Genomic DNA, 72,089 nt, shown 5'->3' with positions numbered 1-72,089 from the left:
TCGGAGATTAATCACACCGAGGCATCATTTCGTACGTAGAAACCCCATTTAGTACTTGTGCACAAGGGAGAGCAATACCACGAGAGCAGAATACGCAAACACTAGCTTAAAAGCATTTTACAACCAATCAGTAAATTTTGCACATCTCAATCCACTTATTTGCATACGTTAACTGACCAATCCATGTTTTAGTTAATTTCCATTCCTACACAACAGGTGCGGTGCCTACGCACTTGGATATCACAACTTTGATTACATTCGGCCCGAGAGAGAGACACATGGAATGTCTCAGGGCTCATCTTACTATAGTGGTCAGACAAGATGCTATTGTTCTTCAAGGTTGCAGTATTTTTCTCTTAGGCCTAAGCATTTAATTCAATTTCTCCATTAATCCTTTTAGTACTAAGTGGGTTCCCTATTTGTCTAGGCCACCACATAACCTCATGGCCCAGCATATCCCCACTCAACCATTACCATCAAGCTAGGGGATCAACCGTGGTTCAATGAAGAGTGCAGAAGGGTATGCCAGGAACAGCACCAGGCATACCTAAAAATGAGGTGTCAACCTGGTGAAGCTATAACACAGGACTACTTGTGTGCCAAACAGCATAAGCAGCAAATGATAGACAAGGCTAAGCGATCCCACAACCAACGGATCAGATCTAACCTCTGCGTCCTGCCACATCCAGTCATGAATGGTAGTGGTCAATTAAACAGCTCACTGGAGGAGGATCCTCCACAAATATCCCTATCCTCAATGATGGAGCCCAGCACACCAATGCAAAAGATAAGGCTGAAGCATTTGCAACAATCTTCAGCCAGAAGTGTCGAGTGGATGATCCATCTCGGCCTCCTCCGAAATTCCCTAGCATCACAGATGCCAGTCTTCAGATAATCTGGTTCACTCCACGTGATATCAAGAAATGGCTGAATGCACTGGATACTGCAAAGACTACGGGCCCTGACAATATTCTGGCAATAGTACTGAAGACTTGTACTCCAGAACTCGTCATGCCCCGAGCCAAGCTGTTCCAGTATAGATACAACACTGGCGTCTACCCGGCTATGTGGAAAATTGCCCAGGTATGTACTGTACACAAAAAGCAGGACAAATACAAGCCAGCCAATTGCCATCCCATCAGCCTATTCTTGATCATCAGTAAAATAATGGAAGGGGTCATCAACTGTGCTATCAAGCGGCACTTGCTTAGCAATAACCTGCTCACTGATGCCCAGTTTGGGTTCTGCCAGGGCAACTCAGCTCCTGACCTCATTATAGCCTTGATTCAAACATGGACAAAAGAGCTGAACTCCCAAGGTGAGGTGAGAGTGACTGCCCTTGACATCAAGACAGCATTTGAATGAGTGTGGCATCAAGGAGCCCTAGCAAAACTGGAGTCAATGGGAATCAGGGGGAAAACTCTCCACTGGTTGGAGTCATACCTAGCACAAAGGAAGATGGCTGTGGTTGTTGGAGGTCAGTCATCTCAGTTCCAGGGTATCACTGCAGGAGTTCCTCAGGGCAGTGACCTTGGCCCAACCATCTTCAGCGGCTTCATCAGTGACCTTCCTTCCATTATAAGGTCAGAAGAGGGGATGTCCTCTGATCATTTCACAATGTTCAGCACCATTCGTGATTCCTCAGATACTGAAACAGTCCGTGTCCAAATGCATCAAGACCTGGGCAATATCCAGACTTGGGCTGACAAGTGGCAAGTAAATTCGCGCCACACAAGTGTCAGGCAATTACCATTTCCAATAAGAGAGAATCCAACCATCACCCCTTGATGCTCAATGGCATTAGCATCACTGAATCCCACACTATCAACATCCTGGGGGTTGCCATTGACCAGAAACTGAACTGGACTAGCCATATAAATACTGTGGCTACAAGAACAGGTCAGAGACTAGGAATCATGTGATGAGTAACTCACCCCCTGACTCTCCAAAGCCTGCCCACCATCTACAAGACACAAGTCAGGAGTGTGATGGAATACTTCCTACTTGCCTGGATGAATGCAGCTCCCACAACACTCAAGAAGCTTGACACCGTCCAGGACAAAGCAGCCCACTTGATTGGCACCACATCCACAAACATTCATTCCCTCCACCACCGACACACAGTAGTAGCAGTTGCAGGAATTCACCAAGGCTCCTTAGAGGGCACCTTCCAAACCAATGACCACTACCATCTAGAAGTCTGTGGCAACAGATAGATGGGAACACCACCACCTGGAAATTCCCCTCCAAGTCACTCACCAGCCTGACTTGGAAATATATCGCTGTTCTTTCACTGTTGCTGGGTCAAATTCCTGGAACCCCCTTCCTAACAGCACTCTGGATGTACCTACACCACTTGGACTGCAGTGGTCAAGAAAGCAGCTCACCACCACCTTCTCAAGGGCAACTAGGGGTGGGCAATAAATGCTGGTCCAGCCAGTGAAGCCCACATCCCGTGAATGAATAAAAGAAAACACAGGTTGCTGATTCTGGTGTAGGGGTGTCAGCACAAGTATGATCTAGCATAAGAGATTTTCAAAAAGTTAAAATTATTTTATACTTATGGAAAATCTACTCCAACATCTTCAGGAAAGGAAGGATGAAAAATCAGAAAATGGGTCAGGAACCATTTTGGAATATAGGAAGATGCACATTCGTCAATATAGGAAGCACTAACTTAGGTTCAGCATTGTCAGCTAGTACAATAGATATGTGAAGAGGGTATTCCCTCCTATCCAGCATCTACCACATAGGCCAGTTGAAGAGGAGAAATTACAATCCCCGATCACACAATAACCCCAGAGACTCAGGCTTCCTTTCACCGGTTTTATTCAAGCATATGCAAGGAAGCCGCAATCATTCTTAAGAATGACCCTGCTCCCAGATTGATTACATTTTATACTTTTTCTTATCACAATACATTTGAGTACATTTGAATACATCCAATCGGTAACCGACACACAGGTACCATGTTAAAACTATCCTATTAAGTACATAAACATGTGATTTTGCTAACCAATTATTCTAAAGGGTGTATACACAATTATATTATCCAATCAAAATTAAAACACGTGCGCAAAGACCTTGATTCTCATAACTCAGGACAGTTTGTGTTTCATCAAAGCCCCCTCTTTGTCTTTGTACCTCCCATATCTAAGCTAAACCATCTGCCCCTTCCCTATGTGAGAGGGGAGTACACCTAATCTAACTTATGTCCTTTCTTGTGTCTCTAGTCTGCCTCTCAAGGCTGTGCAATGTTCATCTGGTAATCGTCAACTCTTAATATGCTTAGCAGCTATATCTGCCTGGAGATTTTCAGTGTTCTTCAGTAAATTCTTACAATTCTCTTTTAGCATTTTTAATTTCCCCCTAACAATGTGCAAGATAAAAGAGACCAATGGTTAGTAGGGAAGGGAATAAGGGCACACACTGACTCATATTTTCCGTTTTGATTGCTGAGTAAAATCTGTGCTATGAGAGCTCTGAATATGTTGAATGTTACCGTCATGATAGAAATACGTTATTTAAGGTGTGGGTGTACTCAATAGAAAGCACTCACTTGAGTGAAATGATTAATAGAGAAAGCAGGAAGTCATCTGTCTATTTCAGGAACTGTGAGAACGTCACCCAGACAATGACAGAGCTCCATCTTTTTATTTATGATCCTCTTGCCCGCTAAAGCAAATAAATTTCTTCCCCCCAACTGCATCTGTCCGAAGTGCTCACCATCTTTAAGCAATGTAAGTACAATACCTCCATTATCAATCTGTATAACTCAATTTATGCTACATGGCTTTTAAAATTGTGTCTATTTTTACATTTCTGTGTTTTAACAGAGGTGATTTTCTCTGAAGCTTGCAATCTCACTCGTTTTTACTATGTCTACACGATTTACTTTATCAATTATTCCCTCTGGAAAGGCATTCCACATTCTGACAACTATATAAAGAAATTTCTCCTAACCTTTCCCCTTGATTTTCTTTGGGATCATTTATTATTGCTGAGTTAGAGTTCTTTCCCTGTTCATTCTCCCATAGCCCTTCATAATTCTAAAAATCTTTTGAATTACTTTTGTCATTCTCTGCTCCAATGAAAATAGTCCCAGAATAAGAATATAAGAAATGGGAGCAGGAATGAATTATACAGTCCTGCGAGCCTGCTCCACCATTCAATACAATCTTCTGCTTCAACTCCACTTTTCTGCCCATTTCCACATCTCTCGATTTGCTGAGAGACCAAAAATCTGTATATCTCAGCTTTAAATGTATTCAATGATGCAGCATCCACAACCCTCTGGAATTGAGGATTCCAAAGATTCACAACCCTTTGTGTGAAGAAGTTTTTCATCATCTCAATCCTAAATGGTTGACCCCTTATCCTGAGCCCACATGTCCTAGGTTCCTCAGATGGGGGTAACAATATCTTGGTGTCCACCCCTTCAGAATATTATATATTTCAATGAGATAACCTCTCATTCTTCTAAACCCCAGAAATTATAGACCCAAATTACTCAGTCTCTCATCATGGAAAAACATTCTCAAACTAATCTAGTGAACCTTTGCTATTCCACCTCCAATGAGAATATATCCTTCTGTAAATATGGAGCCACAAACAGCACACAGTATTCCAAATGTGGTCTCAACAAAGCCCTGTACAATTGTAGCAAGACTTAATTATACTCCAATCACCCCTACAACAAAGGCCAACATGCAATTTGTCTTCCTAATTGCTTGCTGTACCTGCATGCTAACTTTCTGGGTTCCTTGTGTGAGTACTCCCCAACCTCTCTGCACATCAACATTTAGAAGTTTCACTCCTTTTTAAAAAAATATTCTGCTTTTCTGTTCTTACTAACAATCAAATTTCCCCACATTATACTCCTTCTGCCACCTTGTTGCTGAATCACTTCATCTGCCTATATCTTTGTGTCTCCCTCAGAGATTACATTCATATCTAGCTTTGTATTGCCAGAAAACTTAGATAAATTGCTCTTGGTCTCTTTGTCTAAGCCATTAATATAGATTGTAAATAGCGGAGGCCTCGGCACTGCTCTGTATGACCTCCCCGAGTTACGGCCTGCCAATTTGAAAATGCCACATTTATCCTTACTCTCTGCTTCCTGCTCGTTAACCAATCCTCTATCCATGGTATTATGTTACCCCCAGCTCCATGAACTCTTATCTTGCATATTAAACTCTTGTGTGGCAACTTGTTAAATGCCTTTTGAAAATCCAAGCATACCACTCATTCTCTTTTAACTACTGTACTAGTTGCATCCTTAAAAAACTCAAATTTGTCAAAAACATTCTCTCTTTCATATCTCAAGTCATAAAGTCATAGAGGTCTACAGCACAGAAAAAGGTCCTTTGGCCCATTGAGTCCATGCCGGACAAACAAGCACCTAACTATTCTAATCCCATTTTCCAGCACTAGGCCCATAGCTTTGTATGCCATGGCATTGCAAGTGCACTTCCAAATACTTCTTAAATGTTATGACGGTATATGCCTCTACCACCTTTTCAGGCAGTGAGTTCCAGATTCCCACCACCCTCTGGGTGAAATAATTCTTCCTCACATCCCCTCTAAACCTCCTGCCCCTTACCTTAAATCTATGCCCCCTGGTTATTGATTCCTCCACCAAGGGGAAAAGTTCCTTCCTGTCTACCCTATCTATGCCCTTCATAATTTTATACACCTCAATCTTGTCCCCCCTCCATCTCCTCTGCTCCAGGGAAAATAACCCCAGTCTATCCAATCTCTCCTCACAATTAAAACTCTCCAGGCAACATCCTGGTAAACCTCCTCTGCACTCTCTCTAGTGCAATCACATCCTTCCTAAATTGTGGATTTCAGAACTGCACGCAATACTCTAGCTATGGCCTAACCAGCATCCTATATAGTTCCAGCATAACCTCCCTGCTCTTATATTCTATGCCACGGCTAATAAATATCCCATATGCCTTCTTAACCAGCTTATCTACCTGTCCCGCTACCTTAAGGGACCGATGGACTTGCACATCAAGGTCCCTCTGACCCTTGATACTTGCCAGGGTCCTATCATTCATTGTGTATTCCTGTGCCTTGTTTGTCCTGCCCAAGTCCATCAACTCACACTTATCCAGATTAAATTCCATTTGCCACTGATCAGCCCATCTGACCAGCCGTCTATATCCTCCTGTAATCTAAGGCTATCCTCCTCACTATTTCCCACCTCACCAATTTTTGTGTCATCCGCGAACTTACTGATCAGCCCTCCTACATTCAATTCTAAATCGTTTATATATACCACAAACAGCAAGGGACCCAACACCGATCCCTGTGGAACCCCAATGGACACAGGCATCCAGTCACAAAAACACCCCTCGACCATCACCCTCTGCTTCCTGCCACTCAGCCAATTCTGGATCCAATTTGCCAAATTGCCTTGGATCCCATGGGCTCTTACCTTCATTATCAGTCTCCCATGTGGGACCTTATCAAAAACCTTGCTGAAGTCCAAGTAGACTACGTCAAATGCATTGCCCTCATCTACACACCTGGTCACCTCTTCGAAAAATTCAATCAAATTGGTCAGACATGACCTCCCCTTAACAAAACCATGCTGACTGTCCTTGGTTAATCCCTGCCTCTCCAAGTATAGATTAATTCTGTCCCTCAGAATTGCTTCCAATAGTTTCCCCACCACTGAGGTTAGATTGACTGGCCTGTAGTTCCCTGGTTTATCCCTTCCTCCCTTCTTGAATAACGGTCCCACATTGGATGTCCTCCAGTCCTCTGGCACCTCTCCTGTGGCCAGGGAGGCATTGAAAATTATTGCCAGCACCCCTGCTATCTCTTCCCTTGCCTCATGCAACAGCCTGGAATACATTTCACCTGGGCCTGGAGATTTATCTACTTTTAAGCCTGCCAGACCACTTAGAACCTCCTCCCTTTTTATGCTAATTTCTTCAATTATATCACAGTCCTTCTGCCTGACTTCCATACCCACGTTGTCCCTCTTACTTATGAACATCAACACAAAGTATTCATTTAGAACCCGACCTACGTCTTCCGGCTCCACACACAAATTACCACTATGGTCCTTAATGGGCCCTACTCTTTCCCTAGTTATCCTCTTATTCTTAATGTACTTGTAAAATAACTTTGGATTTTCCTTTATTGTAGCTGCCAATGTTTTTTCATGCCCCCTTTTTGCTCTCCTAATTTCCTTTTTAAGTTCCCCCTGCACATTCTATATTCCTCTAGTAGCTTCCGCTGTTTTGAGCCTTTGGTATCTGCCATAAGCCTCCCTTTTTCTCATTATACAATCCTGTATGTCCCTCAACATCCAGGGTTCCCTAGATTTGTTGGTCCCACCCTTTGTCTTTACTGGAATATGTTGGCCCTGTACTCTCCCTATTTCCTTCAAGTCTCTTCTCATGACCAGAGTTTCACATCCTCAAGTATCATCCCAATGAGTCCATGTTGTAAGCTCTCTGATTAAAAGAAATGCTGGAAATAGTCAGCACGTCAGGCAGCATGTGTGGAGAAAAACAGAGTTAACATTTCAGGTAGAGATGACCTTTCATCGAAACTGAATAAGGACAGAAATGTGGGACAGAACCGTACTTCTTCCAAGAGGGCATTTTTTTGAAGAGAGGTGGCAGTCAATTAAACACAGAGATAAAAACAAAAAGCTAAAAGCTACTGCGGATGCTGGAAATCCAAAACAAAACAAAAACAGAATTACCTGGAAAAACTCAGCAAGTCTGGCAGCATCGGCGGAGAAGAAATCAGTCAACGTTTCGAGCCTCCATGGCCCTTCGGCAGAACTGCAGCATAGTTTCAGCAAGGGAGAAATATAAATTGGTTTAAGGTGGGTGGGGGGCGGGGGGGAAGAGACACATTGAGGGTGTGGTGTGAGCAGATAATAATCAAAAGATGTCAGAGACAAAAGGGTCAAAGAGGTGTTGAAGGTGGTGGTCTTTGTCTGAGAAAAGTGCTAATTAAGAATGGAAGACAGGATATTCAAAGTACAGCTCTAGTGGGGGTGGGGTGGAAAGACTAAAGGTTTTAGTTTTAGATTTAAAAATAATGGAAATAGGTGGGGAAAGAAGAATCTATATAAATTATTGAAAAAAAAAAGCGGGTGGGGGGGGAAAGAAACGGGGTGGGGATGGGGGGAGGGGGAGTTTAAGATCTAAAGTTGTTGAATTCAATATTCAGCCCAGAGGGCTGTAAAGTGCCTAGTCGGAAGATGAGGTGCTGTTCCTCCAGTTTGCGTTGGGCTTCACTGGAACAATGCAGCAAGCCAAGGACAGACATGTTGGCAAGAGAACAGGGTGGAGTGTTAAAATGGCAAGCGACAGGGAGGTTTGGGTCTTTCTTGCGGACAGACCGCAGGTGTTCTGCAAAACGGTCGCCCAGTTTGCGTTTGGTCTCTCCAATGTAGAGGAGACCGCATTGGGAGCAACGAATGCAGTAGACTAAGTTAGGGGAAATGCAAGTGAAATGCTGCTTCACTTGAAAGGAGTGTTTGGGCCCTTGGACGGTGAGGAGAGAGGAAGTGAAGGGGCAGGTGTTGCATCTTCTGCGTGGGCATGGGGAGGTGCCATAAGTGGGGGTTGAGGAGTAGGGGGTGATGGAGGAGTGGACCAGGGTGTCCCGGAGGGAACGATCCCTACGGAATGCCGTCAAGGGGGGTGAAGGGAAGATGTGTTTGGTGGTGGCATCATGCTGGAGTTGGCGGAAATGGCGGAGGATGATCCTTTGAATGCGGAGGCTGGTGGGGTGATAAGTGAGGACAAGGGGGACCCTATCATGTTTCTGGGAAGGAGGAGAAGGCGTGAGGGAGGATGCGCGGGATATGGGCCGGACACGGTTGAGGGCCCTGTCAACGACCGTGGATGGAAAACCTCGGTTAAGGAAGAAGGAGGACATGTCAGAGGAGCTGTTTTTGAAGGTAGCGTCATCAGAACAGATGCGACGGAGGCGAAGGAACTGAGAGAATGGGATGGAGTCTTTACAGGAAGCGGGGTGTGAGGAGCTGTAGTCGAGGTAGCTGTGGGAGTCGGTAGGCTTGTAATGGATATTGGTGGACAGTCTATCATCAGAAATTGAGACAGAGAGGTCAAGGAAGGGAAGAGAAGTGTCAGAGATGGACCATGTGAAGATGATGGAGGGGTGGAGATTGGAAGCAAAATTAATAAATTTTTCCAGGTCCCGATGAGAGCATGAAGCAGCACCGAAGTAATCATCGATGTACCGGAGAAAGAGTTGTGGGAGGGGGCCGGAGTAGGACTGGAACAAGGAATGTTCCACATACCCCATAAAGAGACAGGCATAGCTGGGGCCCATGCGGGTACCCATAGCCACACCTTTTATTTGGAGGAAGTGAGAGGAGTTGAAGGAGAAATTGTTCAGTGTGAGAACAAGTTCAGCCAGACGGAGGAGAGTAGTGGTGGATGGGGATTGTTGGGGCCTCTGTTCAAGGAAGAAGCTAAGGGCCCTCAGACCATCCTGGTGGGGGATGGAGGTGTAGAGGGATTGGACATCCATGGTGAAGAGGAAGCGGTTGGGGCCAGGGAACTGGAAATTGTTGATGTGACGTAAGGTGTCAGAGGAATCACGGATGTAGGTGGGAAGGGACTGGACAAGGGGAGAGAGAAGGGAGTCAAGATAACGAGAAATGAGTTCCGTGGGGCAGGAACAGGCTGACACGATCGGTCTGCCAGGACAGTTCTGTTTGTGGATTTTGGGTAGGAGGTAGAAGCGGGCCGTCCGAGGTTGGGCGACTATCAAGTTGGAAGCTGTGGGAGGAAGATCTCCAGAGGAGATGAGGTCAGTGACAGTCCTGGAAACAATGGCTTGATGTTCTGTGGTGGGGTCATGGTCCAGGGAGAGGTAGGAGGAAGTGTCTGCGAGTTGACGCTCAGCCTCCGCGAGGTAGAGGTCAATGCGCCAGACAACAACAGTACCACCCTTGTCAGCGGGTTTGATGACAATGTTGGGGTTGGACCTGAGAGAACGGAGTGCAGTGAGTTCAGAGAGAGACAGATTAGAATGGGTGAGAGGAGCAGAGAAATTGAGACGGCTAATGTCACGCCGACAGTTCTCAATGAAAAGATCAAGAGAAGGTAAGAATCCAGAGGGAGGGGTCCAAGTGGAGGGAGAATATTGGAGGTGGGTAAAAGGATCCGTTGAACGGGGAGAGGACTCCTGCCCAAAGAAGTGAGCACGGAGACGAAGACGGCGGAAGAAGAGTTCAGCATCATGCCGAGCCCGAAATTCATTGAGATGAGGGCGTAAGGGTATGAAACTAAGTCCTTTGCTGAGCACTGAACGTTCAGCATCGGAGAGGGGAAGGTCAGGGGGTATAGTGAATACGCGGCTGGGGCTGGGATTGGAAGATGGGGTGAGGACGGAGGGACAAGCAGGGGTGGAGGGTCCCAGATGGGTGTTGGAGTCGATGAGTTGTTGGAGCTTGCGTTCCTTAGCACTTGAGAGAAAGAGAAAAAGTTTCTTGTTGAGGCGACGGATGAGGCGAAGAATAAAATGAAACTGGGGGCACGCACAGCTTTGAAAATGTAACAGTTTTTAAAATCAGTGGAAGTGGGTGGAGGAGTTGGGGGTGTGGGTGCAGGAAGAACCAAAGAGAAGCCCTATGATAGGGTGGAAGACAGTGGAAATGCAACAGTTTAAGAGAGTGGTAATGAGTGTAATAAAGGAACAAAGGTTGTATCCAAATGAGGTGTGAATGGCTACAGGGCAACCATCTGAATGCAACACGAAGGGGTAAAGAAAGAAACAAGGCAAGACCAACACAACAAAACAAAATAATGGGAAAAAAACACATAGAAGAAGATGGAAACAAAGGGCAGAATCATTCCAGATTTGCACTAAGTCCAGTCGCGGGCAAGGAAAAGGACGTTTCACCCGTTGGCCACATTGGCAGTTTTTCATGTCATATCATCCCAATCCCGCCTCATTAATAATGAATTCCCAGGAAACACGCCATTTCGATTGCGGATGGGCTCTCATTCGCCCGCCACGCCATCACCTCGCTGCTTCATCAAACCAGGCACCATATTTAAAGCCCAGCTGACCAGACATCTCTCAGTGCTTCCAGCCCAGGACTGCTGCACAGAAGACATGGCCCCGAAACGCAAGAAGTCTGCAAGCCCTTGATTTAATGATGTGTCCCTCAAGATCCTTTTGGACACAGTGGAGACCCGCAATGATGTTCACTACCTCCACAGTGGCTGGAGGAGGGGCAGCAACATCACCGTGGGAGGTGGTGGCAGCGGTGGTCAGCACCAATGCCCTGCAAAAAAGGGCAGCCACCCAGTACCGCAACAGGGTGAATTATCTCCTCTGTTCCGCCAGGGTAAGCCATTCTTCTAATCAGTCTCAACTCACATACTCACAAACCCATCATGCATCCACAGGGCCCTCACTCACTGCCAGTTCAAGGGAAGTCACCATTCATTCTTTCACACACACCGTCATTATCCTCATCCTGTCCATGGGACCACTCACCACTCACACATGCCAGGCATTCTTATCATCTCATCTGGCAGGAGTCCTGCTGACACTCTCTCCATCTCTATTTATGCAGGACAAGCTGAAACACAACAAAAGAGAGAGCTTGTGGACTGGCGGACTTTGAAAACAGAGCCATCCAGCTGGCCAGCGACGATCTGGACCAGTCCTGTGCTGACAGTGTGGTTGGCGGTGCTCTACCAAGTGAGGATCCAGCAGTGCAACATCCATCAGACCACCATACCGTGACTGATGTGTCCCGTTCCGCAGTCCCCCGCCATGCACTAATTATCTCTCCTTGCTTCCGCAGGCACATCTGGGAAACAGCCGACGGAGTCCATGACCCAGGGCCTCCAATCAAGCCCCAAAGAAACCTCTGAAGAGGAATCTGAATGAACCTTCATTGACGACGCATCATAGCACTCACCCAAACCCTCCACCAGTGCAGAGACACACACCTCGGTGGGACCTAGCTTTAGAGTAGCCTCGGGATCACAATCTGGTGAGCACATCACACAGTCTGATCCACTGCGGGCAGTGGCAGGGACTTCCCAGGTTTCCAGCACGCTGAAGGCTGAAGACTGCTGGAGGCCAGAAATTTGCTGAGTCTGAGTCAGATGACGAGCCTCTGAACTTGATCGTTCCTCAGTTGCTGGAGCTGCAAAGGCAAACTCGGGGATATCAGAAAGGGATGTCCGCTGCTCTCCTCAGATTGCAAGGCATGATGGAGGAGTCTGTCCACTTCAGTCGGAAGTGATAGCGCCAGCATACTAATGCACCGAAGTCAAATCTGGTAGGATGGCAGCTGCCATGGAGACCTTGGTCCAAGAAATCGGTCCTGCACTGCTGTGTGGGCTGAAATCCATCATTGATGGCATAGTTGGCCTCCAACAGAGTGTACGCGAGAGGGGTTCGGGGCAGCTTGATCTCACTCCAGCTACCCCTTTTCCTGAAGGAGTCAGCCTGGGGCGCTCGGGCACCTATAGGGAGGAGGATCAGCAGGTACACACCGTGGGGCCATCCACACGGGTGTGTTGGGCCCATCAGAATCCCTTCTTCCTGTGACCCCAGCATCTTGAGCACCACAGGCAGAGGAGGGTGCCACATAACAGGACCCTGAAAGCAGGCCGGGGCTCTCCAGATCCCGGCTCTCCAGAGGATGCCTGTCAAGGTCAGCAGGCTGCCTCCACCTCCACTGTCAATGTCAGGGGAGCACCAAGATGCAGCGTCAGGGTTAGGAAGGTTAAGAAGATGTAGTTGCACAGCCTGGGCATGAGTATTATTCATTTGCATATAATGTTCAATGTTGTAAATAAACTGCCAAGAATGTGCCCCTGCCTATGGCTCCTTGTTCTGAAGAGCAGTGTTCATGTCTATGAAACCTTGGTTCCTGCACAAGACAAAGGCAGGTATCTCAGTCGAGGGCCCCTTTCCTGTGTTTTGTGCAGCCTTCAGACCACAGTGATGGTCCAGCTTCACACTCACTGGGCACATTACTGATGCCTGCACCTTGGTGGTGCTGGTCATTGCTGCCAGAATGTTGTGGGCAGGCATCACAGAGTTCTCTCATTCTCTCAGAATGCTCCCAGCACCTTTAAGGTGGGGCTGGCCAACACCTCGTCAGCATCTGTGACTGGTGGGGGTGTGCTCCTGAAGGGCTCAGGTGCTGAAGGCTGACAAAGGATCAGGTGCATGTAAAGTTTCACGACTGCATCTCCATGATATGACCCTGATCACAGAGCACAAGCGAGCAGCCTTCAGTCAGACATTCATGGTGGCTGCGGCCAGAATTTTTGAATCGGTGAGCGGGGGCGGGGCCCGCTCGCCGACACGTAAAATGACGTGCGGTGACATCGGGCAGGTGTCCCAACATCACCATGCATCATTTAGATTTTCAGTTCAGCGGGCGTACACCCGAGTCGACTGTGTGCCCGCTGAACTGTCAAAGGCCTATTAAGGCCATTTAAATATCAATTAAGCTAATAAACTGAGCTGCCCGTCCAATCTTAAGGTTGGCGGGCAGGTGAAGAGCCCACGCGGCCTTCGCATTATTCATGGAACCTCATCCACGGGTGGGATGAGGTTTCATGAAGTGTTTGTAAATTGAATTAAAATTTTTATAAAAATTCATTGACATGTCCCTGCTCATGTGACACTGTCACATGAGGGGACATGTCTTAAAATTTTTTTTTCTTTATTTAAATTTTTAAAACTTAAACTAATCTCCCTAATTTTACGTGATGTGCGCCCGGAGGCACCGAGCACTCCCTGTGTGGGCAGGGTTCCCTGAGTTGGGGCCTGCACTCTTTCGTGCATGTGTGCAGTAGAGCGCAGAAATCCCCCTGAGGCACAGAGTTGCAGGCCCCAACTCAGGGAACCCCGCCTGCACAGGGAGCGCTTGGCACCTCCGAGCACACATCACGTAAAATGGTGGCACAGACCCGATTGGGGGTGCTGATCGGATCCATGCCTGCCCCCACACAGGCCCCCCAACAGGGGGAAAATTCTCCTCTATGTTTTTTTTTGTTCATGGGATGTGGACATCACTGGTTAGGCCAACCTTTATTAACCATCCCTAATTGCCCTCATTCGGAGGGCAGTTAAGAGTCAACAACATTGCTGTGGGTCTGGTGTCACATGCAGGCCAGACCAGGTAAGGACAGCAGATTTCCTTCCCTAAAGGACATTAATGAACCAGATGGGTTTTTACAACAATGGTTTCATGGTCATCATCAGACTTTTAATTGTGGATTTTTAATTCAGGTCAAATTTCACCATCTGCCATGGTGGGATTTGAACCTATGCCCCTAGAGCATTATGCTGGATCTCTGGAATACTAGTCCAGTGACAATACCTCTAAGCCACTGTCTCCCCATAAGATCTACAGAGTGTCTTCAATGCAAGTCATCATCATCCTCCTGGAATCGAACAACTATTAGGGGCTCCACTGACAGGAGCCTTATCACAGAGGTTATGTGCACTGTATTAAGCCAGATTGGAGTCAAATATTCACAGATGTGACGTGAGGATCTATGCTGTCTCCTCACTGCATGTCATCATAATCCTCCACAAATCTAGCCGCTATGAGGGCCTCCCAAGCGTGCCTACCTCGTCTGGCCTGTGCGATGGCTTCATCGCCGTCATCGTCTCCTTCGAGGACCTCCTTACACACATCTCCGTCGACGTCCTCCTCAGCCCGCTCCTTTCCCCATTGCAGCACAAGATTGTAAACGGCACAGCAGGCAACAACGATGCGTGACACCTTCCGGGGACTATATTACAGGGCTCCGCCAGTCTGGTCCAGACACCAGAACCTCATTTTCAGCATCCCTATGGTTTGCTCCACCAAGTTGCGAGTTACTGCATGAGCCTTGTTATACCTTCGCTCTGCTGCAGCCTGAGGCCGCCACACGGTTGTCATCAGCCACGTCCTCTGTGGGTAACCCTTGTCCCCAAGGAGCCAACCCTGCAGCTTCTGTGGACCCTGGAAGACGTCAGGGATCTATGACCAACTAAGGATGTAGGAGTCATGGACACTCCCTGGAAATCGTCGCAGACCTACAGTATGAGTTTGTGATGGTCGCACACCAGCTGAACATTCAGAGAATGGAAGCCCTTGCGGTTGATGTAGTTGGCCGCTTGTTGTGACGGAGATCTGAGTGCCATGTGAATGCAGCCGATAGCACCTTGCACTGTGGAAACCTGTTATCGGGCAAATCCAATCGCTCATGCATCCTGGCTCTCCTGGTCCCAGACAAAATGCACAAAGTTGTGTGCCTTCGTGAAGGTGACATCCGTGGCCTCATGGATGCATTTGTGGGTGGAGGCTTGTGAGATCCCACAGAGGCCACCTGTGGAGCCCTGAAAGAAGCTACTGGAGTGGAAATCGAGCACCGTGGTCACTTTCACAGCCATGCGCAGTGGATGCTCTCCGTGTCCCCATGGTGCCAAATCCTGCAGTAGCTAACAGATATGACAGACCTGTTCCCTAGACATGAGCAGTCTTTGGTGACACTGGTTCTCGGTCATCTGCAGGAATGAAAGGTGGTGTCTATAGACCCTTGGTCTAGCTAGGCGCTGACCAGCGACGGCTCACTGTGGCTCCTCAGCAATGTGCGCAGGAGTCCCAGCCGCCCCTTCTTCCTGAGGGTGCTGCTCCTTCCTTAGACATCTCTGTCACCCTCTTCTCCTTCATCTCTGCTGTCTGTAAGCCACGGGGCATACAGCTAGGTCACCAGGCTCCGTGCTCCTGGTGTACTCCTCCTGCAGGATAAAAGAGAGATGCGTGAGTTAGCTTGGTGTTCTAAGAAGCTCTCTTGGTTAAGTCTGAAGGCCCCTTAACGCATTCCAGAGAGTGCTGGTCACCACTTGGATGGCCAGAGATTAAGGCACTGCATGGCTGCCCAAGACCCCACCCACCTCCGCCCCACTCTACCTGACCAATTGGCAGCAGCTTTGCCCTTGGATTGCATGCTGTGCTCTCAGCTCAGGTGCAGGCATTCTCCGAACCCACACTGCAAGGCTGCACTGTTAGCTTGGACCATGGGGGAGACTGGTCCAAACCGGGATGCTGACATTGCAAGGGGCTGTGAGCACCTCCACCAGTGACTGCTCCATGGTCGGCTTTAGCAAGGAGATTGTACAACGTGCGCAGTCGTCCAACTGTTCTGCAGTCCACTAAAACACTCATTAGTTTGCAGTCTGTGCCCGAGGGGTGAAAAGCACTGGAGCACTTGGTGGCACTTCCATGCCTCTGTGTTGCTTGAGTGGGCAGATATGCTAGAGGCCCGACTCCGAGCCTGTCAATGTGGCTGCTTCTGAACTGTCTCGGCTGTGGAGGAATGGCTACTTCATACAAAGTTTCCCTACTGCATGGCCACTTCCCTCCCCCCACACCCCGTGCATGCTTGTGCACTACCATCAACCGCAGTCCAACCCTTGGTCTCCCCCCACAAGTCACCTCAACTACATTGCAGCCCTTGCCCCGGCACTGCACTGTCAGCCAGCCAGGAAAATGCGACTTGCCTCTGCTGTTGCCTGAATACACGCCACTCAACCTCGAAGTCTAACAGGCGACCATAGAAAAGTTAAGGCGCAAAAAGAGGCCATTCAACCCATTATGCCTGTGCCGGCCAGACCCTCACGAGCACTGTGCAACATTACTGTGCACTCACCTCCGAGTTCCCCTCAAAGTGCAGCCACCAAGTGCACATCTTATATATACTATCGTGAAACATGTCAGCAGGCAATCATGCTGACGTGCTCGGATGAACCAGCGTGGGGGAGATGTTTCCGGCCAGCTCGGCTTATAATGATATGCAGATGTATTACAATGAGGTTACCAACGTCCAAAGCTGGGAAACGCAGCCTGCCATTGACAGGCAGAGTGGACGATTGCAAACTGGTTTTATGACGTTGTGAAACTGATTTTTGACCTTCTTACCATATTGCCTACTTACGCCACCAAACACGCCTGATGCCAGTTTACACGTAAAATTCCACCAATAGGTTATGATCTAAAGTTGTTGAAGTCGATATTGAGTCCAGAAGGCTGTAGAGTGCATTAAGCCTCACTGCAACACTGTAGCAGGCCAAGGACAGAAAGATCTGTGTGGAAACAAGGTGAAGAATTAAAATGACAAGCAACCAGAAGCTCAGGGTCATGCTTGTGGACTGAAAGGAGGTGTTTCACAAATCAGTCACCTGTTCTGCATTTGGTCTCCCCATTGTCGATGAGACCACATCATGAACAGTGAGTACAGTAGACTAAATTAAAAGAAGTACAAATAAATAGATAAAGAGGAACTAGTAGACTAAATATATTTGGATTTCCAAAAGTTGTTCGATAAGGTACTGCACATAAGACTTCTTAATAAGATAAGAGCCCAAGGTGTTGGGAGTAATATATTAGCATGGATAGAGGATTGGCTAACTAATAGGAGACAGGGAGTTGGGATAAGGGGGGCATTTTCAGGATGGAAACCTGTAACTAGAGAAGTGCCGCAGGGATCAGTGCTGGGGCCTCAGTTATTTACAATATATATCAATGACTTGGATGAGGGAAATGAATGTACTATCGCCAATTTTCTGGATGACACAAAAATAGGTGGGGAGGCAAGTGGTCAGAATAACACAAAGAGTCTACAGAGGGATATAAACAAGTTAAGTGAGTGGGCAAGAACTTGGTAGATGGAATATAATGTGGGAAAATGTGAAGTTATGCACATTAGCGGGAAGAATAGAGGAGCTGAATATTATTTAAATGGAGAAAGATGGCAGAAAGCTGCAGCACAGAGGGATTTGGGGGTCCTCGTGCATGAATCACAAAAAGCTAGCATAGAAGTTCAGTAATTAATAGGTAAGGCAAATAGAATGTTGGCCTTTATTTCAAAGGGAATGGAGTATAAAAATAGGGAAGTCTTGCTAAAACTATGCAAGGCACTAGTTAGACCAATGTAGAATACTGTGAACAATTGGGTCCCCTTATCTAAGAAAAGATATACTGGCATTGGAGGCAGTCCAGAGAAGGTTCACTAGGTTAATCCCGGGTATGGATGGATTTTCTTATAAGGAGAGGCTGAGTAGTTTGGGCCTATACTCATTGGAGTTTAGAAGAATGAGAATTGAAACATATAAGATTCTTAGGGGGCTTGACAGGGTAGATGCTGAGGGGTTGTTTCCCCTTGTGGGAGAGTCTCGGACCAGAGGGCATAATCTCAGAGTAAGGCGTCACCCATTTAAGACAGAGGTGAGGAGGAATTTCTTCTCTTAGAAGGCCGTAGAGGCTGGATCGTTAAGTATATTCAAGGCTGAGATAGACAGATTTTTAATCAGTAAGGGACTCATGAGTTATGGGGAAAAGGCAGGAAAGTGGAATTGAGGATTATCAGATCAACCATGATCTCATTGAATGGTGGAGCAGACTCGATAGGCCAAATGGCCTACTTCTGCTCCTACGTCTTATGGTCTAAATCGCTGTTTCACTTGGGAGGAGTGTTTGGGCTTTAGACAGTGTGAAGGCAGGAGGTGAAAGAAGGGGTGTTGTATTTCCTGCACTTACATGAAAAGGTGCCAGGGGCAACGGAGTGGGAATAAGGGGTGGCTGAGGAGTGGATTAGGGTGTTGCGGAGGGAACATCCCTTTGGAATGCTGAAATGGGAGGGCAGGGGAAGATATGTTTGGTGGCGGCTTTACGCTGGAGCTGGCAGAGGGTAGTCCATTGAATACGGAGGCTGGTAGGTTGGAAGGTGAGGACTAGGGGAACCCTATCATGGTTCTGGTAGGGAGGGGAAGAGGTGAGCGAAGTGTGTAAAATGGATTGGACATGTTGGAGGGTCCTGTCAACTATACTGGGCGGGAATTCTCGGCTGAGGTAAAAGGAACGCACAAGCACTGGTGTGGAAAGTTGAATCGTCAAAACAAATGCGACTAAGATGGAGGATACGATGGCATCCTAATATGAAATAGGGTGTGACAAAATGTAGTCAAGGTAGCTGTGTGAGTCCGTGGCTTTGTAGTGAATATTAGTCTGATGAAAGGTGATTTTGATCTGAAGCATTAACTCTTTTTCTCCAGAGTTGCTGTCTGACCCACTGAGTATCTCCAGCATATTTTGTTCTTATTTCAGATTTGCAGCATCCACAGTATTTTGCTTCTGTAAATTCTCTATGTCTTTAATGTTTTTTCTATAATAGAGCAGCAAAAACAGTGCCTAATTGTAACCTCACTCACTAGGGTGGGGATTGGGGAGAAGGTTGTGATATTCATGAAAAAATTAGAGACCACGAGCAATTCCATCAGCTTCCCATTCTCACTAGTAGACAAATGCATTGCCCTCATGGGGCAATTCACCTATTCCTAGATTTTCATCACTTGCTGTAAGTTGTTTTTTATTTCCTGTGAAATTTTTCTTCACGTTTTAAGAGTTTAAAAAAATCAATTTGGATTGAAAATCACACGGGTCAGAAGGATGAAAATTAGAGAGACAGTAAGCATAACTGAAAAATCACACACTTTTCATTGAATTTCTGACTGAAGTGCATCTGACGCTGTGTTTTTTTTAATTCATTCACGGGTTGTGGGCATTGCTGGCAGTGCCAGCATTTATTGCCCAACTCTAATAGCCCTTGAGAAGGTGGAAGTGAATTGACTTCTTGGATTACTGCAGTCCATGTGGCATAGGTACACCCACAGTACTGTTAGGGTGGGAGCTCCAGGATTTTGATCCAGCAACAGTGAAGGAACGGTGATATATTTCCAAGTCAAGATGGTGTGTGGCTTGGAGGGGAACTTGCAGGTAGTGGTGTTCCCATCTATCTGCTGCCCTTATCCTCCTAGGTGGTAGAGCTCGCAGGTTTGGAAGGTGCTGTCACTTTGGTGAATTCCTGCAGTGCACCTTGTAGATGGTACACACTGCTGCTACTGTGCATTGTTGGTGATGGGAGTGGATGTTGAAGATGGTGGATGGATTGCCAATCAAGTGGGCTGCTTTTTCCTGGATGGTGTCGAGCTTCTTGAGTGTTGTTGGAGCTGCACTCATCCAGGCAAGTGGGGAGCATTCCATCACACTCATGACATGCGCTTGTAGATGGTGGACAGGCTTTGGGGAATCAGATGGTGAGTTAATCTCTGCAGAATTCCCAGCCTCTGACCTTCACTTGTAGCCGTAGTAATTATATGGCTGGTCCAGTTCAGTTTCTGGTCAATGGTAACCCCAAGGATCTTGATAGTGGGGATTCAGTGATGGCAATGCTATTGAATTTCAAGGGGAGATGGTTAGATTCTCTCTTAGACCATAAGACATAGGAGCAGAAATTAGGCCATTTGGCCCATCAAGTCTGCTCTACCATTCAATCATGGCTGATAAGTTTCTCAACCCCATTATCCCGCCTTCTCCCCGTAACCTTTGATCCCCTTACCATTCAAGAACCTATCTATCTCGGTCTTAAATACACTCAATGACCTGGCCTCCACAGCCTTCTGTGGCAATGAATTCCATAGATTCGCCACTCTCTGGCTAAAGAAGTTTCTCCTCATCTCTGTTCTAAAAGGTCTTCCCTTTACTCTGAGGCTGTGCCCTCGAGTCCTAGTCTCTCCTACTAATGGAAACATCTTTCCCACATCCACTCTATCCACTCTTGTTGAAGATGGTCATTACCTGGCACTTGTCTGGCAGGACTGTTAATTATCACTTCTCAGCCCAAGCCTGAATGTTGTCACGGTCTTGCTGCATTTGGGCATGGACTGGTTCAGTATCTGAGGAATTGCGAATAATGCTGAACGTGGTGCAACCAGGAGCGAACATCCCCATTTCTGACCTTATGATGAAGGGAAGATCATTAATGAAGCAGCTGAAGATGGCTGGGCCTGAGGAACTCCTGCAGTGATGTACCCGTGACTAAGATGATTGACCTCCAACAGTCACAACCATCTTCCTTTGAGCTAAGTATGACTCCAACCAGTGGAGAGCTTTCCCCCTGTCCTATCCAGAAGATGGAAAGGAAAAAGTATATCTACATCAACCTGGCTACTGTATAAAATTATTATTTTATTTTAAAATTAACAAGCCTGACTTGCCATGACTCATACCAGCAGAATTTCTAGCTTTCAGAAAACCAGCATGGAACTTGTTATCTTTAAAGAGGTGCTAATGCCCCAGCGACTACAGAAAATCAAATTCCATAGAAATGCACCAACACCCTTTACATTCCTAAGGCAGAGCTCTGGCCAATGGAGACGGTATGTCTGCAAAGGGCAAAAGGGACCTTAACTCACCTATTAAACCTCTCAAGATTCCAGACCTGGAAAAATATGCCCTTTGTCCAACACCCAGGAGAAGGAGTGGGAGGTATGTCACATGACCTCCCCAAAGCTGCTAGATCCCGTAATATTGCCATTTGGAACTGAGCGCAGACAGTCTACCATTTTACCATCTAACAGGTAGCAGCAGAAAGATAGTCCTGGTACATTGCTTGGCCCTCATCTACACTGTGTACTACTGGAACATCAGAACTCCTGTATCTGTGCCTATAAGACTCATTCATCTCCACATGCCTTCTTCCACTAGGGAATTCATCACTTCTGGGAAGACAGATCACCCTGCAACAGTTTCAGCCACTAGCCTCTGAAGGAATACACCATTAGACTTTTGATTCTGGGCTCTGGACTCACGTGAAACCATAACTCTTATTTTTATTGTGGTCTTGCCCTGTACCCCCTTCTTTCCCTTATCCTTCCTTTATTGTATCAGTGCAAAAGGGGTGGACTTGCTATATCCCTTCCTGCATTTGTGTGTGTGTGTGTGTGTGTGTGTGTGTCTAAAAAAAACCAACCCTTTTATGTTACCTTATCTCGAGTTTGCTGCAGGGTTATTAATACAGGATTGGATTCCCCCAAACTGAAGGGTTGAGGAAACTATGCCACCACTTTTAAAGGAGGAAATCAGATATCAAAAACACCTTTCTGTTTACAGACGGGTAGTGAGAGGAGAAATCAGGGCTGTTTAAATTAATGCCCCTACTGTCCATAACACCCCTGATTTCCATTGACTTCAATTTTGCTAGGGCTCCTTGATGCTACACTCGGTCAAATGCTGCCTTGATGCCAAGGGCAGTCACTCTCACCTCCCCTCTTAAGTTCATATTTTTGTCCATGCTTGGACTAAAGCTGTAATGAGGTCTGAAGCTGAGTGGCCCCAGTGGAACCCAAACTGAACATCATTGAGCAGGTTATTGCTGAGTCACTGTTCTCGATCTTCCTTGACGCAATGTTCCAGCTCACCCTCAGCAAGCTCCCTGCTGGAGTGGAGCTAAACCACAGAACAAGATGGAACATGTTCAACCTCCGCCATCTGCAGGCCAGGTCCAAGGTTGTCCCATCCCCTGTCATTGAAGTAGAATATGCAGATGATGCTTGTGTCTGCGTACACTCAGAGGCCGAGCTCCAAGCCATCATCAACACCAAGGTGTACAAGGGCATGGGCCTTACACTAAACATGCATTGACAAAGATCCTTTACCAACCTGCCCTCTCCACATCGCACTGCCCCCCCAGTTTCAAAATCCGCGATGAGGCCTTGGACAACATGGGCCACTTTCCATACCTTGGGAGCCTCTGTTTACCTTTCCAGAAGAAGGTGTAACCGCCACCTTGTTTCTTGAGCTGGCCTTCCCATGCCCACCGGGTCTCTCTTGGGGTGGCGATGTCAATGTCGAAACATCTGAACTCCCAGGCAATGACAGCAGTACGCCATTCTAGTGTGTTGCTGCTGGGGTTGTCCATGAAGGTCTTTATGTCCCAGGTCCCGAACTTTATTTTAAGGGGGCGGAAGATGTCTGTGTGTGATTTCTTTTAACATGGGGTGGCTATTGCACACCAGCTACTACACAGGCTTCTCGGAGCAAGGCCTTGGGCCAGTGGCCAGGAGGTCTGAGACGACCGGAGACCAGGCTCCGCTGTGTGGGCCTAGAACATGCAGACATACATACTCCTACTGTCTTTTTTTCTCCTTCCCACGGCACCTCTCTACCTGGGATTCATAAAGAACAGTTGTGGCCTCGCGATCTCACTGTTGGCCTTAGTTGTGCCATTCCGGGCAGTAACCAGCAGGTGATGATTCCTGTCTCCAGGTCCTCATCCGCTCTTCTAGGTGGCGATTGCTGTCTCTGGGCCCTCTTTTCACTCGCTCTTCTAGGTGATGGTTACTGCCTCCAGGTCCTCACTCACTCTGCCTCTTCACTCGCTCTGTTTTCACACTCCAGACTACCTCTCCTCTCATACTGTTTTCAGATTCCCGGCTGCGTCTCCAATCACGCCCCACTCTCCTCGCTGAAGTCTCGCTCTTTATACCCAGCTGAAACTGGCCTGAGGTTGAGGGAAGAAGGAACTCGGGTCTAGTGTCCAGGTCCAAGTCTGCTCATTAATTCCCTCTTCTGGCGTAGTCCCAGCTGTTTTACCTCTAATTCTGCCTTTATCCGAGGCTGAGGGTGTTCACTTGTGGCTTTGAGTCTTTACCTGCGGCTCCGGTGGGGATTTACTCAGTTTCCTCCCTTTTTTGACAACCAATAAACTTATGTTTCTCCTGTGATGTTAGGTGCTAGGTGCTGCTGACTGGCTGGCTTGGGGTCCTCCTCTCGCATTCTCCTCTAGATGCTACTGACTGCTTGTTCCGGGGTCCCACTTTTGCACTTTCCTCTAGGTGCTGCTGACTGCCTGTCCCAGCGTCCTCCTCTCGCACTCTCCTCTAGGTGCTGCTGACTGCCTGTCCCAGCGTCCTCCTCTCGCACTCTCCTCTAGGTGCTGCTGACTGCCTGTCCCAGCGTCCTCCTCTCACAGTCTCCTCTAGGTGCTGCTGAGTGCTTGTCCCGGGCTCCTCCTCTCACACTCTCCTTTAGGTGCTGCTGACTGCCAGTCCAGGAGTCCCCCTCTTGCACTTTCCTCTAGGTGCTGCTGCTGCCAGTCCAAGGGTCCTCCTCTCGCAATCCCCTCTAGGTGCTGCTGCCTGGCTGTCCCAGGGTCCTCCCCTCACACTCTGCTCTAGGTGCTGCTGACTGTTGGTCCAGGGGTCCTCCTCTCGCACTCTCCTCTAGGTGCTGCTGACTGCCTGTCCCGGGGTCCTCCTTTCGCACTCTCCTGCAGCTGTTGCCGACTGCTTGTCCCGGGGTCTTCCTCTCACATTCTCCTGTAGGTGCTGCTGACTGCCTGTCCCGGAGTCCTCCTCTCACATTCTCCTCTTGTTGAGCAAGTGCCACTTGATAGCGCTGTCAATGACCCCTTCCATTACTTTGCTGATGATCAAGAGTAGACTGATGGGGTGGTGATTGATGGGGCGGAGTTTGTACACATACTTCTGCGCCTCCTTTAGAATTGCAACTTTAAATTTAGATTGCCTGTCCTCATTTTTATCACGTATCACTTCGCATCTCTCTGTATTACATTTCATCTGCATGTGTCTCCCCATTCCACCAGTTTGTCTATGTCCTCTTGAAGTCCAGCACCATCCTCCTCACAGAACAGAACACTTTCAAGTTTTGTGTCATCTGCAAATTTTGAAACTTTGTGCACCTAAATCTAGGTCATTAATATAGATCAAAAAAAGCAATGGTCCTAGTACCAACCCTTGGCAAGGATGATTATATATATCTTTCTCCAGTCCAAAAAACAACCATTGACCACTATGCTATTTCCTGTCAACTTTGTATCAATGTTGCTATGGTGTTTTACATGGACCCTGCTATGGTGTTTTATGTGGACCTTAACTTTGCTGGCAAGTCTGTTATGTGTCACTTTATCAAACACTTTTTGGAAGTCCATATACATCAGTTCATCAACCCTCTCTGTTACCTAACTCAATGATTTTCTTGACCAAATTTCAAAATAATGCTCAAATTAAATTTATACAGGAAAGTTTACTCACATATATACATGCTTGACTTCCAGAATCCATCAGTGTTAGATCAGCATAACTCTCAAGCAGGTGATTGAAGATATTCCGTTAAAAAACAAAGCCTGTCACCAGGGCAATGGGTAAGTGCATTACACTGAAAGACAAAAAAGATGAGAGACAATATGGTGGGAGCATAGAGGCTGGGCGAGGGATCATGGAGCAGTGACAGTGAGGGCTGGAGGGCCTAACAACTATTAATAGAACTGGCCTGATGTCCCATTAAATGGAGATAGACCTTCTAACCACCTGGCCTCAGCATCCACTTACTTCTGTTGCCGTCTCAGGCCTGCTTCAAGAGATGGCAACCCCAACCCCAGCCCACACCCAACTCTCGAAGATCAAAATGCCAGGTGAATGCACTGGCTTTTGTAGCTTGGAACATAGCGTTAGGAAATGGCCCAACTCATGCTTCCCAAACTGAAGACAAAATTCAGCCTTTTTTGTGACTCCTCACAACTTGCTTTCCTATCTATCTTTGTATCATTAGCAAATTTGGCTAAAATGCACTCTGTCCCTTCATCCAAGTTATCAATATAAATTATAAATAGGTGAGACCCCAGCACTGATCCCTATCCCCATTTGTTACAATTGGCCAACCTGAAAATGATCCATTTATCCAACTCTGTTTACTGTTAGCCAATCCTCTATCCATGCCAATATATCCACCCCAACGCCACCCCCCAACACCATGAGCTTTTATCTTGTTCAGTAGCCTTCAATGTGGCATCTTACTGAATGCCTTTTAGAAATCCAAATACAACCCTGCTTGTTACATTCTCAATGAGCTCTAATAAATTTGTCAAACAAAATTTCCCATATTGACGCTTGATTGTATTATGATTTCCTAAATGTCCTGCTACTACTTCCTTAATTATGTTTTCCAGCACATTCCCAAAGTAATTGGCTTATAATTTCCTGTTTTCTGTCTCCCTCCTTTCTTGAATAGGGGTGTTACATTTGTAGCTTTCCAATCCACTGGGACCTTTTCAGAATCTAAGGAATTTTGGAAGATTACAACTAATGCATCCACTATTCCTGCTGCCGCTTCTTTTAAGACCCTAGGTCCCTATATGTAGTGGAGGATGGGAATATGAGCTTGATCTTGCTGCTGATTGGTCAAGCTATTGAGTTTTTAATAGTTGGGATATGTTAACATTCTTGCTGCTGATTGGTTGACTGTGCAGAATAGTAATGTCCTCCTTGAGTAGGAGTATCCAGATGTCACTGATGAGATGGCCGCTGTCTTGGGAATGGTGTGGTGTTAGTTGATCCCCATAACATCCCTGACATGTCTTGTATACCAGTGTGTGATGGATGAAATAAGTCTAGGCTGCAAGGTGTACCCAAGTCAGTGGACATAGAAGTCTGACACAAGTCATCTAAGAAGCTCCATTCCATCTTTCATACCCACAAAAACAAAAAACCATCCCACAATAAACCAGGAGTTTACAGCACACCATGCGGACTCATCTATATTGGGAAAACAGCCCAGCCTACACACTAGACTTAAGGGACATCAAGCTTGCTCAAACACAATGAATGGGACAAGTCAACTATCATAAAACACGCACAACTCAATAACCACCACATCCAATGGTCCAACTCTAGACTTATCTAAAAAGATCTAAAATGCCTGTTCCCTGGTTAGTTCCCCAATGTATTATTCTGAATATACCATATGAACTATTCCTCAAGGCTACCTTTGTCAATTTTATTCGCCTAAATGAAGATTAAAATTACCAACAATTATTGCAGTACTTTTCTTACAAGTCCCTATTATCGCTTGATTTATATTCTGTCCAACTGTGTAGTTATTGTTAGGGAGCCTATAAACTACACCCATCAGTAACTTCATTCCAATGCTATTTCTTATCTCCATCCAAACTGATTCTACATCCTGATCTTCTCAGCCAAGATAATTTCTTCACTGCTGTACTGATCTCATCCTTTATTAACAGAGCTACACCTCCTTTTCCTTTCTTCCTCTCTTTTTGAAATATCAGTTGAATATGTTGAATATTCAGTTACCAGCCTTGGTAACAATGCAACCATATCTCTCTAACGGCTATCATATCATACCCATTTAGTTCTATTTGTGCATGCATCTTGTTGCAAACACTGTTTGAATTCTGATAAAGAGCCTTTAATTCTGTCTTCGCACTTTTTTTTCTATTTGCTGGTGAACTCTTATCTTTGTATGTTCTGTCCTTTCCTGTCACGCTCTGGTTATCATTACCCACATTGATATACTGCCTTGTCTTTTCTCTTTAACTTTCCAAATTTCCCCTCCCCCAGTAGCGGACTTAAAGTTAGTGGGGCCCTGTGTGCAGCTTCATTTTTGGGCCCCCCTCCCACTTCACGACCCAGCCAAAAAAAATAACATTTTTTTCTGGGATGTGGGTGTTGCTGGCTAGGCCAACATTTATTGCCCACCCCTAATTGCCCTTGAGAAGGCAATGGTGAGCTGCCTCCTTGAACCGCTGCAGACCCTGTGGTGTAGGTACACCCACAGTGCTGTTAGGGAGGGAGTTCCAGGATTTTGACCCAGCGACATTCTCTCTTATCTGTTCCCCACCACTTTTCAAATTTTTTTTCTTCATCCTCCTCCTATATTGTAAGTAATAGGAAGTAAATGAAAATAAAGTGAGGTACCGTGATTGTTTTTGTAGTCTAATTTCTTTTCACAGGCCATTTGAAAATTGCTGAGGGTCTCGGCAGACCACTTAATGACCACTTTCCAAATGTTGTTCGTACTGTTAGCTAGCTATTGTAAAGTGCTTTGGGTAAGAGCACTTATATATAAAAAAACAATAACCTTTCTTCAGTGCACTTGAATGGGGGTCTCAGACCACAGTTTGTGAACTTTTGATCTAGATGAAAGCTTGTATTTGCATTATGCTAACATGGAAAACGTGTAAAAATAAAAAATATAGATGACACATAAATAGAAAAATAAAAGTTAACTTCCTCTGAAGAAACTTATTCGATTTGGAATAAAAATATATGTATTCAGATAGCTTTTTTGCTACACTTTTTCTTTACAAAATTGTCAATTATGTCATTGTAAGTAATATTTTGTAATGAAGTACTTTCAATTGTCAATATTGCCGAACTTGTCAAATGTTCCTGACTCATTGTATTTTGCAAATAATTTTTAACTTGTTTCAATACAGAAAAAGAACGTTCACCAGAAGCATTTGTGACAGGTATTGTTAAAAATATTTTCAGAATGGTTTCTACATTTGGAAAAATTTCCTGCAAACCATCACGTAAAAGTCTATGCAAATCAACTGGTGATCTCAAATCACAGACCTCACCATTTTTGACAAAATGAATGAAATGTTTCACTTCATTGTCAAAAAGATTTGTGCCTATATCCTCTTGGTAGAATTCACTTAATTTCTTACTGTCGTGGCTTTGAGCATTTTCATCTGTACTTCTGTCCAAAAACACGCTAAATAAATCAACAGCTTTCTTTAGAGATTTACCTCCACTCTGCAATTGCACTAATATTGTGTCACAAGTAACATTAATGTTCTCAACAATGATCTTCTCTTTCCCTTTTAAGTTGATTTCATTCTCTCTAGTATCATCGGAAAATAACTTCCTGGCTTCTTTACACTTCTCATCAGCACGAGCAGACCGCCTGGTGTCACAAATCCTTTTGACTGTCAAATGTTTTTCATTTGCCTGCTCCAAGTGTGATTGTAGCATACTCCACTGACGCGTGGAAATTGAAAAAAAGGCATACACGTTTTGAATGAAGTCAAAAAAATATGTAGCTTCTTCACAAGATTCAGCTGCAGCATTGCAGGTTAAACTTAAGGAATGGCTGGAACATGGTATGATTAAAGCAGAGGGGCTTGCATTGTTCCATCTTGCCCATAGGCCCGAAGAATTTCCTGCCATATTTGTGGCATTAACAAAGTTCTGCCCACAACAATTTTTGATTTCCAAACCTAAATTTGTAATGATTTCCAAAGCAGCTGTCTCTGGACATACAGAAGTGTGGAATTTTAGTGGGACAAAGCAAAGAAATCGCTTTACAACTTCACCATTGCCAGTCGCATATCTTAAAGTTAATGTTAATTGGTCTACATGACTCGCATCTGGTGTTGAATTGACTATTATGGAATAGTACTTGGCATCCTTTACTTAATCAGTGAATTGGTTTCTGAGCTGCCCTGCCATTATAGTAATGAATTCACCATAGGTTTGGTGTGTTAAAAAGCTGGTCTTCCCTGAGCCATGATACTGATAATTTTTCAAATGCTCATTAAGAAAATCATCAAATTCACCAAGCTATTCAAGTCAGGCTAACAAATTACCTTTTCAATTTGACAATGATCACTCATCATGTCCTCTTAGGGGTAGCCCCAAAGTAGAAAGCACTTGGACCATGACAACAACATGTCTTAGCACTTTCCTCCAAAAAGAACACTTCTTTTCAAACTGAGCCGGTGACACAGAATCAATTCTTCCAGATAATTTACATCTTTGAATGAACTTACACATAGCATTAATATGAGCTTTGGCAGTTTCATGATCAGCAATATCTCTTGCACCATTTCTCCAATTAGAGTGCCCGTCAACAAATGTTTGTTTCCCTTCACTATGGTCAGGGAATAACTTGCTAACATAACAGTCGTGCATCAGTGGTTTCCAAAAAAAAATCAACCAAATTCTCATTTCTGTCGTCCTATTTTTCTTCATCCTCAGAAAATGGGACTCATGAAGACCTCTAAATTGCTTTTGTCCTCCAACCTCATATTCTTTTCTCAAATTTTCTTATTACCTATGTTTTTCGGCTTATTTACTATGAAATATTCTATCTTATCCAATGAAACAAATTTTGGCCCCAATGCAATGTCTTTAGGATAGGTTTCTTCCCTTTGTTAAAATTACTAATATTTTGCAGTTCCATTGTCACTTCAGAGTCCACTTGTTCAACTTTTGCAGGTAAGCCCACAACTCGGCAAGTGATCAGTTAATTCAGATATTTCCTTGCCCATACGTTTTGATGAATATCCATTATTCAATACTTCAAGCTTTTTAAAATAAGATGACAAACCATCTTTTTGCTTAGCTTCATCTACTTGCCTTGTCTTCAATTTTTTTGCATTTTTGACTGCCAGACTCATAGTGTCACTTCATTATTGCTAAAAAAACTGACCTTGATTTTAGGCAAATTAAAAATGCCTGAAAGAGCAAGGTCATAGCCACAGATGGGCCTGGGTGGGCTAGTGAACTACCCAATTAGGTTTAGTGCAGGTAAACCTGTGCTTTTATCAGGCTCTCTCAAAACGGGATTTTGGACCATTACATACTAATGACAAATCACTGGCATTGTTGCAAAGTACAGGGGATGGTGCTTTTGTTCGATTGGATAATTAGTCAAGCAGACAGACTTTGATTGATTTTCCTTAGTTGCTGTTGTGCTAAAATGGCGAAGCAAAATTCTTTTCTAGATGACTTCAAAAAACCACATTTAGAGCACAGTTCGCGGAATAAGTTCACAGAATACAGAAAGCCTGGACCACTTCACAACTTACAATGCTTATTAAGTTCAGTCATTTGTCAGATTTGCCCTGCATTTTGGGGCCGTCTGTCATTGGGGGCTTGTGCCACCACACGGTTTGTTTCACAGTAAACCTGCCACTGCCCTCTCCTGAAAAGTCTCTCTAGCCCCTTCTCTCTAATCATTTGATTTGCCAGGACACTAGTCCCAGCATGGGAAGCCCATTGCAACAAAATAGCTCCCTCTTTCCCCAGTGCTGGTGCCAGTGCCTCATGAATCCATGAAAACGTGTTCATGTGGGTACTGGGTGAAGATTTGGCACTGTGGTGCCCCTCAATAGTTTAAAAGATCACATGTGAGCTATTATTCACTCAGGTTAGGTATCAGACAATGGCTGGCACATATGGATCTAGAGCTAGCTCGGGTCAAGGACTCTAAGACAGAAAGAGTAGCAAAAGGAGCTGTAGAACGAGTTCATATGTTCATCCAATGAGTGTAACCCCTCCAACTCTTCTAGGGATGAATCAAATGATCAGTGCAAAGATGAGTGCAGAAACTGGGAGCAACATCATCTCGCCAGTTGTGAAGAATTCTACTATCAACTCCATGCCCATTACAATCAACGTGGAAAGTGTTTGCAGGGGCAGCCAGGAAGGTAAGATAGCATTAACAATGTTAATATCCACCAGCAGAATCTATGGGCATCAGAGGAAACAGAGGAAAGATCATTTCCATTGGATTTTATTAAATCAACCTGAAATTATAAGGTTCCAGACCACTTTCTTTTTTTACAGACCTTAACCAGTGTTTTCCATCATGCTCCATCTGGAAAGGCACTAGTTTTCAGATGGAGAAAGCCTCAGATTCTATCCCAGTCTCTGTTGATTTTGATGATCTCAGGAATTAGCGAGTTGGCTTTTGTAGCCCTGAGCTAAATAGGGGAATAATCAGCCAGGGTTTCTTTTGCTGATCATTACCCAGTGACTCCAACTGATATGTCCATACATGTGTGTGAGTACGTATGTGTATTGGGAGCCCCATTTTATAAAGGATATGAAAACAAGTGCGTCTTCAGTGTAGATTCACCAGGGTTAAACAGAGGTGAGAAGCTGTAGTTCTGGGGAGGTACTTGTAAAGCTGGGAGAAATTCTGCTGGAGCAGTGAAGGTTATGGGAAGATTTACGTTGCACCCTTGTTCAAAAAAGCATGTAAAGATAAACTCAGCAACTACAGGCCAGTCAGCATAACTGCTTTGATGGGCAAGATTTTAGAAATGATAATTCGGGACAAAATTAACAATCACTTAGATAAGTGTGGATTAATTAAGGAAAGCCAGCATATTTTGTTAAAAGCAAATCACATTTAACTAACTTGATTGAGTTTTTTGATGATGTAGCAGTGAAGGTTTTTGAGGATAATACAGGTAACATGATGAACATGGATATCCAAAAGATGTTTGCAAAAATTCCACCCAATAAGCTTGCCAGCAAAGTTGAAGTCCATGGAATAAAAGAGACAGTGTCAGTATGAATACAAAGTTGGCTGAGTGGCAGGGAACAGAGTTGTTGCTTTCTCACCTGGCAGATGGTATCCAGTAGTGTAACCCAGGAGTCAGTACTAGAACCATCATGGGCTCCAGTTGGTTTGGGTTGGGGGTTGGGGGGGTGCCACTTGTATAGATACCCAGGAGTTAGAAGTGGTTTTAATCCTTCTAACTTTTTCTGGGTAACTATTCTGCTAAGTGAGTCAAAAGTATTCAAAGTTTCTGATTTAAATCAGAATATTAGATGGTTCCCAATGCAAGGTAATTGCCCTTCGGAGATTTGAACTTCCTGGGCAATTTCCATGAAGTCCTTGTGTGGGGACTTCTGAGGGGCCCCCAGCATGTTTTCTGGGGTACCTGCTGGGTATGACTCCTCAGGGAAATGGAAGTACTGGGCCATAATGTTATCTGGTTGGTGGGTCAGTGGCGAGGGGTCATAAAATTAGAATTCTCACTAAAGGCGTGAGGAGTGGGGTTAGGATAAACACTTTGAAAAAGAGAGTTCTTGAGACATACAATGCTTTTCCATAAGGTGTAGCTCAGGCAAAGATCAGTGCATCTTTTAAGAGAAGAGTATATACATATTTCAAACAGGGAAATGTATTGAGCTTTTGAGTGACAGCTAGGCAGTTGGGATAGTTTTGAATCTAGCAAAGAGCTGGCATGACCATGGTGGACCAAATAGCCTTCTTCTGTACTGTAAACTTCTATGGCTCTTTGTCAAGTGAGGGTAGGATTAAGCTTGGCTGTGGTGTCTCCCATGGTAAAATAACCTATTGACTAGACTTACAACTAAAGAATGAACACTTAGGCAAGGTACTGGAGAGTGGTTGCTGCCCATGGAAGAGTGAGTGAGGATCCTCCACCTTCAGGAGAGGAGGAAACAATATTCAAGTGCTTCAAACAACATGCCAGTGTCCATCCATGAAGTACTTCAAACAACCTCCGAGTGCCCATCCATGGAATAAATTGTGGTGAATATTGTCATGAAGGTGGCTAGATTAGGTTACGTTTCAACTAATAAATAGAACTGGATGTTCAGGCACAAAATCAAGCAGTGTATGTACTTACATTTACTGTACCCATGCCCCCATCGCATACCCACCACAAATGGAGCATGCTCTGCAGCCATGGTCCACATCTTTAATTAGGCCAAAGATTTATCACACTGATCAAGAGTTCAAAATAGTTAAAGCGACCAGCCATCCCTCTCTATCTTTGTGTTGGTTGTGATTGGCTCAGTTTAGCTGTTGCTCCATCCCCCACTGTCCTCATACTATTCTGCAGGAAAGAAATAAAGTGAAGAGAAGGGAAAGGAGATGAGGTAAGGTGATACAAGCATGAGGTGAACCAGGAAAAGGCAGTTGGAGAATAAGGTGGAGAAAGCAGCAAAGTTGGGGGGTGAGGGGGTACTGAATCAGTACTGACAGGTTGTCATTTGCCACCTAATCAGCAAGTAGAATACTTCAACCTGTGACATCTGAGATCATGCGTTCACTGGTAGCAACCCTTTACTATGGTAGGCCAGCATCGAGTCCATTCCACCAGTTACATGGCTTTCCTTACAAGGTAAAAGCCTTAAATTAAATCAGAAATGTACAGTAAATGAAAAAAACTTTAGAAGGAATTGAAGAGCAGAACCACTTGAGGCTCAGAAATGGAAACATTTAACAGATAGGAAGACAAGGTGATGAAACTACAAAAAAAGCAAATTATATAGATTTTACAAACATAATAAATATAAGGAAAGTGCTTGCATTTATAGTGTGCCTTAGCAGCCCCTCAGGAGAGCCCAACACCTTCCAACTGTTGAATTATTTTTAATGTGCAGTCATTCAGATAAGTGTGCTAAGGGCCTTGCTGGCCAAGAGCAGGGGTAAGAAAATTGTTACTGTGTCCACTCCCCCATACCATCAGAGGTGTGCCAATTCCCAATGTACACTATCCTCAGTAAAGGATTCACATTTGTGAAACTTATCCTCGTGTTGTTTTATGGACAAAGAAGAAAAGGTAATTTTTCTTGCTTTAAAATTTGAAAGTTGGGAGGAAAGGGAGAATGAGGGCGGTGTGGAGCCCGATAGTTTGCAGGTCTTGAGAAAGAATAAATTAGATTATGTGAGAATTCAATATTTTCTTTTTTACCAAAATACAATGGTTTTGTCCAAATGTAATTCTAATGAAATACTTGAACCTAACATCAACCTTGTCTGTTTATGATTCCAGGTGGATATTTTTGCTGTTTGGCTTTACCCCCATCTGCCCCAACTGGTAAATAATTAATAAGTAGTAATAAAGCACTAATTAGTTACAAATAAAATGCATTGCAATTAGATTTCATGTTGCAGAGTTAGTCAGGTAAACCAAGATTGAATGAACTCTGTGACTCCCCTGTTCCTAAAAGAAATTGTCAGGAGGCAACAGTGGTCTGAGAGCAGGTCACAGAGTTTCAACAAGAACAAACCAGCAAGTAAAGAAAATACTTCCTGACAGTGGCTTCTTTGGCAGTGCCTTCTTTAACAGTGATCCCTTTGACAATGCACCCTCTCACAATGAAAACTGCAGTAGTCAACACTGTGATAGTGAACAATCTGGGAATGCAAAATCTAAGGGCAACTTATCCAAGATTGTGTTAATTTGCTGTTGTCATGAACAGAACAAGAAAAAGATAGCCTGAAATAAATCATCTCCATAGACAAATGTAGCTGTAGAATTACTGAGCACAAAATTCTACTGATATAATATCCTTTCACACTCTGGGACTGGATGCCATGGTGTACTTTCATGTTCAGGGATGACATGCTATCAAGAATTGGACATTGTCCTTGCAGCTCTAGGTCCTGGGTTTGAATCAGCCTGACATAATAGAGGAAATGTCTCATTTTTATGCCAGGAAGCATCAGTTTTGATGTTCTCAGTCCAATTTACATTGATTGTTAAATTGTAACACGAAGCTGCCCACACTAAAATTGAAATTGTGATAGTACACAAGGATGAAAAAATAGCAAATGGAAATGTCACACAGAAAGAAAAATAGCATTTAGGAGTTCGAGTATATTGTGATGGTATGGATATTTAACCCTGGGAGTGCTTGATGAATAGTTCAACGGAAGTTTTTCTTCGTATAAAACCCACTTGATGTCTGACCTGAGAGTGATGAGACTGATTAGAGGGAGCTTTACTCTGTAGAATTCCATTTTTAAGTACTGATTTTGGTTGTACTGATTAGCACAAATATTCCTCCAGGGATGTAAATAGAATGTAAAACCTTCTCCCCGTTGTCCTTATAGGAGAATCATATGATCAACTAATAAACTGTCATAAAAAGATCCTGAAGGAAAAACTTGAATACATCACTGATTACACTTCTACTGCAGGGGAGTGTGTCTGTCTCCTTCAGAGATTTACGGACCTTTGGATCACCGATGGCAAATGCAATGAGCTTCATGTGGAGCACGAGGTAACAGAGGCTGGATCATCCTCACCCAGGCATGGCAGGGCAATTTTTAAATCTATGAAGCACAAGGACATTTTTGGACCCATGCACAAGCAACGGCAACCAAGAGTGGTCATCACCCGTGGAATCGCAGGCATCGGGAAGACAATTTATGTGAAGAAGTTCCTCCTCGACTGGGCAATGTCAAAAACGCACCAGGAGTATGATTTTGTGTTCGTCTTTCCATTCTGTGAGCTCAATCTGATTTCTGAGGAAAGCATGAGCCTTGTGCAGTTGGTGCAACAGCATTACCCACACATGGGGCAAATGGGTGAGACTTACCCAAATGATTCTGCCCGCTCCCTGTTTATTTTTGATGGGCTGGATGAAAGCCGATTTTCTCTGGAGTTTGAAAATAACCCTGTGTGTTCTGATATATCGAAACCAGTGCCCCTCCGATCATTATTGACAAATCTCATCAAAGGCAACCTGCTCCATACAGCATCTATTTGGATAACAACACGCCCATCAACAAAGCACCGAATTCCATCCTGCTACGTGGACAGGGTGACAGAAATACAGGGATTCCAAGACGAAGAAAAGGAAGAATATTTCAGGAGGAAATGCCAGGACAGCCAACTGGCAGAGAAAATCGTTGCACTAGTGAAGAAGCAAAGTAGCCTTTGGATGATGTGCTATGTGCCTGCTTTCTGCTGGATCCTTGCCACTGTTTTGGAACATGTCCTTAAGTCATCATGTGCTGAGGAATTTAGAGGTAACACAGTAACTGAGGTTTATACCAACTTTCTGGTTGTCATGGTGACATACCACCATGAACACCGTGGCCACGGAAAGGAAAAGATTGAGAAGATCTGTCAGTTACTGCAGTCAGATCAGGGGGCGATACTCAACCTGGGCAAGCTTGCATTCCAGTATCTGAAGTCTCGCACCTTTGTCTTTTATGAGGAGGATTTTAAGTGCTTCAATATTGATATCTCATCTATCTGTGGTATGTTCTGCAGAGAATATTACATAAAGTACTCCGCACTTTCCCACAGGCGTGTCTACTCCTTTGTCCATTCCACAGTCCAAGAGTACTTTGCTGCTCTCTATATTTTTGCAACCTACCACAATGAAAAACGGAACCTGATGATATGCAGCATTCTTGGGCGGATCTGTGAGGCTTTTTCAAAGCCCACCTTCTTTGAGATTTGTAAAAGTGCTTGCAGCGAAGTGATTCAGAGTCACACTGGCCACTTGGATCTGTTTCTCCAATTTCTCTGTGGCTTGGGAAGGAGAAGGATTCAGAAGTGCCTGCAAGGCCTCCTAACCCATGTGGAGGAACAGAAAGATGACCTACAGAAAACCATAAGCTACATGAAGAAGCTGCTACAGACAGACATCCCTCCAGAAAGGTGCATCAATTTGTTCCACTGTCTAAATGAGCTGAATGACAAGTCAGTAGTGAGGGAGATCAATGAATCCCTCCATCAGGGAGTGTTGTCCTCCAAAAAACTATCACTCGCTGATTATTCAGCATTGGCCTTCGTTCTGAAAACATCAGATGTGGACAGAAAAGAATTCCATTTATCCAAATACAGGATATCACCAGATGGTTTGAAAAGACTATTACCAGTTGTTAAATCCTTTGAAAAAATAACGTAAGTACTTTGGCTATAAAGCAATAGGAGAGTATATTTTATTATTTTTCTATGACATAGGAATTTTAAATGCTATTTTAAAATTCAAACGTAGAAGAGGGAAGATGCACAAGCAGTTCAGATTCAGGACAAGGTTGCTGAGCATATGACTGACTGCCCAGTGAGACAGTGTTGAGGGAAGAATTGGATGGCTATCTGATGGCGTGAGCAATTTGATAGGTATTCTTTTCTTGGACTGGACATATGGACTGCAGAGTCCTTTTAGGCCACGTGTACTCTTATGTAATTTAGTCTGGTCCATTCTAATGAGATACACTGATTCTGCCAAGTTTTTCAATATACCAGGTGGTACTCTGCATTCACAATCTATTTAACCTAGCAGTCCTTTCACTCTGGGACTGGGTGGTACAGTGGATCAGACACTGTCCTTTCACACTCTGGGACTGGGTGGTACAGTGGAGCAGATACTTTCCTTTCACACTCTGGGACTGAGTGGTACAGTTGGTCAGACACTGTCCTTTCACACTCTGGGACTGAGTGGTACAGTTGGTCAGACACTGTCCTTTCAAACTCTGGGGCTGGGTAGTACAATGGGTCTTCAAGAGGCAGGGCAGGTTAAACACAGAGTTCTGTCTTAACATTTAAACATCTTAACTGTAGCCTATCAGCAATGCCATAGGACAAGAGCAAACAGTGTGATCCAATACAGGTATATTATTTGTATATAACAATGTTTTATTGCACATTTTTTATAGACATTACTTGATCTATTTGCCCCACTGTTTGAACTCTAGGCTATCAGGTAGTATCATGGATGAGGAAATGATTGATTCTATGAGTGCTCTCCTGCTCGCCAGTAAAAACCAAATCAAGGAGTTATGGTAAGCTGTCATTTCATATTAGAATCTTTTGTGTGCAATGTTTAGCAGGATGTCAGAGCCATGTGTCATCCTTGGCTCAGTGGTAGAACTCCCACCTCTGAGTCAGATGGTTGTGGGTTTGAAACTCCACTCCAGATTGCATAATCTAGGCTGACATTTCAGTATGATAGTGCAAAGAGAGTGTTGTGCTGCTGGAGTTGCCGTCTTTCAGATGAGAATCCATCCAGTCACTCAGGTACTGTAAATGATCCCATTGCACTATTTAAAGAAAAGTAGGGCATTCTGCTAGGGTCAATAACCAATATTTATCCCTCAACCCACATCACTGAAGCAGATCCCAGTGAAGCACTTCATTGATAATGAAGCACTTCAGGACATCCTAATGTCATAGGAAGTGCAATATAAATGTAAGATCTTCTGAAGAAGATGAAAATTTGGAAATTGCACCATAAGAATGAGAATAAGAGGCTCTGTCCTGTCTCAATGGGCCACCAATCAACCCTGATTCAATGAAAAGTGCAGGAGGGCATGCCAGGAGCAGCACAAGGCAAACCTAAAAATGTGGTGTCAACCTGGTGAAGCTATAACACAGGACTACTTGCGTGCCAAACAGCATAAGCAGAAAATGATAGTTAGAGCTAAGTGATCCCTCAACCAACGGATCAGACCTGAGCTCTGCAGTCCTGCCACATCCAGTCGTGAATGGTGGTGGACAATTAAACAACTCACTGGAGGAGGAGGCTCCACAAATATCCCTATCTTCAATGATGGGGGAGCCAGAACATTAGCGCAAAATCTAAGGCTGAAGCATTTGCTACAATCTTCAGCCAGAAGTGCCGAGTGGATGATCCATCTCGGCCTCCTCTGGATGTCCCCAACATCACAGATGCCAGTCTTCAGCCAGGAAGGCCATAGGTCTGCCTCCATGTTGACTCATTTACAGGATATGGGCTTCACTGGCTGGGCCTGCATTTATTGCCCATCCCTAGTTGCCCTTGAGAATGTGGTAGTGAGCTGCCTTCTCGACCGCTGTAGTCCATGTGGTGTGGGTACACCCACAATGCTGTTAGGGAGGGAGTTCCAGGATATTGACCTAACAACAGTGAAGGAACGGCAATATATTTCCCAGTCAGGATGGTGAGAGGCTTGGAGAGGAACTTTCAGGTGGTGGTGTTCCCATCAATCTGCTGCCCTTGTCCACATAGTGGCTGTAGGTTTGGAAGGTGCTGTCTAAGGAGCCTTGGTGAATTCCTGCAGTGCATCTTGTAGATGGTATACACTGCTGCTACTGTGCGTCGGTGGTGGAGGGAGTGAATGTTTGTGGAAGGGGTGCCAATCAAGCGAGCTGCTTTGTCTTGGATGGCGTTAAGTTTCTTGAGTGTTGTGGGAGCTGCACTCATCCAGGCAATTGGAGAGTATTCCATCACACGCCAAACTTGTGCCTTGTAGATGGTGGACAGGCTTTGAGGAGTCAGGAGATGAGTTACTCGTCGCACGATTCCTAGCCTCTGACCTGCCCTTGTAGCCACAGTATTTATATGTTAGTCCAGTTCAGTTTCTGGTCAATGGTAACCCCCAGGCTGTTGATAATGGGGGATTCAGTGATGGTAATGCCATTGAACATCAAGAGGCGATGGTTGGATTCTCTCTTGTTGGAGATGGTCATTGCCTGGCACTTGTGTGGTGCGAATGTTACTTGCCACTTGTCAGCCCAAGTCTGAATATTGTTCAGGTCTTGCTGCATTTGGACATGGACTTCTTTAGTATCTGAGGAGTCATGACTGGTGCCGAACATTGTGCAATCATCAGCAAACACCCCCACTTTTGACCTTGTGATGGAAGGAAGGTCATTGATGAAGCAGCTGAAGATGGTTGGGCTGAGGACATTACCCTGAGAAACTCCTGCAGTGATGTCCAGGAGCTGAGATGACTGACCTCCAACAACCACAACCATCTTCCCTTGTGCTAGGATGACTCCAGTCAGTGGAGAGTTTTCCCCCTGATTCCCACTGACTCCAGTTTTGCTAGGGCTCCTTGATGCCACACTCGGTCAAATGCTGCCTTGATGTCAAGGGCAGTCACTTTCACCTCACCTCGGGAGTTCAGCTCTTCTGTCCATGTTTGAACCAAGGCTGCAATGAGGTCAGGAGCTGAGTGGCCCTGACAGAACCCAACCTACGTGGGGCCGTTTTTGGGCACAATGTTCCTCTTGATTACAGATGCTCACTCGAAGTGGATGGATGTATACGAGGTGAGATTACCCACATCTGCCATCACCATAGACAGATTGCATCAGAGTTTTGTAATACACGGGTTACCAGAGATATTAGCGTCCGATAATGGAACGGCCTTCACCAGCGGGGAATCCCAAAGATTTACAAGTCTCAACAGCACAACACATGTTAAGACCTCACCAAACCACCCTGCATCCAATGGGTTAGCCAAGAGAGCAGTCTAGACCTTTGAGTCTGGAATGAAAAAACTAAATGGAGACTCTATTGTGACTAAATTATCACGTTTCCTACTCAGCAATAGGACCATGCTAAACACGACCACCGGTATTGCCCCTGCACAGTTATTAATGAAGAGACGTCTCAGAACTTGGTTGAGTCTCATAAGGCCGAATTTAGGGGGGAGGGTAGATAGAAGTCAGGAGGCCCAGAAAAACGGTCACAATTACCACAGTCATGAAAGAAACTTCACCGTTGGAGACACAGTTTTTGCAACGACCATTGGAGATGAGCCCAAATGGCGATCAGGTGAAGTTTGTGCTGTGACAGGACCCCTGTCCTATCACATATCGGTTGAAGGTCAGATAATTAGGAGACACATAGATCACCTCAGGAAAAGGGAAACAGATAGACAAGAAAAGATGTGCCAAGCATTCCTGTTGGAATCTACACCAAATGTAGAAGGAACTCTCATTGGTTTGGAAGTACCTATAGGATCCTTTGAGCCTGAGAGAGTCGAAGAGACAAACTTACAGGTTCCTACTGGAAAGCCTAGTGGACAGATGACTCCTGAGAGTGAGGTCTTGGATAAACCATCTGAAGTATAGAACTACAAAGTTTGACATATTTGAAGAAGCCTCCAGAGAGACTGAATTTGTAAATAGTTTATTTATGTAAATAGTTTATATATTGTAAAGATTGTAAATTGTACTTTTGAGTAAAGGGGGAGGGATGTGATAACCTGAAGTGCAATACACCTTTAAGAGAATGTGAGCAGATTGACCATGTGATTGCATTACCCAATGGCTGGGCAGCATGGGCTACAATGTTAATCAGTAGTTTAGAATAAGGTCTAGTTGGAGAAGCGCACATTGTGTTAGTGCTCTGTTACTTGTGTAAATAAACAGCACGTGCTTCATCTTATATCAGTCTCTGCATCTGCAGTATATTGTTTGCCAACTCCCCCACCGGTAGATTGGCGTGCAATCGTGTTCGCAAGCAAAGTGACCCAACCGAAGGAACATGACAGTACCAAACTTCCCTTGCTGGCCTGACACTGACCTTCACCAAAAAACACAGCCAAGGTGGCAGCTCAGGAATGTTATGCCCTCTGCATCATTGGTGTCCAATCCTTTTTTTCCGAGGCCACATTGGTGAAGCCCATGGAGCCTTGGGGCAATTTATTGATTTTAAATATCTGTTCCCATTAACTCAAGCTACCAATGCTGACAGATCTTGGGTGTTTGAATTTGACATCTATCCATCCACAGGCAACAGTGTCAACAACAACCTCTTCCAAGCCTGTAACATTTAAACAGAACAAACCAACCTGTAAGAAATCAAAGCATTAGGGTTAGGTTTAGGAATGGAGTTTGCTAGGCTTTGAGGACTGAGTTGCCTGTGATCATGGGCTATACATGGCTCGAGGTTTGTAGGCTCCTGTTTTATTACCTTATTGTAAATGTGATATGATTTACATTCCAGCTTAACAAATAACACACTGGGAGATACAGGTCTCAAAAAGCTGGCTGCTGCACTGATGAGCTCGAGCTGCAGACTGGAGACACTGCTGTAAGGAAACCTTTTCTACTTCTCAAAAATGCTTAGTTACTGCCGGATACTGCAGCAAGTATCAAGGCCTATCCTGTATTTAAATCTGACTTGGCTATCCAGTGATTGATGGAAAAGTCTCATGCTGCAATTACGAACTCTCTATGCTAGCTTCAAGGGCCCTTCCTGAAAAAGGTAGGGGATGTAGATGCAATGGTGACTACAGACAGACCTTTGCTCTGTACTTAGCCTATGATGTACCTGGGAGCATCTCTTGGAAAAATATAAAGGGAATTTTACACTGTATGTAGCCCATTCAGTGCCTGACCTGAGAATGTTTGATGGAGCAATGTAAATGGAGCTTTACTCTGTATCTAACCTATGCTGTATCTAATCTGGGAGTGTTTGATGGGACAGTTTAGAAGGGAATTTACATAACCAATATTGTTTCTGAACTGGGAGAATAGGATATTGACAGTACATGCCATGATGGGCAAGCTTCAGGTTGACAACCACAAAATACATCCCTGAAAAAGTGGAGCACTTAATAAATACTGGTGCAGCCTCATTTGGCTGAATGGCCTCCTTCAGTGCTGTACTGTTCTATGGATTGGATGCACTGTTAATGAACCGTGAGAGAATGTTTTAAAATGGCTTTTTGATTCTCATGCTTGTAGATGTGTGATTGAATTTTGTACATGGATTCAAAGATGTTTTCTCCAATAAATTCTCTATCACCTGCAGTCTGTGTACAAATGATCTCACAGAGCAGTGCGGCAAAGACCTCATCTCCATTTTAAGGACAAATCGGATTCTGAAAGAGTTAGACCTGAAATACAACCAGCTGAAAGATGCAGGAGTGAAGCAGCTTTCTGTTGCACTGCAGGACTCTGACTGTGAGATCGAGTCCCTGGGGTAGGTGACCATTGTCATGGTAAACTGATCCAGCTGCTTTTCAAACATTTTTTGGCAATACTTAATGGTGTCTGTGTGATTTATCTAGGTTATGGGGCAATGAGATCACACACTGCTGCTGTGAGGAATTGGCTCTAGCACTTAAAACCAACAAGTCATTGAGAAGCCTGGATCTCGGCTACAACAACGTTGGAGACTTGGGAATAAAACTGCTGTGTGTAGCGATTAAGGATGGTGGTTGTAAAATAGAGAAATTAGGGTAGGTAACGCGACCTTGTGATTGTTACGTATGCTGCACAGCAAGGGATGGTCAATGGACTGTCCACTCACCTCCAACAACCACTTGAAGAACAATATCAGCAGCAAATACCTACATATGCTTGTGATTGACATGTGGCACAGAGGGAGTTTACACAAAACGGGGTGAGGTGAAGAGAAAAAAACTATTTTGGCATACTTTATAAAATCTACCAATATATTAAGCATTAGCTATGATAAGTTAATTATCACTGTCAAAGAGGAAACAGCCTGACTGGACTAGAAAATGGAAATGTCACAAACAGGCACATTTCTGAGGTTTGGCTGTGGCACTTTGTTGGACAGTGTAAAGGGAACGTTCAAATATCAAATACTAATAGATCTGGTACAACATGAGTTGGATATGGTATAGATGGAGCTTCACTTATCTATCCTACGCTGTATTTGACCTAGGAGCGTTGAATGTACAGTGTAGAGGGAGTTTTACTCAGTAACTAACCTATGCTGTAACTGTCCTACAAGTATTAGATTGAACAGTTCAGAGGGATTTTTACTCCATATCTAAGCAATACTGTATCTGATCTAGGCTATTTGATGGGATGGTGTAGAGGGAGTTTACCCTGTTTCCAATCTGTGCCTTGTCAGAACCTAGCATTAATTTAACTATATAGGCATAGACAAATGAGGTGAATTTCTAATAACCCCTTAAGTGTGTTATGACCGGCCCCCAGGCAAGGTCCCACAATTTCTTAACTTCCTGAATGGGACCCCAATTTTGATATGGTCCGGTTGAGGAGGAGTGAGCTGGCTCCCCTTCTTTATTCAACCCCCTCGATTGGTTGCAACAAGGTTAATTTAAAAGGGATTCCTTCCCCCCATGGATACCTTTTTCCAGTCCAAATGTATTTATTTTTCAGAAGGAGCCAATTTAACCAGGCTTTCTTGAGCCAAAGAAAGAGTAGGTTTATTAATTACTAAAACCCGAGAAAAATAATAAAATCGCAATACACATACACACTGATCAGAAATGAGAAGTTGACTCCAAATAAAAGTTTTAAAAATATACAAATCAGTCTTTGGTTTGTCTGTGAGGTGTAGATGACGGTACATTGCAGCCATTAAGTTAGGCGATTCTGCCGGAGCTGACTTTGGCAGTTTCGCAGTTGGTTGGATTTTCAGGTTGGCGGGGGCGCAGCCGAATCAGTTGTGCGCCCGCCGACCTGTCAATGGCCTATTGAGGCCATTTGAAAAGTCATTAAGCTCATTAATCGACCTGCCCATCCAACCTTAAGGTTGGCGGGCAGGCCGGGAGCCCTGGCAGTCTTCAGAAGGAGCAAGAAACCTTATCCATGGGTGGGATGAGGTTTCATGAGGGTTTTAAAAATTTAATAAATGTTTGATTAAAAGTGATGGACATGTCCCAACTCATGTGACAATGTCACATGAGGGGACATGGCAGGGAAATTTTATTTTTGCCCCTTCCCCAATTTTAAATTTGGCGCCGATCTCCCTGAGGCAGCACTTAGCCTCAGGGAGATGAGTGCACTGAAAGAAAGCACTCTCGGCTGAGGGAATCCCTCACCGCCCGCACAGGGAGTGCATAGCACTTCCTGGCGGACGTCACACTGGGCGGGCCTTAATTGTCCTGTCCACGTAAAATGGCCCCAGTCTCATAGTGTACCAGCATACACTGCACTGCTCTGCAGCCATTTTTTTTCCTGTTTATTCCAGGAGAGAAAATAGTCATCATATCAGAACTATTTACACATTCTGAGATATAAATCAATAGGAGACGGATTTTTTGGGTGACTGCTGAGACGTCAGTCTTTTTAATCTTTTGTCTCTGCAACCACAGGAGATTAAAGTTCAGTATTTTGCATCTTTCCCATCTCCCTTTCAAGTGTCTCTGCTTGAAGAAGGCCATGGCATCTTTTCAGGTGCAACATTCTATGTTCTCTCAGGACAGGTCTGTCAGTATAATCCATACAGGAATTTCCCAGAAAATGGTCACTTTACATTATCAGCGATCTTTTGCTCAGTGTCCTTGCTTGCATTTCTTCAAAAAACACACAAATCTTTCTTAAAATGTTTGATATGCCCATATGTAATTCATGAGGAATGCTTTATTTGCTATCCAACAAACTATGGGAAGATGAGTTGGGGGGTAGGGGGAAAGGGATGGGCTTATTGAATACAAATATAGGAAGAGTTCATCCCATATTCACATCAAGTGGCCATCACATGGATGTCACCTGTCAGGAAGAAAATCTTTGTCCAAACAATATATATGTTACTTTTTGTAATGTTTCAGTGAAATGTTTCTTCTTTGAATTTATTTTAAAAACTCTGTTGCTAAGCTGTGGTGCTGATCTCTATCCTTGGATGCTGTCCCTGTTCTCTCTCCTTGACCTCTGTACTTGAGTTGTATTGGTCAGCTCTGCTCTTGACCTCTGTAGATTACACCAGACTGGCTTAACAGGAGGCTGCTGTGAGGATCTCACCTCCATTCTCAGAATAAACCAGAGCCTGATGGCCTTAGAGCTGGGATACAACAACCTGGGAGATGTAGGAGTACAGCAACTGTCTGCAGCACTGAAAGATCCCAACTGTAAATTACAAACTCTGGGGTAAGTGCATTTGTGGTTAGTTTCTGTGATGTGATCTGCATAAAAGATTCATCAGATGAGAGTGTAATACTGAAATTATTTATTGATTTCTCTCAGATTTCTGGGGCTCAATTACAGCCCAGTGAAAAGTTAAGTATTTTTGACTTTTTTGAGTTAATTTTTGGATTCCTTCCTGCTGAACTAGTTAGGAGACTGAGTAGATTGTTCAAGTTGGGTAGAATTTACACGAGTCTAGCTATTATTCACACCTCAGTGCAAGATAAGTACATGCCTTCTTCTGGAAGCCCGTGGTATGCATGGTTTTATTGTTCATGTCATTCATCTCACAGGTAAATCACAATATTTGCCACCAATCAATGAATCAAGCCAAACATCCTGGGTGATTGGCATCTTGGGATAATGGATTTGATGGACCACTGTGAAAGAATGAAGGCAGGAGGCAACTGTGCAAAGGGGCAGAACTAACAATTTTTTGCAGTCCTTTTAATGGGCTTCCCTGTGACCAGAAGCTTCCAGTTGTGACTTAGGCCCAGGTTTTTGCTCATGAGTCGGGTGCGCAGAGATGGGAGGATTCCTAGCTCTGCAAACCTGACCTTTAAAAATGGCCACCCACAGTCCTGATTTTTGTTCCCGGTGGGTGGGGGGAGGCTGGGTTAGAAGCTGGGCCCGCTGAAGGATGAGGGGGAATCTGATTGAAACTTATAGAATACTGAAAGGCCTGGATAGAGTGGAAGTGGGGAAGATGTTTCCATTAGTAGGAGAGACTACGACCCAAGGGCACAGTCTCAGAGTAAAGGGAAGACCTTTTAGAACAGAGATGAGGAGAAACTTCTTTAGCCAGAGAGTGGTGAATCTATGGAATTCATTGCCACAGAAGGCTGTGGAGGCCAGGTCATTGAGTGCATTTAAAACCGAGATAGAAAGGTTCTTGATTGGTAAGGGGATCAAAGGTTACGGGGAGAAGGCGGGATAATGGGGTTGAGAAACTTATCAGCCATGATTGAATGGCAGAGTAGACTCGGTGGGCCGAATGGCCTAATTTCTGCTCCTATGTCTTATGGTCTTATGGGCTGGGCGGAAGATCTGCCTCTGTGCTCCAGCACTTTGTTGAATTAAATTGTAAAAAGATTGAAACAAAAAACAACCCTCCAGCCCTCACCCCTCACTCCCCACACATTCCCCATGACCCATCCATGCCAACCTATGCCACCTCATGACACCCACCCACCCTCATGGCCCCTCATAACCCCAATGACCCCCACATCACCACGACCCTTTATAGTACCCATGCCAACTTAGTGTCAACTCATGCCAACCATGCCTCCACCCACCACCGTTTTCCCCCGCCCTCCACCATGCAAATTCACCGAGCATCCTTTGACAGTTATTTGACAGCTTTGACAGTTCAAATGAATTTATGCACTATTTACACACAATAATGTTTACTTTTAACAATCCCAAATGGTGCCTCACCTCTCTCAAAAGGTGCCTTACCTCCCCCAAAGGTGTCCCCGGATCAAATCCAAAACCTTTCCTCTTCCTGGCTATCCAAACCAATCCACCAAGCTCAGACCAGCTATTTCCTGGTCGAATATGCACACTCTGAGTTTCACACTCCTGGCCTATGAAAATCCCATTTCAGTGGATGCAACTGGTGATTTAAATCGCCAGCTGCCTCCATAAATTGCGCATGTGCTAACCCTGGCCTGACTCCACGAAAATAAAAAGTGCAGTGTTCAGGGGTGGGGCTTAGGATTTCTGGGCTCGTCCACCATTTTTGTCTCAATGGAAAGGCTCTCCTTCATGGTAAAAATGTTATGGTAAAAATCTGAGCCTTGTTGATTGGCATTCTGTACTCAAATCATGAGCTAGTCTTATAACATACTCGAACATGTGAGCTAGATCTAGAAATCTGGTAACATTTAACAATTAAGTGACCATTTTGTCAAGGGTTGATTTTATGTTGAGAGTTTGCATCTTTAGTATTTCAAAGAGGAAAGCAAAGTTTGTAATTTGCCATAAATGTAATTCTATATTTTATTCTATTCAATGCTAAATAGATTTGTCTGTTGATATATAGCCCAAGTTTCAATTTGTTAGAATGGCTATTCACCTTCCCACAGTAGTCATTGAGATTACATAGCAGTACTTGATACATTCTAATACCTCGGACTGTTGTGGCAAGGATTCTGTGTTCAATCTCTGGGATTTGTGGATAGTGGCACACTCTCAATTCATAGGAGACACAAAGTCCACCTAAGGAATGGTTATTAATGCTAACCCCAAGTAAAATAACTAGGTAAAATCGAAAATAAAACTCCTTTTCAATCACCTGTCGCTAATTTTTATAACCTTTACCTTAATGCCCTTTGTCAATATGATCACAATCAGCCTAATAATTACTTTATCACACTGTGAGCTATCATGTATTAATATAAATCATTGTAATAATGCACAGCATAATCTTTGTTCTGGATGGATGTAACACAATCCAGAGAAAGACTGGGGAAAACTTTCAACTGCTGACATCCCATTTCTCATTCAAAAAAAAAAGGCTTTTGGCAGTTGAAGGTCCGTTGGGAACCTTGTGTGCCCATTTACCCACCTGAATCAACTTTCAGGCAGGTCCATAAATGGGTGCCCAGAGCTCACACCTAAAACAGTCTATTTAGCTATGCAAATCGGGGATCATAAGCCTGTCATAGGACTCATTTTCGAATTTCAAAGAGAAGCAGGCAGAACATATATGGTACATATCAGTCCCGTTTCTCTCAGTATTGAGAGGCCTTTCCAAAAATGGTAAGGTTTGTGTGCTTCTTGTTTTAAAACTCTTTGTGAGGCCAGGGGGAGCACTAATTATGCTTGTTAATATCATTGACATGCCTCGAGTGCAACTCAATCCCATTCCCAGTGAAGGATAATTATTGCACCTGTGAATACTGTTGCCAAATGCTAAGTGAGTCAGAACCACAACATCACACGTACTGTCAAAACATACAGTAAAATAAACGTCTTTCATAATCAGCATATGCCAGCTTGTCGGGAGCACTCCCACCTTTTGAGCCTGAAGCTTGTGGATTAACTAGGTAATCTAGACTGACACTTCAGTGTAGCACTAAGGGAGGAATCGTCCCAGAATTGCACTATGTGTAGTAGCGGGCATGAAAAAAGACATTTTACCCGCCGTCCGCATTGGCAGATTTTTACACTGTGTCGCCTGCTTCCTGCCTCATTAATATTGCAGCCACAAGAAACATGCCGTCTCACTGGCAGACAGCTTCTGAATCAGCCACCACACCATTACCTCAATGTTTCCTCACTCTGGGTATCATATATAAAATGCAGCCACACACAGTTCTCTATGCTTGCGGCCTAGGACTGCTCCAATGAAGACATGACCTTGAAAACCAGGTAGAGTTCAGTGACCCATCAGTGGATTGCCTTTTAGAGACCCGTAGGGATGTCTTCCATCCCTGTTCTGGCCGCAGGTGGTCCAGCAATCTCACCATTCTAGCTTGGGAGGTGCTGGCAGTGGTGGTCAGTGCCAACGCTGCACAGAAGAGGTTGGCCATCCAGTGCAGAAAGAGGATAAATGATATCATCCATGCTGCCAGGGTAAGGCAACCATCTCATCACTCTAAACTCACACACTCACAAGCCCATCACACATTCACTGGCATCTCACTCACTGCCTGCTCAAAGGACATCACCACCCATTCACACACGCCCTTATTTCTCCATCTAGCATCATCTACTCTGGAGACTGCCTCCTCAGCCCTTACCATCTTGAGGCCACTTGCATAGATCAACATGTGCCCCAACACACACCCTGGGATACACCTCCCTTCCACAGTACAGCCCTCACCCTTAAGCCTCAACACTTGCCTGAGGCTACTTCTCCTCCTTCCCCAAGCAAGCTCCAGCCCTGCAGCCACTGAAATGTGACCCCCACCTTACGGCTGGGCTGGTAGGTAATTGTAAACAGAATTTTGGTCGCCCTTGAGCCCCCATAAAAGTGATGTGGTGCTGCCTGCAAGGTCTGGCACTGATGACAGCGAGTACTGCCCGAAGCAAGATAAGCAAACAAACCTCGAAGTCCCGAGCAAACTGCAGCTCATCAGGTGCACGTTGCTAATGTACAATTCTGAAACACGTCGACGTGAAATCACGCCGATGTGCCAGGATGATCCAACATGGGGGGATGATTCCTGCGAGCAGGCCTTATAATGAGATGCTAAGGTATTAAAATTAGGGGCTGAACTCTCCAGTCGGCCAGCGGAGGTGGGGCCCGCTCACTGACGCGTAAAATGACACGGGATAATGTCAGGCGGGTGTCCCGACATCACCGTGCGTCATTTAGATTTCCAGTTCGGCTGCATGCCCGCTGAACTGTCAAAGGCCAGTTAAAAACTAATTTAAGCAATTAAATGAGCTGCCAGTCCAACCTTAAGGTTGGCGGGCAGGCGAAGAGCCCAGGCGGCCTTTGCATTTTTCATGAGACCCCATTCATGAGCGGGATGAGGTTTCATGAAGTGTTTTAAAATTCAATAATAAATTTTAAAATAATTCTTTGACATGTCCCAACTCATTTGACAGTGTCACATGAGGAGCATGTTTTAAAAGTTTTTAGTTACTTTATTTCAATTTTTAAATATCAAACTGATTTCCCTGAAACATCTCTGTACCTCAGGGAGGTTTCTGCACTCTTTTGCGCGCATGTGTGAAAGAGCGTCTGCCCCAACTCAGGGAATCCACCAACCCCACCCCCCCACCCCCCGCCCGCACAGGGAGCGCTCAGCGCTTCCGGGCGAGTGTCATGCTGGGCGGGCCTCAATTTGCCCACCCACGTAAAATGGCGGGGCGGCCCCGATCAGGGGCACCAATCGGGTTCACGCCCGCCCCCGCACAACCCTGCCGACGGAGGGAAAATTCAGCCCTATGTTCCTGATATGTGCCAGATGTGTGGCAGCGGGAAACGCAGCCCACCAATGACAGGTGGAGCGAATGATCACAAAATCACAAACTGGTTTCACGACTGCGTAAAACTGATTTTTGGCCTTCTCGCTATATTGTCCATTCACGCCGCCAAACATGCTCACCGCCAACTTGAGAGGAAAATTCTGCATCACCGGGTGCGCTGTCTTTCAAACGATGCACTAAAGTAGGGGCATGCCTATCTGGTCCAGTGGATGTAAAGGATCTCATGTTACTATTTGAAGAACGGCAGAAAGTTCTCTCAGTGCCCTGGCCAACATTCATACTTTGACCAACACCATGTAAAACTTACTGCATTCTCTTTACATCTGTGGGTTCTGTGATATGCAAATTGACTGCTGTCTGCCTGTGGCTGAGAATTTCCATGGTGCCGTTCCCACTCCAACACCTTTGCTTCACTGGAAATGGAGTGGAAGTCCCATTAGCAACGGTAAACAGAATTTCTACCGCACATCTGGCAAAATTTCAGCAGTGGCAAGGGTGCAGCTCCAAGGAAATTCCAGGCCTTTAGGACTAGAATCACAGCGCTTCGAAAATATTGCATTGGATATGAAGGGCTTTGAGATACCCTGCAGACATATTAAGCTGCTGTTTTCATTCTGATTTGATCGACTCCAGCTGGTTCACTAATGAGACTACAGTATTATGGATTTACTGGGATGTGCAGGGTTAATAAAAAGCAGTGAGAATGTTGTTGCTGTGTTTCCTGCAGGCTGTATCGCAACAACCTGACAAGCGCCTGCTGCCCTGATCTTGCGGACGCCCTCACTGCCAGTTCCACATTAACTGAGCTCAAACTGAGCAGCAACTGCCTGCAAGATTTAGGAGTGAAGCCACTTTTTGCAGCTCTGAAGAACCCACTCTGTAGGATACAGAAAATAAAGTAAGGCTGATTTCAATGCTGGCTTCTATCCTTCTGACATATTTATGTGAGATGACCATTCCTCGTGATGTAAGGGAACACTACCCATTTCAGGAACACTATAGCCCAACATTCCTTTCTCATGCATCTGGGAGTCACTTACTTCTAAACACAAAGGGAAAGGGACACTTATTTCCATGTTATTATAATATCTGCATCCACAGCAGGCATTGTATTGGGTTGGACATTGTGATGGAGGTAGGGTGAAAGGGGTGATTTCCAACTGCTTTTGCCTCAGGAAATCTCACTTTGGCTTCTATTTGGAGGGCTGCCCAAACCCTTTTTCTCACCTCCCCCTCCCCTCACCCCTCAGATCTGAAGAAAAGGGGAGGGTGGGGGGGAAACGGCAATTTAATGAGGGCCTGAAAAGCTAAGGACTACCTTTTTGTTCTCACAGGTGTCCATTAGATGCTCAGCACTGGAGGTTTTCTGGCTGCTGTTCTTGTACAAGAGTTAGAAGGCTCTGCAGCCAGTGACCATTGCTGTAGTGATAGGGCCTCTGACACCTGAAGTAGCCGCTACATTTCTGCCCAAGTCTGGATGCAGAGCCCTATCAGGAGCTAGGTCTGGGTGGTGGCACATTAGGACTTTGCTAAGGGCCTGAACTCACAAATGTAAGCACAGTGAACTTTACATATAATCTGCCTGACTGGCTCAAATAATATCAGAGAACCTGTCAGGTTCATATATTCTCAGGCACATAGCGGGTTAAATACAGAGTAAATTGCTCTCTACACGGCTCCACCAAATACTTCCAGATCAGGTATAGCATGGGGATAGAAATAAAATAAAGCTGCCTTTACTTGTCCACAAACAATGTAGCTTAACCAAATCTCAGTAGAGCTCCTCCAACTTCACAATTCCAGTAGTTTTTTTTTGTTGCCCACATCAGCCATCAAGCCATTTTGGGTAATATTTCAAGATGTTCTTTATATTGTGGTGGTATTTGGGTGTGAATAGTATTTCTGGATTAGGTAGTATTTGGAGTTTCTCGTATAACTGAGTTTGTGCAGGTTGCGATGTGGACTAGTACTTTTACTGGATGCTGCAGTCAAAGTGTGTTTCTGCTTGTTTCCCTCAGCTTAAAGGACACTGGTCTGACTGCTGCTTGTAGCGAGAATATTCTATCTGCTCTGAGAGTGACACGTATGCTCAGAGAGCTGAACCTGTGCAGAAACAAGCTGGGGGTATCAACAATCAAATTGAAGCACCTCGCACAACAATCTAACTGCAAACTCCAACTATAGAGCACAAAACAGGTAACTGTTTCTCTTGTTATTTAACTTCATATTCTGTATTATTTTCCTGCCTGCTCACCAACTCCATACCCTGCTCTGGAAAACAGTGTCTGAGACACTCACCACACCACGTTCTGCTCTGGACACCGGGATTTGGGAACACTCAACACCCCATGTCCTGCTCTGGGCACCAGGGTCTAGGAACACTCAACCCCCCACTCACAACCTCCTACTATTATAGATTATATTAAGCACAGCATCTTGAGGAGGAGTGATGTGGAGTAGAGGCATGATATGAATAAAGAGAAATGGTTTGCAGTAGTGCTAGTGTTTTGTAACTAGGCTGTGTGATGTAAAATGAGGTAGGTATTTAATTCTGTAGTACGGTTTACTTTTAAAGCCATGCTTTGAGATTGTCTACTGAATTGTCTCCCAGCTGGTCTGCATCAGTGCCATTATGGTGTAGAGCTGCTGAGTGTACCTTTCACTTGTTTTCTGATGTTGGGTTAAACATGTCTCCAAATACCTTCCAACCCCTCCCTGGACTGGGACTGAGCAAGGCTGTAATGCTCTGGGACAACTACCAGAGTTCGCATGCTTGGTCTGCTGTGACTGAAAGTTCAGAGGTAGATGGGCCAGCAATGGTCAAGGGTGATGGGTGTGCTTGTTCAAGGTGGCTTCTGGGTGTGATTGTGGTACCCTACATTACAACAAAGGCAACATTTCAAAAAGTGCTTCATTGGCTGTAAGTCACACTGGGATTTCCTGAGGTTGTGAAATGCACTTTATAAATGTCAGTTCCTTCTTTCTTAGTTTCATATGATCTGTTTTCTGCACATCAACTCTATAACCACTAGAGGACAGAAGAGCATTACAACAAATGAATAATGCCATGAATGTATACCACATATAGCAATGTATACCTATATAAGGAAATTTATATTGTGCCTTTGAATTTATACTATTTATTGGAATTTATACTATTAATTTGAATTTATATTATATGTATGGTTTACATTGCAAATAGGACTTTGGATTGGGCATTGGAAAGTTTGTTGTGCAAAATAATTTATACTATGTATTTAAATTTATATTGTACATCTGAATCTGAATTGTATACAGAAATCAACACTGTACAAGAACTTATTATTCCATGTATATTAATTTGTAGTGAGTTATATTGGGTGGGATTTGCTAGCCCCTCCTGCTGGTGGGATCTTCCAGTCCCGTCAAAGCGAATGGACATTTGAATGGCCCTTCACATCCGCCTCGGTGGGACCCGCTGTGCCAGGGCTAGAAAATCCAGACCATTGTCTTTTGACTGATGCTGAAATAGATATTTTACCTCTTGTGAGTAAGTTTCCAATACTATACTTTTGGCCTCTTTGTTCTTTAATCCTTATTTCTTGCATGGCTGTCCACAGATTACCATGTTGTCAAGAAAGCAAGAAATTGTAATATTTTCCTCTGTTAATAACCATGTCATATTTCTTATGTACTTGAAGACAGGTTGGTGGGGGTAGCTGCTTAGATCTCCCAGAAGACAGCAGGATAGCTGGTCAGAACTCCCAGAAGAGTGTGAACAAGGCCAGACTGGGAGAACCATGTGCTGTCAGCCTCAGAGGACACCACAAGGGGAAAAAGACACTGTGTAGTAAAAATTAATGGAATTCTGTAGGTTTTGAAATCTGTAAGGATAGTTGTTGAATAGAAAGGGGGAAGGTTAGCTCTGAGGATAGTTAAGTTAAGATCTTGTGGAACTGTTTTAAAGTTTTAAACTGTTTTAAAGTCCTGTTTACTGTGTGAAGCCATTCTTGTGTTTAAGTGTAATTGTGTTTATTTTTGCTTTATTCTTTTAATAAATATTTACTCTACAATAAAATCATCACAAGTAGTCAGGGGCATCATTTCCTGATTTCAGAACCTCTCCTCATACTATACAAATTGCAAAAACCATTTTGGCAGCTGTTCCAAGTTTCCCTCTAGGATTTGGGCAGCTCTGCTTTTACCATCAGCCGTGCCATAACAATGTAATCCTGATGCTTCGAGTCTATATTGTTTATTTGCAGTTCTGTCAAAGTATAGCTCCAAATGTTTTTGCAAATATCCCAGAACAAAATTAATTAAAAATCAGTTTCTTTCATAACTACATTTAAGTGGTCAGCCATTAATAGGATGTTGTATTTGAATTAAATGGCTTGTCTATATCCATTAATTTTTTTTTTGTATCATTCTGAACAACCTCTTTGTCATTGGCTGTTCATTACTTCCTTAAACAGCTGTGACATGAAATTTGAACACTGATTTGATTGTATTTCTTTAGATAAACCATATCTTGTTAAAAAAATGTAGTTAACTCTTCCCCAATTTTCTTTGTTGTAATATTTCTCAAAGGTATCACTTCAGGAAACCTTGTAGACACATCCATTATTGTCAGTAAGTACTGATTTCCACTTTTAGCCTTAGGGAGAAGTCCTACACAATCAATCATGACTCTAATAAAATGCTCTTCAAATGCTGGATTTGGAATTAAAGGTGCCGGCTTAATCCTGCTTGTGGTTTCCCCATCACCTGACATGTGTGACATGTTCTACAGAATTTGACTACATCCCTATGCAATCCAGGCCAATAAAAATGTTTTTGTACTTTTACCTGTGCCTTTCTAATTCATAAATGTTCCCCCATTGGAATTCCATGAGCTATCCTCAGAATCATATTTCTATATCCATATGGTATTACAAGCTGGTGCACCTCCCTCCAGCTTTCATTTGCTGAAGCATGATAAGGCCGCCATTTTCTCATTAAACATTACCCTGAAGATAATAACATTCTGGAATACATTCTTCCTCTGTTTCTGTATAGGCTTTCTGATATAACTGTTTACTTGTGAATCCTTTTTCTGTAACTCTACTAACTGCCTTGAATTAAACACTTCAGCTGCATTGTCGTCTGTTCTTTCCTCCTGGACAATGTTATCAAACATAGTGCTAGCTAATTGGACTTTCACAACTTCTCCCTGCTTTTAAACTTCCTGTTCTTCTTGTTTCAACCTTTGAGCCTGTGATCTTGTTATCACATAATCTAGAAACAATCTTGGATGCTCTCTCTGCACACTTCTGTGGAAAACACTCCTACAGGTAGCTCAACTACCATAGGCATCACCCACACCTGTGACCCAGCTATAGCATTAGCTAAAATAAATTGAACCCCTGCAGTGGGCAATTTTTCCATTACTCCAACAATCACTTTGCCTGTTTTTCATTTACTCCTTAAATTTACCTTCCACGATGGAACAGGGTTAGCATCTCCATGAATCCCACTTATTATCATTTGCTCCTGCAATACTCCCTCTGAACAACAAATATCACTATCCCACAACATTAAGGATTGACTAGCCCCGTGTCTCTTAAAATTTTAACATCTTTACCTACTCCACCCTGTATGCATGGAAAGACTTCCCTTTCACATACAAAATCTTTAAACATTTCTGCAACCTGCTCCTCAGAATTCTCTTGGGTAAATTGTGAATACATTCCCTCTTCTTTACCTATCAATGATTCTTCCTGTACACAAACCATTGTTTTTCCCGTGCCTAAACCTCAGAACCCACAGTACTTTTACTTCCAGAACTTTCCTGCATCCCAATAATCCCAACAGATTTTCCCTGCAATTTCCAACACAGAGGCTTCGTGTGTCCAACTTTATTACAGTGAAAACACTTCAATTATCAAATGTTACTTCTACCCTCAGCACCTTCCCTTTTATTCTGAATAAATACTTCCTGCTTCCTCCTCTTTCTCTTCTCTGACTACCCACCTTCCTTTCACCTTCCCACTTTCTATTCTTCTCTGATTTAAAAGGGTGACGAGAAAAAGGTTTAGATTTATGAACTAACTCATAATCATCAGCTATCTCTGCTGCTTGTCTTACTGTTTCAACCTTCTGTTCCTCACATGAGTTCTCACTACTAAAGGAATTAAATCTTTAAACTCTTCCAAAAGAACTACCTCTCTAAGAGCTGTATATGTCATCTCTATCTTTAATGCCCATATCCACCAGTCAAAATTACTTTGTTTTACTCTTTCAAACTCAATATAAGTTTGCCCAGGCTGTTTTCTCATATTCTTAACTTCCTGCCTGTATACCTCAGAAACCAACTCATATACACTCAAAATAGCCTTTTTCACCATATCATAGTTCACTGACATTTCTTCTGACAATGAAGCATAAAGCTCTACCCACCAACCTGGATTGTAATAATAATGTCCAGTTTTCTTGTGGCCATTTTGTCTCTTTAGATATCTTCTCAAATGAAATAAAGAATGCATCAACATCTGTTTCCTCAAAATTTGGAAAAACTTGTACAAATTTAAATGTCTCCCTACTGGATTCTGATCTGTAAATAAGTCCTTCTTCACCTCCGGGTATCTCTTTTTTAATCGCCAGCATTTTAAGCTGGAATTCTCTGTCTTTCTCTTTTCCTCTTTCCTGCCTTTCCACCTGTTCCCTTTGAAATGCCCTTTCTCTTTCCTTTACTTTTTCTGCTGCCTCTAGCTCTAGTTTTTTTCATTTGCAACTGAATTTGAGCCCATTCCAATGAACCACCCTTTGGACAACTTGGTCTCTCAGGTATTCCTTCCAATTTCAAATGCTGTGCTACACCTTCAATTATGTCTGATTTCCTTACCCCTGCTGGTGACCCTAATTGCAACTTATCTGCCAATTCCATTAACTTAGCTTTATTTGCCTTTTGTAAACCAACCAAATTTATAACTTCAACTCCCAGACAAGTCTGAAAACTGCCAAAACCATATTGCAACCTCACCACTTAAAAGCAAAACCTCACACCAACCCCTGAATGCAAAGTGCTTCTCATACTCGTGACCTTAAGATTCACCAACTCCAAACCAATCCAGGAATTTCAAGTATATCCTGCAAAGAGCCCCCAATTTTGTTACAGCACAGTGGATGGTAAATGCTGAGCCGTTTCAAATCCGAGAGGGAAACTTGAAACAACTGCCACAACTATTTTACAATTTGTTTTTTTTTCGAGATGTGTGCCTTGAATTCATTAGTAATAAGACTACCGAGTCTTATAGGTTTCTTACAAAACTAAATTAAACCTTTCTTACTAAAAAAAAAATGATTTTAAGCACATACATAGTTTTACAAATTACTACTATGATAACTCCTAGTTCACCTAGTTAATCTAACTCCCAGTTACACCTGTATTAAGGCAACAGTAAAACAATAGATTTTAAAAGACCTAGGCAAAGTAACACGATACCCTGAACAGTTGAATTCAAAGTGAGTTTTCTTCACTTCAGCTCATGTAGACAGCAACTTGAGGCTGGAGACTTTTCACACTTGTTAGATCTTAGAATGTCTACTTCTTACACATATCCTTTATACAGGTTTCACTTTTTTAAATGTAAACCCTATTGTCCCGTTATGTCTTTTCAACTTTACTGTTCTAATAATAAAAGTCTTTCATAGTACCAATTTTATCAATAAGGTTTGGGAAAAATAAACACACTGTTTGGCTTCTTCTGGCTAAGTGTAATATTTCACCACCTCTTTTGAAATTCAAATTACTCTGGTTTATCTAAAAATGAAAATCTTCCCTTTACACCTCACATTCTAAAACTTCAGCCATGTTTACCTATTTAACATTTCAAGCCTAACTTCTGACACATCAATGCCTTCAGATCAGCTGTCTTTAATTCAATTAAGTCCCACACATAAACACACACACACATACACACACACGCGCGCACACACACACACACACTATCCCTATCTTACAATAAATTCCAATAACCTTATGAAAATTATTATATTTTCCAGACAACCCTGATGGTCATGTAAGCATCATGCTGAAGAGACAAGTGGAACAGCGTGCTACACATCAATAGCAGATCCATTCTTTGCTGTCCTACCTCCAAAGCAAGCCTTAAGGCCACTCAGGCCCAAGAGACATTTCAAAGAAGTGTTGGGATTGCAATGGTGTCAGGCACTTTAATCAAGACTGCCCTCAGCAACAACAAACTCCTCAGACAGCAGGAACAGAAACCCATCATGCACAGTTGCTTTCCCCCTCCCTCACCAGATGTTAATCTCATCAAGTCTTCCACCGAGAGCCAGTGTGGGATGGGGAGTGGACAGATTATTTTGGGAAGAGGTTTGGTTTTACATAAGGCAACAGGGACATATCTGTTAGTTGATGTGAGATTTTGTTGGGTGGAAGCGTCGTGTCTAATTGACACAGGAGCAGAAGTATCAACTATTGCCAACCAATACTTCAGAGAGGTCCTATCTGAAGAGTGTGAGCTGGTAGTCATCTCTTCACTCATCCAAATCTCTACTTTGCAAGGATTGGACATGTCTTATCATGGCTTTATCAAGGTCTCAAGATCTGTCTTCAATCACACCTTCCACAACCTTGGGCTTCTGGTAGTTCGTAATCCAATAGATATTCTAGCAGAAATAAGGAAGTTGAGAATACCCATAGTTTTAGGGGTAAATGTACTAAGAGACATCCAGGCATCTCTGAAAAGCATGAAAGGTGACAAGTAGATGCAACATATTATGAGTTGGGCAGGAGGAGGCCAAGTGTTCTCAAACATATTTCATGCACTCAAGTTGTGACAGCCTAAACCTGACTGAGTAGCAAAAAAATCAAGTCAAACTCTCAGATTCCAGATAATATAGAGGGCCAGAAAAAGTAATGGAAATCATCTCAGTTCCAGGACATCACTGCAGAAGTTCCTCAGGGTAGTGTCCTAGGCCCAACCAGCTTCAGCTGCTTCATCAATAACATTCCCTCCAACATAAGGTCAGAAGTGAGGATGTTCATTGATGATTGCACAATGTTTAGCACCATTCATGATTCCTCAAATACTGAAGCAGTCCCTGCCCATATGCAGCAAGATCTGCACAATATTCAGGCTTGGGCTGATAAATGACAAATAATATTCATGCCACACAAGTGCCAGACAATGACCATCTACAACAAAACAGTTCACTTGATTGGCACCCCATCCATCACCTTAAACATTCATTCCCTCCACCGCCAACACACAGTGGCAGCGATGTTTACCATCCACAGGATGCACTGCAACAACTCACCAAGGCTTCTTTGAAAGCACCTTCCAAACCCACGACCTCTACCACATAAAAGGACATGAACAGCAGATGCATGGTAACACCACCATCTTCAAGTTCCGCTCCAAGCCACAAAAGTGTGCCTACACCACTTGACCTGCAGCAGCTCAAGAAGGCGGCTCACCACCACCTTTTCCAGGGCAATTAGGGATGGGAAATAAATACTGGCCTAGCCAGTGACACCCACATTTCATGACTGAATAAATAAAAAAACAATGCTGATGCCCTCAGCTGGAACACTGACCATGGAAGGGAACCCACTCCTGCCAGGTTAGAGGTTGATGCTATGCCCATGTTTCAAGCAATGGCAGCATTCGTACCCCAATCCCCCATGAAATCCAGGCAGTGATTCGTCAAAGTGTCAACAATATGCTTATGAATGAGATCCAAACCAGATCCAGAGAATAGGGCCACGCACAATCTCACCTTGGCTATCTATCTCAAAGTGGGCCTCAGGCGTCTTCAACTTGTTGATGAAGACATCAGTAGACTTCACTTCTACTGGAAAACTAAACATCTACCTGCCTGACACTACATTATGAAGGAGTCCAAACAGGCATGTAAACTATTGAAGTGCTGGGAAATGATCAGGGAGGAAGATAGTGTTCTCTAGTGACTTGTCCATGACTATGGGAGTGCAGTGAAGCAACTCATCCTTTCCAACAGTCTCAAGCTTCAAGTGTTGAAAGTAGCTCATGATCAGACAGCTCACCAAACATTGGAAAAGACAACTGCTCTGACAAGAAGGTAGTGTTACTGGCCAGGAATTGCTGCCGATATTGCCAACTATGGTTGGAATTGTGAACATAGGACTTAGTAGCAAGAATAGGCCAGTCAGCCCTTCAAGCCTGCTCCGACATTCAATAAGATCATAGCTAACCTGGTTGTGGTCTCAACTCCATTTTCCCATCTGTGTCCCTACGGGGCATTTCAGTGCGGCCAGGGTTGTGGAGGTTGGCCTCAGCGCTTAGGCCTGCGACCAACATGGTGGCTATTTGCCAGGTCTGGTGTGGTCCTGCCAGCAGGTGGCAGTGGTGGTGGAGACATTTTCTTCACCCGGGATCACTTGGGATTTTTTAGGCAGCCCTCGGGGGACCTGTAAAGGGGACTGGTTTTGTGCCATGGGTACGGGAAGAAGCAGAGTTACCCGGCTTACAACTGCTATACTTTGGCTGGTTTTGAAGCTGAGCTCTCAGCTGTTTGGTTAGCTTTTAGAAGCTGAGTTCTCAGCTCGATTGATTTTTTTTTTGAGCTGTCAAGTGACCTTCAGCCTCTGTAACAAGTATGTCTCCTAAAGGTGCCCTTTCTTTTATTTACCTAATATGTTTGGTGCCAGTGGAATTGAGCCACTGAACTGGAATTTTTGTGTGTGAAGTGTGCTTTTTCCTGCATTAGATGTGTCTGAACAGGCTGTCTCTTGTGTTCTTGTTGTCTATTCTTGACCCACTAATCTTTGGGCACATGGAGCAGCATATCCCACAAGACAGTGGGTTCCAGAGTGCAGGATTTGCTTTCTTTTCTTTCCTTCTCTGCTGCCGCCCTGCCTCATCATTAAGACGCTGTGACTCAAAGCGTATTCAGGTTTGATGGACAAGCTGTTGCCATTTTTAACAATTGGTAGCAACCACCTCCCAATCATTATTGTCAATGCTGCCGTGCTTCAACCAAAGCGTCAGAGTGTCTTGAAGCATTTTCTTTGTCCTCTCCTGGAACTTTGGCCATTTGAGAGCTGAGGAAACAAGATGTGATGGGGAAACATTTCCATCTGAACGCTGTGCCCAGTCCATCATAGGTGGAATTTCTCCATTGCTCTTATGTATTGCTGATATACTGCTGCAGTACAGGAGTGTGGTGATGACAACTGCTCTGTACAATGGAGCCCCCTCCCTCACAGCACTGGACTGCAGCAGTTCAACAAGGCAGCTCACCAACACATTCTAAAGGGCAATTAGGGATGGGCAACAAATGCTGGCCTAGCCAGCGACGCCCACATTCCATAAATTAAGAAAAAAAACCACTAGGACTATTGTTCACTTACGGGGGTATTTGTTGTCAAATACTCTCTGTTGTAGTTTGTAGAAGGCTAAGCTGGTACAGGAAGTAGGTGAGTCAGGAAAATACATGTCAAGATTCCCGGTCAAGGAGGAAATACTTTGATAGTTTCCACAGAATGATTTACCTCCCTTCGTGAAGATAGTTACAATTGTCACACTCCTGAAGTCATTTCCTCCCAAGTCTGTAGGATGAGTGCAGGAAGTCTTGATGTGAGCATAAGCCGCCAGCTTTGAAGCTGTCAGCTGGAATACCATCAGGCCCACAGGCTTTGTGGTTTCTCATCCTTTCAATTACTTGTTGAAGCTCGCCTAATGATAGTTGTTCACCAATGGATTAGTTATGTTTCTTCTGAGGGGTCACTTTGCTCATGAACACGCCTATCTATGGGGCGGGGTGGGGGGGTGTGGGGGAGGTTGTGGGGGGTGGGGGTGAGTTGGTAAACAATATGCTGCAGACGCAGTATATAAGATGAAGCACATGCTGTTTATTTACACAAGTAACAGAGCGCTAACACAATGTGTGCTTCCCCAACCAGACCCTATTCTAAACTACTGATTAATATTTTAGCCCGCGTATGCAGCCATTGGGTAATGCAGTCACGTGGTCAATCTGCTCACATTCTCATAAAGGTGTATTGCATCTTAAATTACCACAGGATTCTACTACATGGCGCTGGGGGATATCCTGGAGAGCATCAACTGCCATTGTGGATTCATGTTTGAGGAGTTGTTGAAAAGGTTTTTCCAGTGTTAATGCCCACGAAATGGATTACTATCTAGCAATCACATGGTACAGATAAAGATAACAAAATTATTAATCTTATCCTGCAAAGTGCATTGGGATATTTCATTACATTGAAGGTGATATATAAATATAAGTTGTTTTTGTTGTTGTTGTTGTTATAGGTGCGACCAGCAAGAAAGAATCCAGTAAATAATTTATCAATAAAAATGTTTAATTTTTGTCATGTCGTCTCCTAAGGTCCACTTCCCAAGATTCTCCAGCCTTTCTGATAAAGTGCCACATAGCCTTGTTAACAAAATGAAAACTTATGGAATTAAAGGGGCAGTGACAGTGTGGGTATGAAACTGACTAAGGGACAGAAAGCAGAGAGCAATGACTTATTGTTTTTTAGATTGAAGGAAACTATACAGTGGTGTTCCCCAGGGGTCAGCATTAGAATCAGTGCTCTTTTTACACTGATATTAATGACCTGGACTATATACAGGACATTATCCCTAAGTTTGCAGATGGCATAACACTTGGAAATGTAGTAAACAATGAAGAGGATAGTAACAGGCTTCGGGCAGACATAGACAGAATGATGAAACAGGCAGAAATTAGTAGATCCAATTTAATACAAAGAAGTGTGAAGTGAAGCTTTTGACAGGATGGAATGGGGAAAGGCAATATAAACAAACTGGTACAATTTTAAAGGGAGTGCAGAAAAAGAGAGACCTGGGGGTGTACATACACAAATCTTTGAAGGTGACAAGCTGAGAAGGCTGTTAAAAAGCAGACAGGATCCTGGGCTTTATAAATAGACATAAATAGTAGAAAAACAAGGAAACAAGGAAGAAATCATTGGTTAGGCCCCAGTTGGAGTATCGTGTCCAATTCTGGGAATGACAATTCAGGAAGGATATCAAGGTCTTAGCAAGAGTGAAGAAGGGATTTTCTATCACGGTATCAGTGATGCGGGACCTCAGTTACGTGGGAGACTAGTGAAGCTGGGATTGTTCTCCTTAGAGCATAGAAGGTTAAGGGGACATTTAATAGAGGAGTTCAAAATCAGAAACTGTTTTTGGTAGAAGAGCCAGTAACCAGAGGAAATACTTTAAAGTATTTGGCAAAAGAACCAGAGGTAAGATGAGGAAACATATTTTAGGTAATGCATTATTGTGATATGGACTGCACTGTGTGAAAGGGTAGTGGCAGCAGATTCACTAGTAATTTTCAAAAGGAAATTGGACAAATACTTAATGGGAAAAAAAGACTAGAGGGCTACGGAGAAAGAGCAAGTGATCGCAGAATTAATAGGCTATCTTTCAAAGAGCCAGCAAAGGCACAATGGGCTGAATGGCCACTTCTGTGCTGCATAATTCTATGATCATAACCCAGGCCTGTGCTGATAAGAAGCAGCTCTGTGGCAGTTTTTCTATAATGCCATGGAGCTTGAATGTCACTCAAGTATCTAAATGGCGAGAACTGGACATAGTACTCAAAGAGCGGTTAGACAGGTTGAATTAGGGTTGTGCTGACTTGTATCTGCTGTTTTGATTAAATAGGCCAGGATTTTTCAGTGAGTGGGCGGGCACGCGCCTGACCTGCTCGAGCGTAAAATGACCCACAATGACGTCGGGCGAGCGTCCCGATGTACTTGCGTGATATTTAGTTGGCGGGCATGTGCTGGCGTCAGCAGTGCGCCTATTAAGGCCATTAAAGTTATAATTGAAAGAAATTTTTCGCTGCCCGTCCAAACTTATGGTTGGCGGGCAAGAGAAAAGGCCAAGCGGACTTGGCATTTTTTGGGGAACCTCATCCACAGGCAGGATGAGGTTTCCAACAGCAAATAAAAGTAAAATAAAAATTTTAACATTTCATTAATAACATGTCCCTGCTTATGTGATAGTCGCATCAGGGGACATGTTTTATAATATTTTAAAAATCTTCATTTTTAATGTTTTAAACTCTTCATCTCCCTAAGACAGCTGTGCCTCAGGGAGCTTTTCCAGGGCACACCCGCATGCATGCACAAAGTTAGCGCTCACCCTCCTCTACCGGCCACACACGTAGCGCTGCAGCATGCGTCACTGGGGGGGCCTTAGTTGGCCCGCCAGTGTGAAATCGCGGTCTGGCCCCAATCGCGGGCAGTGGTCAGCTTCCCGACCGCCCCTGCCCGTCCCCGCCCAGCCCACCCGATGAGGGAAAAATCCTCCCCATAGTTCCGCATTTTGAATTTCTTGTTGATTAATGCTCTTGAGTAATTAGACACGCCGAGCAGCGTATCTTCAACGTCCATAGATCTTTCTCATCTTTCTTCTCTATTGTGTCATGACCCATGGATTGGCTGTCTTTTCCACCGGCTCTCCACATTATTTTACACTTTTAAATTTTTTATCTCCCATTGTTCTGGCTGCATTAATATTTTGCTCAACTTCTCTTGTATTGCCTCCGTAAAATCAGCTGCCTCAGCTTTAGCATCATCTGGGAATTTGATCAATTTTCATTGAGTTCCTGAATCCAAGTTTTAATGGAAATTGGATTCAGTAGGGACCCCAACACAATCCCTAGGGCAGCTCACCAGAACGTCCCCCCAGCCCCCATCATAATGTTGATTTCTTATTCATTCCCCAAGTTTTACACTGAACCTCCACTTCTCTGAACATAACCAGTGGCCTTGCATAATGAACTTTATCAAATGCTATTTTTTGAAAGTCTGTGTAAGGTGTTTCTATTTAATAGACAGAAATTGATGTAATGATAGCTGATTCTTGTGAAATAAAACTTTTTAAGGTCAATCTTTTATGAAAGTTTAAACAACAAAAGCATCACAATCTTACCACCACAGAATGAACTCAGAATGATCAAATCCCCATCCTAGGAGAATAAGAGTGTTGCCTTCTTTCTTCCTCATGAGAGTAGTGACCCGTTCTTCATAGTTTTCCTGATTTATGGTCCAGCAAATCCCATTTTATACCTTTCACAGGTTGCCCACATGCGACATTAAATTGTCTTAAACAACCACTATAAGGAGGGAGGCGATGGCATAGTCATAAAGTCACTGGACTAATAATCCAGAGGCCCAGGCTAATGCTCTGATAACATGGGTTCAAATCCTACCACGGCAGTTAATGGTGACTACAAAACCACTGTCGATTCTTGTAAAAACCCATCTAGTTTACTCGTGTCCTTTAGGGAAGGAAATCTGCCGCCCTTACCTGCTCTGGCCTTCATCTGATCCCAGACCTACAGCACTGTGGTTGACTCTTAAATGCCCTCTGAAATGGCCTAGCAAGCCACTCAGTTGTATCAAGCCACTAAAAAGTCTAAAAGGAATAAAACCAGATGGACCACAAGCATGGACCAAGGCAGTGGAAACGACAACAGCACACCCAGCCCTGGTGACCCTGCAAAGTCCTCTTTGCTAACATCTGGGGGCTTGTGCCAAAATTGGGAGAGACTAGTCAAGATTGGCTTGACAGAGTCATATTCACTGCATCATACCTTACAGACAATGTCCCAGACACCACCATCACCATCCCTCAGTATGTTCTGCCCCATCAGCAGGACAGACCCACAGAGGTGGTGGCATAGTGGTATGCAGTCAGGAAAGAGTCATACTGGGAGTCATCAACACCGAATCTGGACCCCATGAGGTTTCATGGCATTAGGTCAATCATGGGCAAGGAAACCCCCGGCTAGTTACCACCTACCGTCACCCCCCTCAGCTGATGAATCAGTATTCATCCATTTTGAGCACCACTTGGGAGAAGCACTGAGGTTGGCAAGGGCACAGAATGTACTCTGAGTGGGGGACTTCAATGTGCATCACCAAGAGTGGCTCACTTGCACCAGTACTGACCAAGCTGGCCGAGTTCTAAAGGACGTAGCTGTAAGACGGGTCTTCGGCTGGTGGTGAGGGAAACAACAAGAGGAAAACATACCTGACCTCATCCTCACCAACTTACCAGTCGCAGATGTAAATGTCCATGACAGTATCGGCAGGACTGACCACTGCTTAGTCCTTGTGGAGACGAAGTCTCATCTTCACATTGAAGACACCCTCCATCTGTTGTGTGGTAAGACCACCGTGCTAAATGGGATAGATTTCAAACAGGTTTAGCAACTCAAAACTGGGCATCCATGTGGCGCTGTGGACCATCAGCAGTAGCAGAATTGTATACAACCACAATCTTTAACTTCATGGCCCCCGCGTATCCCCTACTTTACCATTACCATCAAACTGATGGATCAACCCTGGTTCAATGAAGAGTGCAGGAGGGTATGCCGGGAGCAGCACCGGGCATACCTAAAAATGAGTTATCAACCTGGTGAGGCTACCATACAGGACTACTTGCATGTCAAACAGCATAAGCAGCAAGTGAAAGACAGAACTAGGCGATCCCACAGCCAATGGATCAGATATAAGCTCTGCAGTCCTGCCAAATCTGGTCATAAATGGTGGTGGGCAATTAAACAATTCACTGGAGGAGGAGTCTCCACAAATATCCCCAATCTTAATGATGGGGGAGTCCAGCACATCAGTGCAAAAGATAAGGCTGAAGCTTTAGCAGCCATATTCAGCCAGGAGTGCCGAATGGATGATTCATCTCAGCCTCCTCCTGAGGTCCCCAGCATCACAGATGCCAGTCTTCAGCCAATTCGATTCACCTCATGGGATATCAAGAAATGGCTGAAACACTGGATACTGCAAAGGCTATGGGCCCTGACAATATCCCGGCAATAGTACTGAGGACTTGTGCTCTAGAGCTTGCCGTGCCCTAGCCAAGCTATTCGGTACAGCTCCAACAATTGCATCAACTCGGCAATGTGGAAAGTTGCCCAGGTATGTATTGTCTACAAAAGGAGGACAAATCCAATCTGGCTCATTTACCGCCCCATCAGTCTACTGATGGAAAGTGTCTTTGACAGTGCTATCAAGTGGCACGTACTCAACAATAACCTGCTGACAGATGCTCAGTTTGTGTTCTGCCTGGGTCACTCAGCTCCTGCCTCATTAGTCCAAACAAGGGCAAAAGTGATGAATATAAGAGGTGAGATGACAGTGACTGCCCTTGACGTCAAGGCAGCATTTGACTGAGTGTGGCATCAAGGAACCCTAGCAAAACTTAAGTCCATGGGAATCGGGGGAAATTCTCCACTGGTTGGAGTCATACCTAGCACAAAGGAAGATGGTTGTGATTGTTGGAGGTCAGTCATCTCAGCTCCAGGACATCACTGCAGGAGTTCCTCAGGGTAATGTCCTAGACCCAACCATTTTCAGCTGATGCAAGAATGACCTGCCCTCCATTATAAGGTCAGAAGTGGGGGTGTTTTGGGATGATCGCACAATGTTCAGTACCATTCGTGACTCCTCAGATACTGAAGCAGTCCATGTCCAAATGCAACAAGACCTGGGCAATATTCAGGATTGAGCTGACAAGTGGCAAGTAACATTCATGTCACACAACTGCCAGGCAATGACGATCTCTAACAAGAGAGAATTCAACCATCGCCCCTTGACATTCAATGGCATTACCATTGTTGAATCCCCCACCATCAACTTCCTGGGGGTTACCATTGCCAAGAAACTAACTGGACCAACCATATAAACATCCACAAATATCTCCATCCTGAATGATGGGTGAGCCCAGCACAGCAGTGCAAAAGATAAGGCTGAAGCATTTGCTCCAATCTTCAGCCAAGTCTGCCAAGTGGATGATCCATCTTGGCCTTCACCAGAGGTTCACCAGCATAACAGATGCCAGTCTTCAGCCAATTCAATTAACTCCACGTGATGTCAAGAAATGGCTGAAGGCACTGGATACTGCAAAGGCTGTGGGTCCTGACAATATTCCGGCAATAATACTGAAGACTTGTGCCCCAGAACTTGCTGCGCCCCGAGCCAAGCTGTTCCAGTACAGCTACAACACTGGCATCTACCTGGCTATGTGGAAAATTGCCCAGGTATGTCCTGTACACAAAAAGCAGGACAAACCCAACCTGGCCAATTACAGCCCCATTAGTCTACTCTCCATCATCAGTAAAGTATTGGAGGGGATCATCAACAGTGCTATCAAGCAGCACTTGCTTGGCAATAACCTGCTCACTGACACCCAGTTTGGGTTCCGCCAGGGCCACTCAGCTCCTGACCTCATTACAGCATTGGTTCAAACATTGGCAAAAGAGCTGAACTCCCAAGATAAGGTGAGAATGACTGCCCTTGACTGCTCTAGTGTCCTAGGCCCAACCATCTTCAGCTGCTTCATCAATGGCCTTCCTTCCACCATAAGGTCAGAAGAGGGGATGTTCGCTGATGATTGTACAATGTTCAGCACCATTCATGACTCCTCAGGTACTGAAGCAATCCATGTCCAAATGCAGCAAGGCCTGAACAATACCCAGGCTTGGGCTGATAAGTGGCAAGTAACATTTGCGCCACACAAGTGTCAGGCAATGACCATCTCCAAGAAGAGAAAATCTAACCATCGTGCCATGATGTTCAATGGCATTACCATCACTGAATCCTCCACTATCAACATCCTGGGGGTTACCATTGACCAGAAACTGAACAGGACTAGCCATATAAATACTGTGGCTACAAGAGCAGGTCAGAGGCTAGGAATCATACAATGAGTAACTCACCTCCTGGCTCCCAAAAGCCTGTCCTCCATCTACAAGGCACAAGTCAAGAGTGTGTTGGAATATTCCCCACTTGCCTGGATGAGTGCAGCTCCCATAACACTCAAGTAGCTTGACACTGTCCAGGACAAAGCAGCTTGCTTGATTGGCACCACATCCACAAACATTCACTCCCACAACCACCGAAACAGAATAGCATCAATGTATGCCATCTACAAGATGCACTGCAGGAATTCACCAAGGTTCCTTAGACAGCACCTTCAAAATCCACGACCACTACCACCTAGAAGGACAAGGGCAGCAGATAGATGGGAACACCACGACCTGAATGTTCCCTTCCAAGTCACTCACCATCTAACTTGGAAATATATCGCCGTTCCTTCACTGTTGCTGGGTCAAAATCCTGGAACTCCCTTCTTAACAGCACTGTGGGTGTACCTACACCACGTGGACTGCAGCAGTTCAAGAAGGCAGCTCATCACCACCTTCTCAAGGGCAATTAGGGATGGGCAATAAATGCTGGCCCAGCCAGCGAAGCCCATATCCCGTGAATGAATAAAATAAATAAATACATAAACAAATAAATACTGTGGCTACCAGAGCAGGTGAGAAGCTGGGAATTCTGTGGATAATTAATCATTTCCTGACTCCCCATCTATAAGGCATAAGTCAGGATTGTGATGGAATGCTCTCCACTCATCTGACTGAGTGCACTCCAACACTCAAGAAGCTGATCACTGTCCATGACAAAGCAGCCCGCTTGATTGGCAACCCATCCACCATGATAACATTTACTCCCTCCACCAACACACACAGTGGCAGTACTGTGTACCATCTACAAGATGTGCTGCAGCAACTCACTAAGGATCCTTCAATGGTACCGTCCAAACATGTGACCTCTACCACCTAGAAGGACAAGGACAGCTGATGTGCAAACACCACCACCCCCAAGTTCCCCTCCAAGTCATACACCATCCTGACTTGGAACTATATTTCCATTCCTTCACTGTTGCTTGGTCAAAATCCTGGAATTCTCTACCTAACAGCCCATGAAGCCGCATGGACTTCAACGGTTCAAGAAGGCAGCACACCACCGCTGTCTCAAGGGCAATTAGGGATGGGCAATATATCCCATGAATGAATAAAAGAAAAACCTAACTTTTGAGATGCATATTTTCTCACCACAGGAACACATTGTCTACAATTGGGCAAGATCCGTTTGTCTTGCAGTTAGCCAATGTAATCATACCAAGCCACAAGAACATCTAGATCAGCAGTAGCTTTGAACCATTAATTAAAATGGCCAGTTCTACCATGATGGTTTGCATTCAATCTTTTTCCTTTTACAGGTACCCCACATCATAGGGCTTTCCACATGGGCTGTCGCTTCCTCAGAAAAAATGTCAATTGTAGGTACTGCTCACTATATTATCTGCATACAGGTAATCCTCAGATAATTAATTGTTGCAAAGATATGCTTATAAAATATTAATTTGCTATGTCAGCTATTGGATATATAACATATATATAATATGGAGAACATTTTGAAAATAACTTATTGTGCTAAACAAAGGACACTGGCCTACAGCAGCTACTAAGTTGCGTTTGTGAAGGCTAAGATAAATCCCACATTGAAACCAGAGAGAAGTCACATGACCCAGCCCCTGGGTGTGAAATATACTGGATTTGAACTAATAGACAGAGACTGCCTCAGGGACAATAGGGACAACAGCCTTACTCCCTATCTCTCTCTAAAACCACTGTCAACAAAGCTGAGCCCTGTTTGTGGTTTGAAAGCCCACCAGAAGATCTCATTGCTGCAAACCATGAGTTCTTAAAGGAGGATTCCAACTCAACACCACTGTCTTCAAGAGAAAAAAGAACCAACCAGAAATTACTGCAGAGCGACTGCTTCAGTGAGAAACCAGTGTATCAGCAGCCACCACAGACAGTGACTCTCTAGCTGTGAACATGCATTTGGACAATGAGTGAATAATTTTTCTGACTTTACCTTTTTTTTAATTTGGCTAAGTTTTGACATCTGATACTCTGTAAAGTTTTCATTTTGGAAGTTGTGAATGTGTTTTTTGCATTAGTGGGGGCATACGAACATCTAGACATACGAATTAGGAGCAGGAGTAAGCCACACAGCTCCACGAGCCTGCTCCAACACTAAATTAGATCATGGCTGATCTGATTGTAACCTCAACCCACATTCCTGCCTCCCCCGATAACTTTTCACCCCCTTATTAATCAAGAATCTATCTAGCGCTACCTTAAAAATATTCAAAGACTCTGCTTCCACCACCTTTTGATGAGAGGAAAAAATTCTCCTCATCTCTGTCTTAAATGAGCGACTCCTTATTTTTAAAGTGACCCCTAGTTCTAGATTCTCCCACAAGAGGAAATATCCTCTCCACATTCTTAAGATAAAAGCAAAATACTGCGGATGCTGGAAATCTAAAACAAAAACAAAAAACGTTAGAAAAACTCAGCATGTCTGGCAGCATCTGTGGAGAGAGAAACAGAGTTAACGTTTCGAGTCCATAT

At 44.2% G+C, this 72,089-nt stretch overlaps 1 protein-coding gene across 1 annotated transcript; it reads left to right on the top strand.

The window, feature by feature from the left end:
- The first annotated feature begins 22,873 nt into the window (after window positions 1–22,873).
- LOC144694306 (NACHT, LRR and PYD domains-containing protein 3-like) lies at window positions 22,874–54,834 on the top strand. Its single transcript, XM_078564638.1, has 11 exons — window positions 22,874–22,976; window positions 30,999–31,136; window positions 35,312–37,118; window positions 37,913–37,999; window positions 41,935–42,021; window positions 42,745–42,915; window positions 43,004–43,174; window positions 45,630–45,800; window positions 51,508–51,678; window positions 52,799–52,976; window positions 54,461–54,834. Exons 1-10 carry the CDS (start codon window positions 22,874–22,876, stop codon window positions 52,962–52,964), a joined length of 3,072 nt encoding a protein of 1,023 aa, XP_078420764.1. The 3' UTR covers window positions 52,965–52,976; window positions 54,461–54,834.
- The last annotated feature ends 17,255 nt before the right edge of the window (window positions 54,835–72,089 follow it).

The sequence above is a fragment of the Cetorhinus maximus genome, chromosome 19 (genome assembly GCF_964194155.1).
Source record: "Cetorhinus maximus chromosome 19, sCetMax3.hap1.1, whole genome shotgun sequence".
Classification (NCBI taxonomy): Eukaryota; Metazoa; Chordata; class Chondrichthyes; order Lamniformes; family Cetorhinidae; genus Cetorhinus; species Cetorhinus maximus.
Note: the sequence above shows the minus strand (reverse complement) of the source record. Positions and strands in the feature narration are given on the sequence as shown.

What these genes read in the sequence shown, in the direction of transcription:
- LOC144694306 (XM_078564638.1), top strand. Translation starts at nt 22,874, where the DNA reads ATGGGGTGGCTATTGCACACCAGCTACTACACAGGCTTCTCGGAGCAA. An exon ending in TGCAGACTGGAGACACTGCT is followed by an intron (nt 42,022 to 42,744) that starts GTAAGGAAACCT and finishes TATCACCTGCAG; the next exon opens with TCTGTGTACAAATGATCTCA. An exon ending in TGTAGGATACAGAAAATAAA is followed by an intron (nt 51,679 to 52,798) that starts GTAAGGCTGATT and finishes TGTTTCCCTCAG; the next exon opens with CTTAAAGGACACTGGTCTGA.